The sequence below is a fragment of the Mustelus asterias genome, chromosome X (genome assembly GCF_964213995.1).
Source record: "Mustelus asterias chromosome X, sMusAst1.hap1.1, whole genome shotgun sequence".
In the NCBI taxonomy this organism is placed as follows: Eukaryota; Metazoa; Chordata; class Chondrichthyes; order Carcharhiniformes; family Triakidae; genus Mustelus; species Mustelus asterias.
This window is the reverse complement of record NC_135834.1, coordinates 17698666-17760639: the sequence shown is the minus strand read 5'-3', so window position 1 is coordinate 17760639 and position 61974 is coordinate 17698666. Positions and strand designations below refer to the sequence as shown.

The following is a 61974-nucleotide window of genomic DNA, read 5'->3' as shown; positions in this document are numbered from 1 at the left end:
GGAAGGGATTCAAATGTGCATCTAACCTGCAGGATCAGCAGCTAGTTCACACCGGGGAGCAGCTGTTTACCCGCTCTGACTGTGGGAAGGGATTCACTCAGTTATCCAATCTGAGGAGACACCAGCGAGTTCACACTGGGGAGAGGCTGTTCACCTGCACTAATTGTGGGAAAGGATTCAGAGATTCATCAACCCTGCTGAATCATTAGTGAGTTTACACCGGGGAGAGACCATTCACCTGCTCTGACTGTGGGAAAGAATTTGCTCAGTTATCCAATCTGCAGACACACCAGCGCATTCACACTGAGGAGAGACAATACAGCTGCTCTCACTGTACAAAGAGGTTTAGGTGGTCATCCAGCATGCAGAGACACCAGCAAGTTCAGACTGGGGATAAGACATTCATCAGTACTAAGTGTAATAAGGGATTCAGACATTGAAATACCCTAAAGAGACACCAGCGAGTTCTCAGGGGTTTGATTCTGCTGTTATTGCTGCTTTTAATCACATCCAAGACTGAACCATGTTCATTCGGACAATTGGTGAAGTGGGAAAGTCGGAGGGTTTCTTTCTGCTGGACTGGTCGGTCTCATGACTTTGCTTCCAGTGGGCTGATGCTCTTTGAGCCTGGGAGAACACATTTCCACTGAAATGATCCACAAGCTGATGAACATTTATTTTATCCGAGATAGTAAATAATGTTTTTCCTACCCACTACAGGTAGATCTAAAATAAATACATTTGTCTCTGTTCCATTGAGCCTGCAGCACAGGGCCAGGCCAGTCGGCTCAATTGGTCTATGTCAGTATTTATGCTCCACGTGAGCCTCCACCCACCCCTCGTCATCTCCCCCATCACCATATCCTTCTATTCCTTTCCCTCTCATGTATGTGTCTAGCCTCCCCTCCAATGTATTCATGCTATTCACCTCAACCACTCGCTCTGGTAGTGAGTTCCACATTCTCACCACTCGCTGTGGTAGTGAGTTCCACAATCTCGCCACTCGCTGGGTAAAGAGGTTTCTCCTGAAATCCCTATTGGGTTATTGAACTCCTGAGAATGGATTGAAATTCACGCAGTATTTGTAACAAAAGGGATGAATTGTCAGCGCGGATAGAGAGAAATGTGTGTGTCCTGATAGAATTACAGAGTCTTGGGTGAACAGTGACCAAGGCTGGGATCTAAATGTGGAAGGGTATCTGATATATTAGAATGGCAGGAAGCTAGGAAAAGGTGACGGGATCACTTCTGTTAATTAAGGATGACATTAGTTCAGTACTGAGAGGCCACCTTAGCCTGAAAGATCAGGATGTAGAATCAGTTCAGGTCGAGATAAGAAATAGCAAAGATATGAGGTCGCTTTTGGGAGTAGTTAATAGGCCACTACCAGTAGTTACACTGTAGGGAGAGTGTACAGGAAGTCATAAATGAGGCTTGTAATTAAGGCCGTGCAATAATCATGGGTGGACTTTAAGGGAGATTGGGAGAATCAGATTGGCAAAGGCAGCCTGAAACATGAGTTCATAGAGTGGTTTGGATCCAATTTCTTAGAGCAATTCATTCTAGATCCAACCAGGGAGCTGTCTATCCGAGAGCTCAATGTGCAGTGAGACAGGATTAATCAATAAACATGTGGTGATGGAGCATCTTGTTAACAGCGATCATAATATGGTGGGGAAAATCATGTTTAGTAATTTTAAGTTTTGGTTTAGTTGTCACAGAATCAAAGTACATGAATCAATTTACTCAACACGGGATCGTACGATGTGAGTCTGTGTCTTCAGCTTCACTCCTACTTGGTAAGTGCCGTGTGCCATATTGCCTTAGGCCAAAGTAGGAATAGAGCTCTGACGAAGGGTCAATCAGACTCAAAATGTTGGCTCTATTCTCTCCCCACAAATTCTGTCAGACCTGCTGAGATTTTCCAGCATTTTCTGTTTTTGTTTGTATGGTTATGTTTGATGGTTTTACGACAGGACTAATGCTGAATGAGAATCTGTTACATTTGATGGCAAGATTCGAGGATACATGTGAAGCTTCTTGTAGTTTGATTGTGAATGTTAATGCTGGAGAAATGCTGTGTCTTAAATTGTATTAGCTTTTTTAACTGAAAGATAAATAGTCACTTTCTTCAAAGTACACAGCAGATTAGAGTGGGTTTGATTGCCGGTTTCTGTAATGGTGTTGTTGTGATGTATTTTCTGTGACTTTTATTTCTTATGAACATGTTAATGTATTAACAGAAAACCATAGAATATAGAATCCTACAGTGCAGAAGGAGGCCATTCCGCCCATGAGGGTATAGTTGGGTGGATTAGCAAATTTGCTGATGACACCAAAGTCGGTGGTGTGGTAGACAGTGAGGAAGGGTGTCGTAGTTTGCAGGAAGACTTAGACAGGTTGCAAAGTTGGGCCGAGAGGTGGCGGATGGAGTTTAATGCGGAGAAGTGTGAGGTAATTCACTTTGGTAGGAATAACAGATGTGTTGAGTATAGGGCTAACGGGAGGACTTTGAATAGTGTGGAGGAGCAGAGGGATCTAGGTGTATGTGTGCATAGATCCCTGAAAGTTGGGAATCAAGTAGATAAGGTTGTTAAGAAGGCATATGGTGTCTTGGCGTTTATTGGTAGGGGGATTGAATTTAGGAGTCGTAGCGTTATGTTGCAACTGTACACAACTCTGGTGCGGCCGCACTTGGAGTACTGTGTGCAGTTCTGGTCCCCACATTACAGGAAGGATGTGGAGGCTTTGGAGAGGGTGCAGAGGAGGTTTACCAGGATGTTGCCTGGTATGGAGGGGAGATCCTATGAGGAGAGGCTGAGGGATTTGGGATTGTTTTCGCTGGAAAGGCGGCGGCTAAGAGGGGATCTTATTGAAACATATAAGATGATTAGAGGTTTCGATAGGGTGGATAGTGATAGCCTTTTTCCTCTGATGGAGAAATCCAGCACGAGGGGGCATGGCTTTAAATTGAGGGGGGGTAGTTATAGAACCGATGTCAGGGGTAGGTTCTTTACCCAGAGGGTGGTGAGGGATTGGAATGCCCTGCCAGCATCAGTTGTAAATGCGGCTAGTTTGGGGGCGTTTAAGAGATCCGTAGATAGGTTCATGGACGAAAAGAAATTGGTTTAGGTTGGAGGGTCACAGTTTTTTTTTTTTTTTAACTGGTCGGTGCAACATCGTGGGCCGAAGGGCCTGTTCTGCGCTGTAATGTTCTATGTTCTATGTTCTATCGAGTCTGCACTGACCACAATAACCCCTCATATTTACCCTGCTAGTCCCCCTGACACTAGGGTCAATTTAGCATGGCCTACCCACCTAACCCCACATCTTCGGACTGTGGGAGGAAACCGGAGCACCCTGAGGAAACCCACATAGACACAGGGAGAATATGCAAACCACACACAGTGACCTGAGGCCGGAATTGAACCCGGGTGCTATGAGGTAGCAGTGCTAACCACTGTGTGGGATTGTGGTTGGTGCAGACTCGATGGGCTGAATGGCCTCCTTCTGCACTGTAGGGATTCTAAGATTTATCATAGAATCCCTACAGTGCAGAAGGAGGCCATGCAACCCATTGAGTCTGCACTGAATACAATCCAACCCAGACCCTATCCCCAAAACCCTACATGCCTACCCTGCTAATCCCTCTAATATACACATCATGGGACACTAAGGGGCAAATTATCATGGCCAATCCACCTAATTTCCATGAGTTAATGGGAAGTGACATCAGCAAGATGACCAATACCCTTCAGGGACCAATCAGACATTGATTATGCACCATTTAACCAATCAGGGATTGATCATGTGCTGCTTGGGCCAATCAGAACCACAGGGGACTCGTGACAAAGCTGAATAAGCGAATACCAGATCGAGATAGTTGCGAGCGAGGGTTAATGAGCTACAACTTTCTGGAGCTCGGTGTGAAGGAAGAAGATAGACTTTGGTCAACAGAACAGTAGACAGCCACAGTCAACCTGAAGTCGAGAGTTGGTGTTCCAGAGCGAATGGACTGACCCACTGCCCTTGTTAACTATTGTGATTTTGTAGATATTACAATTAATAAATTCTGTAACAACATTTCTGTACCTGGAGTGGTGTGTAACTAGTCAAGAACTGCAGATTCCTTTTAAAACTTATTCCAACGGACGGCACGGTGGTTAGCACTGCTGCATTACAGCGCCTGGGATCCGGGTTCAATTCCTGGCTTGGGTCACTGTCTATGTGGAGTTTGCACTTTCTCCCCGTGTCTGCATGGGTTTTCTCCAGGTGCTCCCGTTTCCTCCCAAACTCCAAAGATGTTTGGATTCGGTTGATTGGCCATGCTAAATTGCCCCTTAGTGTCAGGAGGTTAGTAAGGTTAATAGGTAGGGTTACGGAGGGAGGGCTGAGTGGGATTGTGGTCAGTGAAGATTCATTGGACCGAATGGCCTCCTTCTGCACTGTAGAGATTCTATGTAATTGACTTTAGTATTACAATTGAGCTTGGAGCCAAACCCAGATCTTACAACAGGATAGAATTTCACATTCCATTTGAAGGGGAGAAATGCGGGTCTAAGACCAGTGATTTAAATCTAAATAAAGGGTCTGAAGGCAGAACGGAGTAAGCCACACAAAATAAGGGAAATTATATTTTTTCAGCTTTGATTTGGTTTGAAATATTGGTTGTGCCTATTATTATGATCATGGATGGGACCGTTAATGTTTGAAGCTAAATTCACCCAGTGAGTAACTGAAAGAATTATGACACAAGATTCAATGCATTTAAACAAAAACAAACTTTATTAGATATAGAAAACAAAAGAAAATTCAAAACCAACATTACAAACTTAACACTAGTTTAGAAAGACGTATGTTATAAACTCAGTTCTACTTTTTAACTTCTAACCCCAGGATTCCCCTTAAACATGATGATGACCATAGGACATAGGAGCAGAATTAGGCCACTTGGCCCATCGAGTCAGCTTCATTCACTTCTGTTCCTAAGACCATCCCAATGGTATGTCAAAGCTCCCCCCGAATTCACTTGAATTCTCCTCAGTATTCCAGCTATTCTCCAAGCTCCAAGATTTTATGGGGGTCCCTCTATTAGCTGTTGGCTGAACAACCCTCCAACTTTCCTTGAAGACCTCAAACTGTGGACTCCTCAGTCCAAGCCTGAGCTTCACTGCCTTATTGCGGAGGGACTTAAACATTAAGAACAGCCCTGGTTCCTCATGGCTGTTAATCCAGGCTTTTACTCCCACAGCTAGTTCACAGCTCCTGGTCCCACAGCTGTTTAACAGTTCCGGGTCCCACAGCTGACAGCTTATAGGCTAACTGCACACTGCCTGCTTTCTGGGAAAGGTCAAAGCCTTTCTCCTTCCCGTTTAACTAAGGGTTGTGTGGAATATTCCATTCAGGATGAGGTGGTGGGATAGTGGGAATGTCGCTGGCCGAGTAATGCAGAGACCCAGCAAAGGAGCTGGGGACAGGCAGCTGGTGGGATTTGAATTCAGTGAATCAATCTGGAATTATATAAAGTTAGTCTCTGTAATAGTGACCATAAAACTATCAGTTGTCTGGTTCACCCTATTAATGCTCCCTGTTAGGGAAGGAAATCTGCCATCCTTACCCAGTCTGGCCTACATGTGAATCCAGATCCACACAGCATTGTGGGTGATTCTTAACTGCTCCTCTGAAATTGCTGAGCAAGTCACTCTGTTCAAGGGCAATTAGGAGATGGGAAATGCATGCTGGGGCTTTGCCAGCAGTGTCCACATCCCAGGAAAGAATAAAGAATATTCCACAGAAAGCAATGGGTGATTTGAAATGAATTGAAAGGTCAGGAGGTGCTCGGATCGTCCAGAGCTGCTTTTCAATGGATCCTCCTGTTTAAAATAAAAACACATCAGTGTGTCCCTTTCCCACACACAGCTGACCTTGGAATATCACAATGCCGTTTTTAACATTCCTTTGTTAAAGAATCAGTCATTTAGAATTGTGAAACAGAAAGAAATTAAATGTTGTGTTTTTCCTGGGATCCTCCTGTGCCTGACACCGGTGTCCTGAACAAGGTTATTAACATTCTCTGGGTTAAAGGTTCCTCCTGGTTCTTGCTATCAGTTGTGGCCTTTGTCACAGTCGGTACCAGGACATTTCTATTGAAAGGTTGTTGAAAAATTCCAGTGAATTCCAGTCCCTTGTGTAACGTTCCATTTGGTGTGTGTCAGATTCAGAGATGTCCACGTGTGTGTGAAAAGGGTTCTGGGTAAGGGTTTTAGTCCTTCTTTATCTGTTCATAACACTGAGTCCTTTATTCAATTCTGAAGTATAAAGTCCTCATTCAATATCAATTATACTTGTAATCTACATTTCACCGAACCAGTCTATACTTTCATCACAAGACCACACTGGGAGTACTGTCAACATCTTACTAACTTGATTGATTTTATCGAGGAGGGGATGAAGGTGATTGATGAGGGTAGAGCAGTGGATGTTGTGTAGATGGATTTTATTAAGGCTTTCGACAAGTCCCCTCATGGTTGGCTCATCCAGAAGATTAAGTGCATGGGATCCACAATGACTTGGCCCCTGAGATTCAGAATTGGCTTGCCCATAGAAGTCAGAAAGTAGTAGTGGAAGGGTGTTTTTTTGGCTGGGGGTTCGTGACTAGTGGGTGTTCCGCAGGGATCCGTACTGGGACCACTGCTGTTTGTGATATATATATATATATATATATATATATATAAAAATGACTTGGATGTAAATGTGGATGGGTGGGTTAGTAAGTTTGCAGTCGACACAAAGCTAGGTGGAGTTGTGGACAGTGTAGAAGGTTGTCAAAGGATACGGTGGGATATAGATCAGCTGCAGTTATGGATGGAGAAATGGCAGATGGAGTTTAATCAGGGTAAGTGTGAGTTGCTGCACTTTGGGAGATCAAATGTTAAGGGTAAGTATACAGTTAATGGCAGGAATCTGAACAGCATTGATGTACAGAGGGATCTTGGGGCTCAAGTCCATAGCTCCCTGAAATTGGCCACACAAGTAGGTAAGGAGTTAAAGAAGGCATATGGCATGCTTGCCTTTATTGAGTACAAGAGTCAAAATATCATATTGCAGCTTTATAAAACTATGGTTAAGCCGCACTTAGAATATTGCGTTCAATTCTGGTCGCCACATTACAGGAAGGATGTAGAGGTTTTGGAGAGAGCTCAGAAGAGGTTTACCAGGGTGCTGCCTGGATTAGAGGGTATAAGCTCTGAGGAGAGGCTGGATAAACTAGGGTTGTTTCCTCTGGAGCAGCAGAGGCTGAGGGGAGACCCGATAGAAGTCTATAAAATTGTGAGAGGCATAGTTAGGGTTGACAGTCTGAATCTTTTTCCCCAGAGTTGAAATGTCTAATACTCGGGCATGCACTGAAGGTGACTGGGGAAAGATCAAAGGAGATGTGAGGGGCAAGTACTTTGCACAGAGAGTGGTGGGTGTCTGGAACATGTTGCCAGGGGTGGTGGAGGCAGATATGATAGGGGCGTTTAAGAGGCTTTTAGATAAGCACAAGAATATGCAAGGAATAGAGGGATGTGGAGCAAGGGCAGGCAGAAGGGATTAGTTTAATTTGGTGTCATTTTCGGCACAACGTTGTAGTCGAAGGGTCTGTTGCTGTGCTGTTCTATTTGTGATCTCAGAATCATAGAAACCCTACAGTGCAGAAAGAGGCCATTCGGCCCATCGAGTCTGCACCGACCACAATCCCACCCAGGCCCTACCCCCACATATTTACCCGCTAATCCCTCTAACCTACGCATCTCAGGACTCTAAGGGGCAATTTTTAACCTGGCCAATCAACCTAACCCGCACATCTTTGGACTGTGGGAGGAAACCGGAGCACCCGGAGGAAACCCACGCAGACACGAGGAGAATGTGCAAACTCCACACAGACAGTGACCCAAGCCGGGAATCGAACCCAGGTCCCTGGAGCCGTGAAGCAGCAGTGCTAACTACTGCGCTACCGTGCCGCCCCATCTCATCTCCATTTAGAAAAAGGAAACAGAGACACTGGAGAAGGGGCAAGAAAGATTCACAAGAACAATCCCAGAACTGTAATCACTTGTGAACTCACTGGTGTTTCACCAAGTTTGCTGACCGAGCGAATCCCTTCCCACAGTCAGAGCAGATGAACAGCCTCTGCCTGGTGTGAACTCGCTGGTGTACCCGCAGGTTGGATGAAGCAGTGAACCCCTTCCCACACACAGAGCAGGTGAATGGTCTCTCCCCGGTGTGAACTCGCTGGTGTGCCCGCAGGTTGGATGACCATTTAAACGTCTTTGTGCAGTGAGAGCAGCTGAACGGTCTCTCCTCAGTGTGAATGCGCTGGTGGGACACCAGTTCCTGAGAGCTTTTGAATTCACTCGCACAGCCAGAGCATTTAAAGGGTCTCTCCTTAGAATGAGTGACTTTGTGTGTCAGCAGGTTGGATAACTGAGTGAATCCCTTCCCACACACAGAGCAGGTGAATGGTCTCTCCCTGGTGTGAACTCGCTGGTGTGTCCGCAGGTTGCATGATGTTCTAAACCCCTTTGTACAGTGAGAGCAGCTGAACGGTCTCTCCTCAGTGTGAATGCGCTGGTGGACCACCAGGTCTCCAGAGCTTTTGAAGCCACTTCCACAGTCAGAGCATTCAAAGGGTCTCTCATTGGTGTGCGTGACTTTGTGTGTCAGCAGGTTGGATAACTGAGTGAAACCCTTCCCACACACAGAGCAGGTGAATGGTCTCTCCCCGGTGTGACTGTGTTGATGTGTTTCCAGTTGAGATGGGGATATAAATCTTTTCCCACAGTCCCCACATTTCCACGGTTTCCCCATGGTGTGGGTGTCCTTGTGAGTCTCCAAGTTAAACAATCAGTTCAGTTTCACACAGAACACTTGTACAATCTCTCCCCACTGTGAATGCTGCGATGATTCGTCAGGTTGTGTAACTGGATAAAGCTCTTTCCACAGTCAGGAACACTCTCACTCGGGTGTGTGTGTGTGTCGGTGCTTTTCCAGTCACACTGATGTTTAAAATCTTTAGAAGCAAAAAGAACAGAGAAACATTTCTCCTTCTAGATTTAAAGGCCAATAACATTCAGGTCCCGATGAATTGAGTGAATCTATCAGATCTTGACTTAATGCTTGGTTTGACATTTCTATCTGTAAATCCTCACCTTCTGATATCCTAGAGGGAGTTTACAAAAATATTCACTGTCAGTACGGAATGGAAATTCAGAACAGACAATTCTACTTGCTCTGTAATATTGTTTCTTCTTTCATTCCCCAAATGCTGTAAATCTCCATCCCACACACTCTCCCTCCATTCTCACTCTGCTGTATCTAATATTCACCCTCCCAATTCTCCTGAAGGTGCTGATTCAGGCTGATTGACAGATCCATGCTCACGGCTTCCTGTCCTGGACATGGAGAGCTGAAAATCTCCATGCAGGCTGCCAGATAGATATATTACTGGACTAAAAACTGTGTTTAATATGTCAGATGGCTCCAGTTGGTTCAGATGCAGGGGCTTGTGATTGATGATGATCTTGAACTTGCTGCCTATGAGTGTAGTCAAGCAAAGACGATCAATAATTTCAAAATGAGATTGGATGTGTGCTACAGGGTTACAGAATGGGAGCCACTCCAGACTGACAGAATTGCTCGACAGAGGGTTGGCATGGACTTGAGCTACACCTGAAGTATACCATTTTGGTATCGTTTTTGGTTTGGTCTCTTTACCTGAGGAAGGATATTCTTGTTATCGAGGGAATGCAGCGAATGTTAAGTAGGCTGATTTCTGGGATGACAGGTCTATCATATGAGGAGAGACTAGGGATCAGGGTATTAAATTCGATGATCAGCCATTATCAAAGTGAAGGGCAGAGCGTACTCAAAGGACCTGGGCCAAACTTTCCAGAGTCTGCACCCTCCCTGGATTCACTTCCTTTCCCTTCAGTTGCTGCAAGTCCCCAATTCCCCCCAGAATGAGAAAAGAAATGGAAAGAGGGAGAAAAGAAACTGTTTTACCCTCTTTTTAGGTCAAACCAAATAAACAAACTCAGATTAAATCAGGACAAAGTAAAAGGGGCAGCTCCCCAAAAAGGAGGGGGAACAGCCCGAACAAAAATCAAAGTACAAAGGAAACTTAAAAACATCAAATTAAAATGTGATTATTAGGGTCAATGATGCACCCCAACCCCTGCGGTGCCCAGCGGGCACGGAAAGCGTCAACCCCGCCCGTGGACACCGCATGCTCCCTCTCCAGGGACACCCGGCCGCGAACGTAGCCACGGTAGAGGGGAAGACAGTCAGGATGGACGGCCCCCTCGATCGCCCGCTGCCTGGACCGGTAAATGGTGCGTTTTGCCAGGCCCAGGAGCAGGTTCACGAGGAGGTCGCTATCCCGACCCTCCCCTCTCCGCACCGGGTGTCCGTAGATCAGGAGCGTGGGACTGAAGTGCAGACAAAACATCAACAAAAGGTTCTTTAGGAAAACATAAAGGGAGTGCAGCCTAAGACACACTAAGAAAGTGTTTTACTCACAGGAGGAAGTTTCAGTCTGTCTGAAGCTCAATCTTCATTCACACAAAGCCCGCGCTCTGATTGGCTGGAGGACCAGAATCCTTCCGGTCCTCCAATTCCTCTCATTGGTCAACGCCTCAACATGACTGTCAAGGGGTGGGCTCTCCTCCCGCACATGCGCATCAGCCCCTCTCCCTTGGACATGCGCAGTCCCGGTCCGCCCTCCCCATCCCCCCCCCCCCATCCCCCTAACCCCCCCCCCCCCATCCCCCTAACCCCCCCCCCCAATCCCCCCAACCCCCCCCCCCCCAACCCCCCTCCCATCCCCCCCCTCCCCCCATCCCATCCCCCCACCCCATCCCATCTCCCCCCCCCCCCCATCCCCCCACCCCATCTCCCCCCCCCCCCATCCCATCCCCCCCCCCCCCCATCCCATCCCATCCCCCCCCCCCCCCCCCGGCCCCCTCTAGCGGACAGAGTGATTCCCCCAGCACGGGGGATCGTGGGAGAAAACGCATCTTCTCCATCAGCTTTTGTGAATCCCTGCAGTGTAGCAGGAGTCCATTCAGGCCATCGAGTCTGCACCAGCTCTCTGACAGAGCATCTTACCCAGGCCCTCTCCCCGTAACCCCACACCTTTACCATAGCTAATTCCCCGAACCCACACATCTTTGGATACTAAGGGGCAATTTAGCATGGCCAATCCATCCAACCTACACATCTTGGGACACGAAGGGACAATTCAGCATGACCAATCCCCCTAACCTCCAACTGTGGGAGGAAACTGGATCACCCAGAGGAAAGCCAGGCCGACACAGGGAGAATGTGAAAACTCCGCATAGACAGTCACCCAAGGCCAGAATTGAACCCGGATCCCTGGCGCTGTTTCCAAAGCTTTACATTGAAAACGTGGGGTGGGGTACGGGGCGGCAGATGAAGCGGTATGTTGCGCTCAGAAAAACTACTGTTGTTCGACCAGAATCTAGAACAGTCAGAATATACCGGACCTATTGACGAATTAGTAAACTCTTAGTACATAGGAACTTTGGGGAAGTTTTGTTTTTGTATTTTTATTCCAATTCAATCAAATCAAGTCCAATTCAGAGTCTCAACAAGTTGAGACATTCCCGATCCAAGCTGACAAGACAGGGCCCTCACCTCCTGTCTTGGGCTTGATCTGCATGATCCAAGCTGATTGGGGTAGGAATAGCTTCTCCTCCAAGGTTTGATCTCATTTGCATCTTAGCCAAAAGGCCGAGATGCCACTTTTAAAAATTGCTTCAAATGAAGCTAAAATGTAACCTAATGACCTCAACCAAGCACCTGACATCGACAATAAAGAACAAGCCAACAGAATATGTTAATTCTGGAAATCAAATGGGAATGTTTAATTTCTGTTCTGAAGATATTGTGGTTATATTGTCGTGGTCAATAAAGCAATTGGAGTAACTCACTTTGGTTGTGGTTGAATGGAATATATCAATCCAGTATCTACCGACATTCCAGTGAAAGTCTGGACTGTGTCGATGGTATAAATAAATTGATCACTTTCTCCTGGAAATATTTACATTCTTGTCCATGAACTTTGTTTTAAAGAAATCCACATTTGAAAGCCCGGCCACTACATGAAATATCAGCACCATAACAGGGGGAGATAAGAAAGACAGACACTCACTTTGATCTTTTCATCAGCACATCTGAGAGTTAAGAATGTGTGACATGATTTTGGGATATCAGAGTGAGTGTACAGATGTGATTTGTTACATGTGAAAAATAGCAAGCCTGAATTCATGGTGAGATGGAGTGAAGAGCGGGTCCCAAACACACACAGCTACTTGAGACACAGCAGGAGATGAAATGGTTAATGTGGCCAGGGCATTGAGACAACATTGTGACATCATCAAGGCATTGATACACACTCCAGAGAGAAACTGAGTTCAAAGCAATCAGGATCCAATTAAACACACTGCACATGCTCACAAAGTGAGGAAAATTACAGTAAAATGGATAAAATAATGGATTCGGGACATAGAAACTAGAAGCAGGATTAGGCTATTCGGCCCATTGATCCTGCTCCGTCATTCATTTTGATCTTGGCTGATCATCAAATTCAATATCCTGATCCCCCCTTCCTCCCATATCCCTTTATCCCCAAGAGCTATATCTAATTTCTTGAAATCAGATTACATTTGGGCGTCAACTACTTTCTGTGGCCGTAAGTTCCACACATTCGCCACCCTGTGTGTGAAGAAATTTCTCCTCATCTCAGTCCTAAAAGGTTTACCCCTTATCCTCAAACTGTGACCTCCAGTTCTGGACTCCCCCACCATTGGAAACATCTTTTCTGAATCTACTCTGTCTAACCCTGTTAGAATTGTTTCTATGAGATCCCCTCTCACCCTTGTAAACTCCAATGAATACAATCCTAACCGGCATAGTCTCTTCATATGACAGGCCTGCCATCGCAGGAATCAGCCTGATAAACCTTCATTGCACTCCCTCTATAGTAAGGAGATCCTTGCTCCTAAGGAAACCAAAACTGCACACAATACTCTCGGTGTGGCCTCACCAACGCTCTATACAATTGCAGCAAAACATCCCTATCCTCAAATCCTCTCGCTATGAAGGCCAACATACCATTTGCCTTCTTTACTGCCTGCTGTACCTGAGCGCTTACTTTCAGTGACTGGTGCACAAGGACTCCAAGGTCTCGTTGAGTATCCACATCTCTCAATTTACACCCATTCAAGTAATAATCTGTCTTCCTATTATTGCTGCCAAAGTGCATAACTTCACATTTATCCACATTATATTGCATCTGCCATGCATATGCCCACACACTCAGCCTGTCCAAATCATGCGCGACAATAATCTCTCCCTCAATGTCAACAAAACAAAGGAGATTGCCATCGACGTCTGGAAGCATAAAGGATAACATGCCCCTGTCTACATCAACGGGGATGAAGCAGAAAGGGTCGAGAGCTTCAGGTTTTTAGGTGTCCAGATCACCAACAACCTGTCCTTGTCCCCGCAATGCCGACGCTATAGTTAAGAAAGCCCATCAACGCCTCTACTTTCTCAGAAGACTAAGGAAATTTGGCATGTCAGCTACGACTCTCACCAAGTTGAATGGTGCGCCATAGAAAGCATTCTTTCTGGTTGTATCGCAGCTTGGTATGGCTCCTGCTCTGCCCAAGACTGCAAGGAACTACAAAAGGTCGTGAATATAGCCCAATCCATCACGCAAATCAGCCTCCCATCCATTGACTCTTGAATGGACTTACCTTGCTTTAAATTGATCTTTTCTGCACCCTAGCTATGACTGTAACACAACATTCTGCACTCGTTTCCTTCTCTATGAATGGTATGCTTTGTCTGTATAGCGCGCAAGAAACAATACTTTTCACTATGTTAATACATGTAACAATAATAAATCAAATCAAATCTAATATTCACCCTCCCAATTCTCCTGAAGGTGCTGATTCAGGCTGATTGACAGAATCATAGAAACCCTACAGTGCAGAAGGAGGCCATTCGGCCCATCGAGTCTGCACCGACCACAATCCCACCCAGGCCCTACCCCCACATATTTACCCGCTAATCCCTCTAACCTATGCATCTCAGGACTCTAAGGGGCAATTTTTAACCTGGCCAATCAACCTAACCTGCACATCTTTGGACTGTGGGAGGAAACCGGAGCACCCGGAGGAAACCCACGCAGACACGAGGAGAATGTGCAAACCCCACACAGACAGTGACCCGAGCCAGGAATCGACAGATCCATGCTCGCCTCTTCCTGTCCTGGACACACACAGCTGGAAATCTTCATCAGGCTGCCAGACAGATATATGTCTGTATGACTTGACTAAATATGTGTGGAATATACAGACTGGATTCACTTCCTTTCCCTTCAGTTGCTGCAAGTCCCCAATTTCCCCCAGAATGAGAAAAGAGATGGAAAGGGGGAGAAAGGAAAGTGTTTTACTCACAGATGTTGGCGATTGGAGGAAGTTTGAGCCTGTCTGAAGCTCAATCTTCATTGAGAGAGACCTCTTTTTAGGTCAAACCAAGTAAACAAACTCAAATTAAATCAGGACAAAGTAAAAGGGGCAGCTCCCCAAAAAGGAGGGGGAACAGCCCGAACAGAAATCAAAATGCAAAGGAAACTTAAAAACATCAAATTAAAATGTGATTATTAGGGTCAATAATGCACCCCAACCCCTGCGGTGCCCAGCGGGCGCGGAAAGCGTCAACCTCGCCCGTGGACACCGCATGCTCCCTCTCCAGGGACACCCGGCCGCGAACGTAGCCGCGGTAGAGGGGAAGACAGTCAGGATGGACGGCCCCCTCGATCGCCCGCTGCCTGGACCGGTAAATGGCGCGTTTCGCCAGGCCCAGGAGCAGGTTCACGAGGAGGTCGCCATCCCGACCCTCCCCTCTCCGCACCGGGTGTCCGTAGATCAGGAGCGTGGGACTGAAGTGCAAACAAAACATCAATAAAAGGTTCTTCAGGAAAACATAAAGGGAGTGCAGCCTAAGACACTCAACATAGACATGGTCCACGGACTCCACAAGGCCACAGAAAGGGCAGTCTTCGGAGCCCGTGAACCAGTGAATCCTACGGTTGTGCGGAACTGCTGCATGCATCACCCTCCACCCCAGGTCCCCGACGTAATTGGGGGAGATCCCTCCGTAGAGGGACCTCCAGCAGGGACCTCCGCCGCCGGGCGGCAACAAGGCCCGCCAAGGTGTATCCGGGCGACAGGCGAGGAGGCGGTAGTGGAAGGTGTGCAGCAGCAGCCCGCACAGGAAACGCCTCCGCGCGGTAGAAAAAGGCACGGAGGGCATTTCCGCGAGGCGGCTCAGGCTGTGGGGCACCTCACCCAGGGGAGGGGGGCTGAGGCTTTGGGCCAATGCGGAATTCCGCCCGAACAGGGGAACGCTCGGGCGGGATCCCACCGCACGCCTGCGCCGTCTCAAGTTTGCGTGCAGTTTCGGGGCCGAGCACGACCGTCCTAAGGTCTAGGATGGCTTTGGCCGCGCGCCGGACGGACGTCCCCGCGCGCTCAGCCAGCACGCGGGGACTCATCCAGCCCGCTCCTCCGCCATCGAGCACGTCCCCGATTCTGGTCACCCCGGCGTCCACAGCCCCCCTCTCCGCCAGCCACCTGAAGTTATACGGCTGGAGGAGCGGATTCCTGAGCAGCGGCTCTCGCACGAGAGCCGCTACTCCTGACGGGGGAGAGCTGCGTCGCGAGGCGACCTTGTTCCAGACAGTGAGGAGGTCCTGGTAAAAGACGGGCAACTCCTGCAGGGCGGTCGAAGCACGCCCCAGTTCGATATGCAGGAGCTGCACGTCATAATTGAGGCCGTGCCACTGGCGGAAGAAATACGTCGCCATGGCACACCACTGTGGAGGGGGCTCAACGTAAAGGTACCTCTGCAGGGCCTGGAGGCGGAAGGTCGCTATCTGAGTGCGGAGGCACACCAGACCTTGTCCGCCCTCCTCAAGCGGGAGATACAGGACCGCAGCAGGGACCCAGTGCAGTCGATTGTCCCAGAAGAACCACACGAGGGTTCTCTGGATATCGGTGACAAAGCCAGGGGGAGGGGTCAAAGGGACCAGCCGGTACCACAGCATGGAGGCGACCAGCTGGTTTATGACGCGAGCTCGCGCCCCGTAGGACAGCACTCGGAGCAGTCCTGTCCAGCGACTCAGGCGGGCGGAGACTTTGGCCTCCAGCTCCCGCCAGTTCGCCGGCCAGGATTCCTCGGCTGGGCAGAGATGGGCCCCCAAGTAGAGGAGGTCGGTCCTGCTCCAGGTGAAAGGCCTGAGCTCCTCCGGGAGGGGGTCCGTCTCCCAAGGACCGACAAGGAGTCCGGAGCACTTGGCCCAGTTGATCCTGGCGGAGGACGCGGCGGAGTACACCGCCTGGCATTCTCGCATCCTCCGCAGGTCAGCCGGGTCCGTGAACATGAGGAGCACGTCGTCGGCGTAAGCTGACAGGACCACCCCTACGTCCGGTCCGCGCAGGACCAAACCTGACAACCTCCTCCGCAAGAGGCGCAGGAATGGCTCCACGCATACGGAATACAGTTGGCCGGACAAGGGGCAGCCCTGCCGTACTCCTCTCCCGAAGCGAAGGGGCGCCGTCAGGGACCCGTTAACCTTAATCAGACACTCTGCGGCAGAGTACAGTAATCGGATCCGGGCGACAAAATGCGTCCCGAACCCGAATGCCCGCAGAGTCCCGAGTAAATACTCGTGCTCCACCCTGTCGAACGCCTTCTCCTGATCTAATGACAAGAAGGCGCCCGACAGACCAGCCCTCTGGGTGTGATGGATTAGGTCCCGGACCAGGTGGAGATTGTCATGTATGCAACGGCCCAGGACCGTGTAGGACTGGTCAGGGTGGATCAAGTGGTCCAGCACGGATCCAAGGCGTGAAGCCATAGCCCTGGCAAAGATTTTATAATCCGTGCTGAGGAGGGAGACCGGGCGCCAGTTCTTGAGCAGGTGGAGATCCCCCTTCTTGGGCAGCAGGGCAATGACGGCCCTGCGCCACGAAAGGGGCATCTCCCCGGTAGCGACGCTCTCCCCCAGGACCCCCGCGTAGTCGCTCCCCAGGACGTCCCAGAACGCCCTTAAGAACTCTACTGTCAGCCCGTCCAGCCCAGGGGCCTTGCCCCGGCTGAGCCCATTTAGGGCGCCGGTCAGCTCGGCCATGGTGGTAGGGGCCTTGAGCCTGCCGACGCCCTCCGGGCTGACCTGCGGCAGGTCCTCCCACAGAAATCTGCGGGCATCCTCGCTGGACGGATCCGGAGAGAAGAGCGAGGTGTAATACTCCCGGGCAATGGCCCGGATGCCCTCCGGATCCGAGACGGGGGAACCGTCGTCGGCCAGCAGCGTAAGGAGCTGCTGACGGTTAGCCCGCCCTCTTTCCAGCGAGTAGAAGAAGGGGGAGCCGCGGTCCAGGTCCACCTGGAACTGGAGCCGCGACCTCACGTACGCGCCGCGAGACCTGGCAAGCTGCAGGTCCCGCAGCGCGTCCTTCTTCTCCCTGTACTCCGAACGCAGGGCCGGGTCCGCGTCAGGCCGACTGAGACGTGCCTCCAGGTCGAGCACCTCCTTCTCCAACTCCTTGAGCCTGGATTTCCGCCTCTTTGTCGACCCCCTCGCGTACCCCTGACAGAAGGTACAGACGTGAGTCTTGCCCACATCCCACCAGAGCCTCAAGGAGGGGAAGCCTCCCCGCTTCCTTCTCCAGCCGGCCCCGAATCGACGGAACGAGTCCAGGAAGCGCTCGTCCTCCAGCAGAGTGTTGTTAAAGTGCCAGTACGCGGACCCCCGCCGGATGCGAGACGGCGCAAAGTCCGCCCACACCAGGCTGTGGTCCGTGCTCGACACCGGCCGCATGGAGACCGAGGACACGCCGGACACGTGCGCCTTCGAAATGTAAAGGCGGTCGAGCCTGGACGCTCCGACTCCAGGCCTCACGAAAGTGAAGGCGCTGGAGCCAGGATGGAGATGTCTCCAGACGTCCACCAAGTCGTGGGACCCGATCAGGTCCCGCAACTTCACCACCGCCGGAGTGCGCAGCCAGGGGCCGGTGCGGTCCCGTGCCTCGAGGATGCAGTTGAAATCTCCCCCGAGGATAATGCATTCGCCCCCCGCGATGGTGTCGATGTGAGCGGACACTTTCTCGTAGAAAGTCGTTTGCTACGGTCCAGCGGTCGGGGCGTAGACATTCAGCAAGTGAATGACCACGCCCCCCTCACGGACCGTCAAGTGCAGCAACCGGCCTGGCACCGGCTCCTTGACCCCAAGATCTCCGGCTTATAATGCGGGGCCAACAAGATAGCCACCCCGCAAGAAGCGAGCGTGAGGTGGCTCATGTAGACCCCCCCTCGCCACTCCAGGAGCCATTGGGCTTCGTCTCCCGGAACGGTGTGGGTTTCCTGCAGGAAACACACCGCATACTTCCCGTCACGGAGGACCGAGAAGTTCTGGAACCTGCGGTGTGGCCCACTGCTGCCGTTGATGTTGAGGCTGGCTATGGTCACCTTCATGTCAGCAGCTTTGTGCCACCGTCACCACTTAACTAGGTGTGTGGGGGGGCGCTGGCGCAATTCTCACCAGTCCACCCCCCACCTTTTCGAGCCCGTGGAGGAACCGCAGTACCCAGCGCCGCTCTATTTTCTCCAGGCCCGCGGAGGCATGCGAGCATGCCTTCACGGACCGGACGAGCTGCGCCAGGTCCGGCCAGTGGCCGAGGGCTAGCCGGATTATGTCGGAGCGACCGGAATGGCTACGGATAAAGACCCTGAGGTCCTTGGAGGGGATGAGGGACGACTCGGTGGGGGGCACGAGGGAGTCCCCCGCCTCGCTCTGGGCAGACTCTGAAAGTGTCCCCGTGCCCTCCACCGAGCCGCTGACCTCCTCAGGGCGGTCGCCCCTCGACTCCGAGTCCCCCGCCGCAGGACGTACGGCGGGCGGCACGGAGCCACCAACTAGCCCTAGCCCCTCCCCGATCCCACACCCAGGATCGGTGGAGGAGGGGTTCCCCCCGGGCTCACCTTTCCCGGATTGCGGGCCCCCGTGCGACGGCGGCCCAGCCCCCCCCCCCGCCCCAGACGCTTGGACACCCCCCAGGTCCGGTGTATCCTTCGGACTGAGGTTGGGGATGTCCAGCGTCCAAGGTCGGGACGGAGAGGACGAGTGGATCGTCTCCTCGCCGCCGCCGCACGGGGACACGAACATTGGAGTGTCGCCCCAGTCCCCCGACAGACTGAAGAAGAACTCCGGGTTGTAACCGGCCGGGTGGAACGGAACCGTGGGGGTCCCGCTGCCACCCGGCCCCGGGGACTCCTCGCCGGGGGACTGAGGCAGCACACGCTTCGACTTACAGGGTGCCTTGCCCCCTTTTTTCGCGGGACAAGGCACAAAGACAGGTGGGGGCACGGCAGGAGATGACTCACAAGGGGGGAGGGGCACGCAGACCTCGAACTCTACGGTGCCCGAGGGGCCCCGCCTCTTTTTGTTAACCTGCCCTCGGGCAGGCGAGGCCCCTCGCCCTCCGCCCCTCTTCGCCTTGCCGCGCCCCCCCTGCTCTCCCGTCACTTCCCCCCGAGGTGGCGGCGTCGCCAGTTTTGCCGGCTCGGGGTCGCTTACCCCCCCATGCTCGGGCCCATGATCCCGGGCGCCGGACCCAGCACTAGGCCCCGGAGAGCCCACGGGCCCGGCAGATGGTGGTGGTGGTGGTGGTGGGGGGGGGGCGCAGGTGGAGACTGAGGCGGTCCCCGAGCCGGCTGCCGGGGTGGTTGGGGTGTTTTCCCTGGGGGCCGGGGTTCCGGTACCCCCCTTCTTTTTTGTAGGTCCCTTCTGGGCCTTTTGGCCGCGCGGGGGCTCCGCTCCCCCCCCGCCGGCAGCTGAGGTGGCAGCTGCTGCCGGCGTGGCCTCCCCTCGCGGGGGGGCAGATGGTACTCGCTTGGGGGGAGAGGGGGCTGCGGTGCCAGCTGCGGCCGCCTTGGGTTGGTGGTCGGCGGCCTTGGAGACGGGGCAGTTTTTTCTCACGTGCCCCGCCTCCTTACAGGCATGGCACCGCACACCGTCCGCGGACCAAAAGACCCGGTACGTGGTCCCCTCGTGGGGGACATTGAACCCTCCCTCCAGTTCCTCCTCCCGGGCCAGGCGGACAAAAACCTGGCGCCGGAAGGAGTATATGTGGCGGAGGGAGGGGTCCCGAAGGCCGAGCGGGATCGGCTGCACCCCGGACCTGACCTCCCCCAGTAGATGGAGGTGGGGGAGGAGGAGCTCACTCGGTAGGAAGGGCGGGACGTTCGATATTACTATCTTGTGGGCGGTGGCCTCCAATGGGTCCACCGCCAGGAACGTCCCGCCCACCGTGAGCCCCTTTTCCAGGGCGAGGCGAACCGCCCGCTCGGCCTTCAGGAAGAATACAGCCCGGCCGTACATCTTTCAGGCCGCGACAATGGCTGAGGGGCCGACAACCCCAGCCATTGCCTTAACGCAGGCCTCGATAGACATGTCGGGGTGGGCGTAGCACTTCACCCCGAGCTGCCGCGTGATTAAAGAGAATGGCGGCAGGGCCTTGGGAGCGGCGGGGGCTCTGGCAGCTGCCACGCCCGCATAGGTGGGCCGAGAAGGCCCTGCCACCGGCGACGCTGGTGATGTCGCCATTGTATCAGGGGAAGTGCTACGCCCACCCCGAGACTGCCCAGATGCACGGCAGGGCGTATGTGGGATGGGGAAGATAAGGGAGGGTGGGGTAGGTGGGTAGGGGTGTAGGTGTTCTCTCCCCGGAGTGAGAGAGGGAGAGAGGAGGTCGGAGCAGTGGGAGGGAGATGAGGCACAAGGCCGGTGCCCCAGTTAGGAGGGAAAAAGGGGAGGGTGCACCAATCTTGGGGATAGCAGCAGTGGGTAGGGGAATTAGGAAAAAAGGTCTTCACCCCCCCCAATGCAGATGGAGAAGAGACAGTCCAAACGCCTTCGCCCCCCCCCTTCTCCTCCAGTTACTCTGTCCTCTCTTCCTCCCTCCCCCCGGGGAGAGCACACCCTCCAGAGGCCGGATGGCAGGCAAGCAGGCAGTCCAGACGGCAGGCAGCCCAGACGGCAGGCAGGCAGTCCAGACGGCAGGCAGGCAGGTAGGTAAGCAGGCCAGACGGCAGGCAGGCAGGTAAGCAGGCCAGACGGCAGGCAGGCAGGTAAGCAGGCCAGACGGCAGGCAGGCAGGTAAGCAGGCCAGACGGCAGGCAGGCAGGTAAGCAGGCCAGACGGCAGGCAGGCAGGTAAGCAGGCCAGACGGCAGGCAGGCAGGTAAGCAGGCCAGACGGCAGGCAGGTAAGCAGGCCAGACGGCAGGCAGGCAGGTAAGCAGGCCAGACGGCAGGCAGGCAGGTAAGCAGGCCAGACGGCAGGCAGGCAGGTAAGCAGGCCAGACGGCAGGCAGGCAGGTAAGCAGGCCAGACGGCAGGCAGGCAGGCAACAGGCAGGCCGGGCAAGGCAGGCAGCAGCTCACCTCCCTCCTTCCTCCCCGCAGGGAGCGAAAAACAAACAAACCCAACAAAACAAAAACAAAAACCGGGCGTCTCCGTGAGCAAAAACGAGAAAAAAAAATAAAGGTACTCACAAAAAAAAAGAAAAGAAAACAAACCCACAGTTTCCGCCCGGCTCCGACCCGGGGCCCCCCGCTACTCGGGCGAACACGAATCCACCTCACCCCGGAAACAAAACTGGGTGTTGTCCGAGAGGAGACACGTTTCAGGCCGTCTGAAGCTCAATCTTCATTCAGAGTGAGTGAAGCAGCAGCTTTGCTGGGCAGCAATAAGCAAAGGAACAAGCTTATTATCCAAATTCCGCATTCAGACAATGGGAAGTTCTGATTGGCTGGAGGAGCAGAATCCTTCCGGTCCTCCAGAGTTCCCATTGGTCAACACCTCAGCATGACGATCGCCTCCGCTCATGCGCAGCTTCCCCTCTCCCTTGGACATGCGCAGTCCCGGGCCTGGGGGGAGGGGGAGATCACCGAGTGGCTTCTCACTCTGGCTGGAGCCGCCAGCCGGTTGCCTGGAAACCTCGGCTCGAGGAGGTGCAGGAGGAGGGGCCCCCGCGTCCCTGCGCCGGGCCTGCGCACTGGAACCCGGAGATAGCGCTATATTAACACAGTGCAAAAACAGATTGAGATGTTTCGACTCCATTGTCCATGTGATTGAAAATGGGTTGTTGGATTAATTGTTATGATTCAAACCGAGGCCATTTGGTCCATCATGTCTGCACCAGCTCTCCATGACTCCAGCATCATGACTTAGAGCCATTTCCCTGCCTTTTTCCCATACTCCAGCATATTCAAGTAATAATCTAATGTCCTCTCGAATGCCTCGATTGAACCTGCCTCCACCACATTCCAGGATATAGATGTTTCAGGCGGGATAGAGGGGGATGTAAAAGGGGTGGGGGAGTTGCACTGCTGGTTAAGGAGAATATCACAGCTGTACAGCGGGAGCAATATGGGTAGAGCTCAGGAATAGGAAAGGTGTAGTCACAATGTTGGGGGTTTACTATAGGCTGCCCAACAGCCAGCGGGAGATAGAGGGATAGATATGTAGGCAGATTTTGGCAAGGTGTAAAAGTAACAGGGTTGTTGTGGTGGGAGATTTTAACTTCCCCTATATTGACTGGGACTCACTTAGTGCTCGGGGCGTGGATGGGGCAGAGTTTGTAAGGAGCATCCAGGAGGGCTTCTTGAAACAGTATGTAGATAGTCCAACTAGGGAAGGGACCATACTGGACCTGGTATTGGGGAATGAGCCCGGCCAGGTGGTCGATGTTTCAGTAGGGAAGCAGTTCAGGAACAGTGACTATCATTCAATAAACTTTAAAATACTGATGGATAAAGATAAGTGTAGTTCTCAAGTTAAGATGCTAAATTGGGGGAAGGCGAATTACAACAATATTAGGCTGGAACTGAAGAATGTAGATTGGAGTTGGATGTTTGAGGGCAAATCAACATCTGACATATGGGAGGCTTTCAAGTGTAAGTTGATAGGGATTCAGGACCGGCACATTCCTGTAAGGATGAAGGATAAGTATGGCAAGTTTTGGGAACCTTAGATAACGAAAGATATTGTGAGCCTAGTCAAAGAGAAAAATGAAGCATTTGTCAAAGATAGGAGGCTGGGAACACATGAAGCAAGTGTGGAATACAAGGAAAGTAGAAAGAAACTTGAGTAAGGAGGGCTAAAAGGGGTCACGAAAAAGCATTGGCCAGCAGGATTAAGGAAAATCCCAAGGCTTTTTATACATATGTAAAGTGCAAGAGGGTAGCCAGGGAGAGGGTTGGCCCACTCAAGGACAAGGGAGGGAATCTATGCGTGGAGCCAGAGGAAATAGGCGAGGTATTAAATGAGTACTTTGCATCAGTATTCACCAAAGAGAAGGACTTGGTGGATGAGAAGTCTAGGAAAGGGTGTGTAGATAGTTTGAATCATGTTGAGATCAAAAAGGAGGAGGTATTGGGGTTCTTGAGAAACATTAAGGTAGACAAGTCCCCAGGGCCTGATGGGATATACCCCAGAATACTGAGAAAGGCAAGGGAGGAAATTGCTGGGGCCTTGAGAGAAATCTTTGTATCCTCACTGGCTACAGGGGAGGTCCCAGAGGATTGGAGAATAGCCAATGTTGTTCCTTTGTTTAAGGGTAGCAAGAATAATCCAGGTAATTACAGGCCGGTGAGCCTTACATCAATGGTAGGGAAATTATTGGAGAGGATTCTTTGAGACAGGGTTTATTCCCACTTGGAAATAAGTGGACGTATTAGTGAGTGGCAACATGGTTTTGTGAAGGGGAGGTTGTGTCTCACTCACTTGATCGAGTTTTTCGAGGAAGTGACGAAGATGATTGATGAGGGTAGGGCAGTGGATGTTGTCTACATGGACTTCAGTAAGGCCTTTGACAAGGTCCCTCATGGCAGACTGGTGCAGAAGGTGAAGTCACATGGGATCAGAGGTGAGGCTGGCAAGGTGGATACAGAACTGGCTCAGTCATGAGGACGGCCTAAACTGGGATGTTGGATTTATGTCACACTATCAGTAACCCCCACAGTTTGCCTCCTGGACTTGCTGGCTGTCCTGTCTGGAGACAATACACATCTCTTTAACCTGTGCTTAATGCTCCCTCCACCTACATTATCTGTATCTTTAAGATCTGGTTGGCTGTAGGGATTCGCATTCTAATCAGTATTCTGTAACTTGATTTTGTGTCTCTGTGCCTTGTTTGAGAGCACATTTCCACTCCATCTGACAAAGGAGCAGCGCTCCGAAAGCTAATGGTATTTGCTACCAAATAAACCTGTTGGACTTTAACCTGGTGTTGTTGAAGCTCTTGCTCAGTCAAAGAAGACAGAGGGTAGCAGTGGAAGGGTGCGTTTCTGAATGGAGGGCTGTGGCAAGTGGCGTTCCTCAGGGATCAGTGCTGGAACCTTTGCTGTTTGTAATATATATATAAATGATTTGGAGGAAAATGTAACTGGTTTGATTAGTTTGCGGATGACACAAAAGTTGGTGGATTTGCGGATAGTGATTAGGACTATCAGAGGATACAGCAGGATATAGATCAGTTGGAGACTTGGACGGAGAGATGGCAGATGGAGTTTAATCCGGACAAATGTGAGGTCTAATACAGCTAGGAAATATACAGTAAATGGCAGAACCCTTAAGAGTATTGATAGGCAAAGGGATCTGGGTGTACAGGTACACAGGTCACCGAAAGTGGCAATGCAGGTGGAGCAGGTAGTCAAGAAGGCATACGGCATGCTTGCCTTCATCGGCCGGGGCATTGAGTTTAAAAATTGGCAAGTCATGTTGCAGCTTTATAGAACCTTAGTTAGGCTGCACTTGGAATATAGTGTTCAATTCTGGTCGCCACACTACCAGGAGGATGTGGAGGCTTTGGAGAGGGTACAGAAAAGATTTACCAGGATGTTGCCTGGTATGGAGGACATTAGAAATGAGGAGAGGTTGGAGAAACTTGGTTTGTTCTCACTGGAGCGACGGAGGTTGAGGGGAGACCTGATAGAAATCTACAAGATTATGAGGGGCATGGACAGAGTGGATAGTCAGAAGCTTTTTCCCAGGGTGGATGAGTCAATTACTGGGGGGCACAGGTTTAAGGTGCGAGGGGCAAGGTTTGAAGGAGATGTATGAGGCAGATTTTTTACACAGAGAGTGGTGCGTGCCTGGAACTTGTTGCCAGGGGAGGTAGTGGAAGTGGATACGGTAGTGACTTTTAAGGGGCGTCTTGACAAATACATGAATAGGATGGGAAAAGAGGGATATGGTCCCTGGAAGGGTAGGGGGTTTTAGTTAAGTCAGGCAGCATAAGACCATAAGACATAGAAGCGGAAGTAAGGCCATTCGGCCCATCGAGTCCACTCCACCATTCAATCATGGTTGATTTCAACTCCATTTACCCGCTCTCTCCCCATAGCCCTTAATTCCTCGAGAAATCAAGAATTTATCTTGAAGACGCTCAACGTCTCGGCCTCCACAGCCCTCTGTGGCAATGAATTCCACAGACCCACCACTCTCTGGCTGAAGAAATTTCTCCTCATCTCTGTTCTAAAGTGACTCCCTTTTATTCTAAGGCTGTGCCCCCGCGTCCTAGTCTCCCCTGTTAATGGAAACAACTTCCCTACGTCCATCCTATCTAAGCCGTTCATTATCTTGTAAGTTTCTATCAGATCTCCCCTCAACCTCCTAAACTCCAATGAATATAATCCCACGATCCTCAGACGTTCATCGTATGTCAGGCCTACCATTCCTGGGATCATCCGTGTGAATCTCCGTTGGACCCGCTCCAGTGCCAGTATGTCCTTCCTGAGGTGTGGGGCCCAAAATTGCTCACAGTACTCCAAATGGGGCCTAACCAGTGCTTTATAAAGCCTCAGAAATACATCCCTGCTTTTGTATTCCAAGCCTCTTGAGATAAATGACAACATTACATTTGCTTTCTTAATTACGGACTCAACCTGCAAGTTTACCTTTAGAGAATCCTGGACTAGGACTCCCAAGTCCCTTTGCACTTTAGCATTATGAATTTTGTCACCGTTTAGAAAATAGTCCATGCCTCTATTCTTTTTTCCAAAGTGTATGACCTCGCACTTGCCCACGTTGAATTTCATCAGCCACTTCTTGGACCACTCTCCTAAACTGTCTAAATCTTTCTGCAGCCTCCCCACCTCCTCAATACTACCTGCCCCTCCACCTATCTTTGTATCATCGGCAAACTTGGCCAGAATGCCCCCAGTCCCGTCATCTAGATCGTTAATATATAAAGAGAACAGCTGTGGCCCCAACACTGAACCCTGCGGGACACCACTTGTCACCGGTTGCCATTCTGAGAAAGAACCTTTTATCCCAACTCTCTGCCTTCTGTCTGACAGCATGGTCGGTGCAGGCTTGGAGGGCCGAAGGGCCTGTTCCTGTGTTGTAATTTTCTTTGTGCTTTGTTCTTTCTTCTCTCCAAGGAGAATATGACTGATCTGAATCAATGTGGAAAACAGATTGAGATTTTTTTGGGCCCTTTGCCTGGTCAGTAGAGTGACGATTCAGCCTGAGAGGTGAGGGAGCAGCGACACTGGATGGTCAGTCTCCGTATTGCAGGCAAATTTGCAGGAGGGCCGTTCAATTCCTCTTGGACAACAGAGGAAATGGGAGCAGGAGGAGGCCATTCGCCCTTGAAGCCTGAAGAGTAATGTGTCCTTTAAGGGTAATATGCAAATAAACACGGCAGTTTATATATTATTGAAGCCTTTCCCTGTTCTCCCCGTCTTTACCTGGTTTTCCTCTGGGTGCTCTGGTTTCCTCCCACTGTCCAAAGAAGTGCAGGTTAGGTGGATTGGTCTTGCTAACATGCCCCTTAGTGCCCCAAAATGTGTAGGTTAGGGGGATTAGCTATGATAAAGGTGTGGGCTTATGGGGAGAGGGCCTGGGTAAAACAATCTGCCAGAGATGGTGCAGACTTTATGGCCTGAATGGACTCCTGCTGCAGTGCAGGGATTCACAAAAGCAAATCAAGGACACCTATTTTATCTTTCATTGTAAATAGTGTTTCCCCCCACTGCTGGTAGATCTAAAATCAATACAGAAAGAACTGGAAAAAATCATCTGGGCTGGCAGCATCTGTAGAGAGAGAGAGTTAAACTTTCACCATGGGACCATAAGGAATAAGGATAGGAGTAGGCCATTCAGCCCTGCGAGCCTGCTCTGCCGTTTAATGAGATCATGGCTGACCTAACCCTCACCAAGTCCACTTTCCAGCCTTATCTCCATTACCATTAACTTCTCTGCTGATTAAAAACCTATTCATGTCAGATTACATCAGAATCACAGAATTCCATCGTCTGTGCACCAGCTCTCCAAACCAGCATCATGACTTCGTGGCATTTCCCTGCCTGTTCCCGTATCCGTGCATATTCAAGTAATAATCTAATGTGCTTTTGAATGCTTCAATTGAACCTGCCTCCTCCACACTCCTGAACCACTCACTGTGTGAATAATATTTTTCTCACATCACATTTGCTTCTTTTGGAAATCATTTAAAATCTGTCTCCCTCTCGTTCTTGATCCTTTTACGAGGGGGAACAGTTTCTCCCTAGCGGCTCTGTCCAGCCCGCTTCATGAATTTGAACACCTCTACCAAATTTCCTCTTAGCTTTCTTCTCTCCAATGACTGATCTGAATCAATATTAAAAAATGTAAAAACAGATTGAGATTTTTCTGGCCCTTTACCTGGTCAGTAGAGTGACGATTCAGCCTGCGAGGTTAGGGAGCAGCGACACCGGATGGACAGTCTCCGTATTGCAGGCAGCTTTGCAGGAAGGCGGTTCATTTCATTTTAGCAAAACAAGAGAAAGCAGGAGGAGGCCATTCGGTCCTTGTAACCTAGAAGGTTAACGTGTCCTTTTATGGGTAATATGCAAATAAACACGGCAGTCTCTATATCAATTCAGCCTTTCCTCAAGAGAAACAATCAAACATGTCACTGCCATTATTGGGAAGAATTGAGCTGTCCCAATGACAAGAAATCTGAACAGGGCGATGTTATAACTGAAAATTGGGTTTGGTGATTGTGAGGGGCAGTGTTTGATGTCGGGTGATAATGTGTGCGAGTAAACCAACAGACTTACCTGGCAGGGGCGAGTTAATGATCAGGTAGAGTGATTTCAGATCAGCAAGTTTTGGGCGGACCAAAGAGCATCCTTCACTGAGTTGATGACCCCTCCAGCAGCAGTTGATATTTGTCTCAGTGAGCGTCCCTGGAAACAGCCCGTAGAGCACAGAATCCTGCGTCACCGAGCTGCCCAGGGTGAACCGCGACAAATACCACTGCATCTCGCTCCAGACCTTCTTTGCAAAGGCACATTCCACAAGGAGGTGTGCGACCGTCTCATTGCCCCTGCAGCTGCTTTGAGGGCAGTGTGCGTTGGTGCATGAAGGGCATGCATGAAGGATCTGACAGGAAGTGCCCTTCCCACCACCAGCCAAGCCAGGTCTTGGTGCTTGTTTGAAAGTTCTGGTGATGAGGTGTTCTGCCAGATGACACTGACAATCTGCTCAGGGAACCATCCGACAGGATCCGCCATCTCCTTTTCTCTCAGGGCCTCGAGGACGTTACGTGCTGACCACTGCTTGATTGCCATGTAGTCAAAGTTGTGTAGCTGGAAAAATTTTCCAGTGCAAAGATTTGTCCTCGACCGAGTGTTGCAGACTGGCACATTCCAATGTCCAGCACTATGTGCTGAGGGATGCTCTCAAGCTTGGGGCAGCTGCTGCAAAGGCACAATGAGGAAAGGCCACCATTTAAAGCCTTTCAACCAAGGCAGACCGAGGGGCCAGTAACTGTAAAAAACCTACGGACTGTGTAACTGTGTGCAACTCTGTAAAAACAGCACACAGTGAAATGTGGCAAATGTATATAGTTTTTTTGAAGAACTGAACTGTAATGTATGTAATGTCTTGGAACTGAGCATTGTAAAATATTGAAGTTAAGGAAATTGTAAATATGACTGTTTTTGCACTGTTTGTAATGATTGGAAATGTCGTTTCAGTGATGGTTGATTTCAGAGTATTTATGAATAAAGTATATTTTTGAAATTAAAAAAAAGAGTTATCTAAGATCAAGTGTAGTTTTGCTGTCCTGCACTTGGTCGAAGTCATGAGGTTACACTGAGGCTTCATTTGAAGCAACTTTTTAAAGTGGCATCTCGGCCTTTTGGCTAAGATGCAAATGAGAACAAGCGATGGAGGAGATGCAATGCCTGCTCCAATCAGCTTGGGTCATGTAGATCAAAGTCTTGTTGAGACTTTGAATTAGACTTTCATTGGATTGAATTGGATATAAGTAAACAAAAAAAAGAGTGATCTCCCAGGATGACACTATCCGATTGTACTTTGGGTGTGCTGACGCCTGTGTTTGCCCTCTCCCTTGATTTACAAATCAAAAGCAGAGTTCACAATTTAAAATACTGGCTGGATACAGGGTTTTTTTCTGTTAACTAACTGATTATCATGCAAGGGCAAATGAATTACCCCCAACCCACCAGCCTATTCAATCTTCACACCTGGTCCATTGCAGCTACAATATTGTCAAACAGGATCACAACTCTCCATCGACTTTGCTAAGTGCCGACACACGAGCTCAGTCACACTGCTGGAGCCCCCAAACTCTGAAGTGACACTCTATCTCAAAGACATCACAGGCACACACCTTTCTCTCACACGTTTACACTCTCTCCTCCCACTTTCTCTCTCACACACGCACACACACACACGCACATACACAGAATCTCTCTCCATCTCGCACAAATGCCCATACATACAAAATCACTCTCCTTCTCTCTCACTAACACCCCCTTTTCTCTGTCTCACACACACACATGCACTCACCTCTCTTTTTCTCTCTCCCTCTCACACACACACATACACTTACACACAGGCAACTCTTGTTTCTCTCACACGCACACTTGCTCACACTGACTCCACTCTCTCAGGTACACAAAAACATGCATGCTCCATTCTATCTGACATGCACACAGACACACACTATAATCCTCCTCTTTTTCACGGTCTCATACTGATTCCACTCTCTCTCAACCACACACAAACAAACGTGTGTTCTTCATTCTATCTTACAAACACACACACAATAGTTATTTTTCTCTGTTTCACATACACACTCACATACTGACTCCAGTCTCTCTCGCACAAAAATAAACAAACATTGGGGTCCATTCACCCTCACGCGCACAAATGGACACACACACAAACACCGTCCCCTCCCCAGGTTTGGCGAGCAGCACGGACACCCCTGGATCCAGCTCACAGCATGGACGCCTAAGTCCCAGCTCATTGCACAGCGCCAAAGGCACAGAGCTGGTATGAGTTTGTGTCAGGGTGGGGTCACTGCGCTCTCCCCACCCCCACTTTCCATCCGAGTCCCAGGGGTTTGGAGACTGTGCTCCGGATGAGTAATGGCAGCCGCAGCTCCCACACTCCTCCGCGCTGGGAAACCGCTCTATCCGCCGTGCGGGCGGGCGGCCCGGATTGCGCATGTCCAAGGGAGAGAGGAAGCTGCGCATGTGCGGAGGCGTGCCCACCCCCTCCACCTCCACCTTCATGTTGAGTGTTGACCAATGGAAAATATTGGAGGACCGGAAGGACTCTGGTCCTCCAGCCAATCAGAGTGTGGGCTTTGTGTGAATGAAGATTGAGCTGCAGACAGACTCCAACGTCCTCCTGTCGGCAACATCTGTGAGTAAAACACTTTCTTTTCTCCCTCTTCCCATTTCTTTTCTCATTCTGGGGGAAATTGGGGACTTGCAGCAACTTGAAGGGAAAGGAAGTGAATCCAGGGAGGGTGCAGACTCTGGAAAGGTTGGCCCAGGTTCCCCCTCTCTCTTAAAGACATTGACATCCTTCGCTCCCTCAGCTTGACACATTTATATGTCTGGCTAAAAGGATGGTCTCTTTCCTAATGTTTACAATTATAAATACATAAAATCCCCACAGTACAGAAGGAGATCACTCGGCCCATTAAGCCTGCTCTGACAACTATTCCACCCAGGGCCTATCCCCATATTTACCCTGTTAATTCCCCCTGACACTCGGGGGCAATTTATCATGGCCAATCAACTAAAGCGCACGTCTTTGGACTGTGGGAGGAAGCCGGAGCACCCGGAGGAAACCCACGCAGACACGGGGAGAACGTGCAAACTCCACACAAACAATGACCCAAGGCCGAAATTGAACCTGGGTCTCTGGAGCTGTGAGGCAGCAGTGCTAACCACTGTGCCACCCATTAAAGGGCTGGTTTCCCCAGGAGATGGCTGACATTCAAGGGGATAGTAATCTAATATAGGACAGAGATATGTCTAGTGTTGTTGTATGGTATATATTAGAAATATTATATATGGTTCAATAATAAAGTGCATTTATTATTATTTTTGGTTTTGTAATATAGTATTGTAGCTGTGTTATCTATTTCCAATCATGGAATCATTACAGCACAGAAGGAGTCTATTCGGGAACTCTAGTCCATGCCGACTCTTTGTCGAACAATCCAGTCAGTCCCATTCCCGTGTAACCTTATTTTCATCATGTGTCCATCCAATTTCATTTCGAAATCACAAATCATCCACCAAGTTCGAGGTCATGACCACTCACTTCTAACTAAAGTCCTTTCTTGTACGTTCCTGACATCCCACATCTCTGATCAAGCAATACTGGTTTGTGCAGTACACACATTATTACTCCAGTAATGTAGACATATTTATTACCAGGATAACTATTTTCAGGTCCTTGTTCTCAGGGCATGATGCAACGAACATGGTTCTGTTGACCAGGATGAATTAGGAGATTTGGGAGAGTGTATAAAATAGAGGGAGTGTGTGTGGGATGGAGACTCTCAGCTTTTTGGAAGTTAAATAGTGATGCATAACAACTAGAATTGTCTGTTCTGAATTTCTATCCTGTACTGACAGTGATGACTTTTACAAACTCCTTTTAAAGGATATCAGAGGGGAGGTTTTACAGACAGAAATCTCAAATTAAAAACATCAGGTTGTGATCTAACAGAGTCATTCGATTCATGGGGACCTGAATATCAACGGCTTTTATGTCTGACATGTTTCTCTGTTCTGTCTGCTTCAACAGGCTTTTAATATCAATGTGACTGGAAAAGCACCAAAACACACACCTGACTGAGAGTGTTGCAGTGCACTGACTGTGCAAAGAGCTTCAACCAGTTTCACAGCCTGAAGAAAACATTGGAACATTCATAGCGGGGAGAGACTGCACTCACTCTCTGTGTTGGACATCTCAGTTGATCGTTGAAACCTGGAGAGTCACAAGGACACCTGCACCATGGAGAAACCGTGGAAATGTGGGGACTGTGGGAAGGGATTCCGATCCCCATCTGTTCTGGAAACTCATCGACGCAGCCACACTGGGGAGAGGCCATTCACCTGCTCTGTGTGTGGGAAAGGATTCAGTGAATCATCCAACCTGCAGACACACCAGCGAGTCCACACTGGAGAGAGACCATTCACCTGCTCTATGTGTGGGCAAGAGTTCGCTCAGTTATTCAACTTGCTGAGACATCATGGCACTCACACCCAGGAGAGACCCTTTAAATGCTCTGACTGTGGGAGCAGCTTCAAAAGCTCTCGGGAACTGATGTCCCACCAGCGCATTCACACTGAGGAGAGACCATTCAGCTGCTCTCACTGCGCAAAGAGGTTCAGAAAGTCATCCAACCTGCGGGAACACCAGCGAGTTCACACTGGGGAAAGGCCATTCAGCTGTTCACACTGTGGAAAGGGATTCAGTCATTCATCCCAACTGAAGAAGCACAGGCAAGTTCACGCTGGAGAGAGACCCTTTACCTGCTCTGACTGTGGGAAGGGATACACTCAGTCATCCACGCTGCTGAGACACCAGCGCATTCACACTGGGGAGAGACCCTTCACCTGCTCTGTGTGTGGGAAGGGATTCACTCAGTTATCCAACCTGCTGAGACACAATCTCACTCACAGCAACGAGAGACCCTTTAAATGCTCTGACTGTGGGAGTGACTTCAAAAGTGCTGCAGAGCTGATGATCCACCAGCGCATTCACACTGAGGAGAGACCGTTCAGCTGCTCTCACTGCACAAAGAGATTTAGAACGTCATCTAACCTGCGGGTACACCAGCGAGTTCACACGAGGGAGTGGCCATTCACCTGTCCTCAGTGTGGGAAGGGATTCAGTCAGTCTTCCAGCCTGCTGAGACACCAGCGAGTTCACAGTGGGGAGAGACCGTTCAGCTGCTCCGAGTGTGGGAAGGGATTCACTCAGTCATGCCACCTACTGAGACACCAAAGAATTCACAAGTGATCACAGGGGTTGGATTCTGCTGTTATTGCTGCTGTTAATAACAACCAGGACTGAACCATGTTCATTCGGACAGTTGGTGAAGTGGGAAAGTCAGAGGGTTGCTTTCTGCTGGACTGGCCAGAATCTCAACTTTGCTTCCAATGGGCTGATGCTCTTTGAGCCTGGGAGAACACATTTCCACTGAAATGATTCACAAAAGCTGATGAAGAACATTTATTTTATCCTGGATAGTAAATAGTGTTTTTCACCACTACAGGTAGAGCTAAAATAAATACAGAAAGAACTGGAAAAACGCAGCAGGTCTGGCAGCATCTGTGGAGAGAGAAACAGAGTTAATGTTTCACATTCAATGTAACACACTACTTCAGAACTAAAGAGAGGGAGAAATGTGATGGGTTCGATGCTGGTGGGAAAGAGGGGAGAGTCAGGTAGAACAAAAGGGTAAGTCAGGAATTAGTGAGCAGCTGAGAGGGATTAAATGACAAAAATGTCCTGGAACAAAAGGCACAGGGAGAGGTAATTGTTGGAGTGAAGAAACATTGCGTTAGTCCTGAGTAAGTGTTAATGGCAGAATAAAGGATAACTCTGTCTGGAAGCAAAAATATATCAAAACAAGATACAGACTGGCACTCAGCAAAACAATACAAATCAAAATGGAGGAGTGAGTTGAGGGTGTGAAGTTGTTGAACTCAATGTTGAGTCCAAAAGACTGTAAAGTGCCACATCAGAAGATGAGGGGCTGTTTGTCCAGCTTGTGTTGGGCTTCTCTGGAACATTGCAGCAGGCCAAACAGAAATGTGAGCGTTAGAGCAAGGTGGTGAATTCTAATGGCAAGCAAGTGGACGGTCAGGGTCATGCTTGTGGACTGAGCGGAGATGTTCCACAAAGAGGGTAGGGAACAGGTTACAGATGAATTAAAGAGAAACCATTTAGAACCATAGAAAATTACAGCTCAGAAACAGGCCTTTTGGCCCTTCTTGTCTGTGCCGAACCATTTTATGCCGAGTCCCACTGACCTGCACTTGGACCATATCCCTCCACACCCCTTTCATCCATGAACCCGTCCAAGTTTTTCTTAAATGTTAAAAGTGACCCCGCATTTACCACTTTATCCGGCAGCTCATTCCACACTCCCACCACTCTCTGCGTGAAGAAGCCCCCCCTAATATTCCCTTTAAACTTTTCTCCTTTCACCCTTAACCCATGCCCTCTGGTTTTTTTCTCCCCTAGCCTCAGCGGAAAAAGCCTGCTTGCATTCCCTCTATCTATACCCATCAAAATCTTATACACCTCTATCAAATCTCCCCTCAATCTTCTACGCTCCAGGGAATAAAGTCCCAACCTATTCAATCTCTCTCTGTAACTCAGCTTCTCAAGTCCCGGCAACATCCTTGTGAACCTTCTCTGCACTCTTTCAATCTTATTTACATCCTTCCTGTAACTAGGTGACCAAAACTGTACACAATACTCCAAATTCGGCCTCACCAATGCCTTATATAACCTTACCATAACACTCCAACTTTTATACTCGATACTCCGATTTATAAAGGCCAATGTACCAAAGGCACTCTTTACGACCCTCTCCACCTGTGACGTCACTTTTAGGGAATTCTGTACCTGTATTCCCAGATCCCTCTGTTCAACTGCACTCTTCAGAGTCCTACCATTTACCCTGTACGTTCTACTTTGATTTGTCCTTCCAAAGTGCAATATCTCACACTTGGCTGCGTTAAATTCCATTTGCCATTTTTCAGCCCATTTTTCTAGTTGGTCCAAATCCCTCTGCAAGCTTTGAAAACCTTCCTCACTGTCCACTACACCTCCAATCTTTGTATCATCAGCAAACTTGCTGATCCAATTGACCACATTATCATCCAGATCATTGATATAGATATTTGTGTTGAGAACCTTGTGAACATCCTTTTACTCTGGTTGTCTTTGATCCTCAAGTCATTTTCTGTTTGTTTTAACCATGTTCTGTTTCATTAATAAACTTTTATCAGTAAAAATATTTGATTTTTCTGGACTTTTCCTGATGAGATTGATGCGCTTTAGGGAAAGTGGGTGAGAGGGGTTGGCAAGCTCTTTAACAGAAAGTGAGTCCTTCTAAGGTCATTGGCAAAGGAGCCAGAGGGGGAGATGAGATTTTATTTTTAACCTTGATGTTAGATGGTTTAGAGCCACAAGTTTCTTTTATTTTATTTATTATTGTCACATGTATTGGGACACAGTGAAAAGTATTGTGTCTTGCGCGCTATACAGACAAAGCATACCATTCAGAGGGAAGGAAAGGAGAGGGTGCAGAATGTAGTGTTACAGTCATAGCTAGGGTGTAGAGGAAGATCAACTTAATGCGAGGTAGGTCCATTCAAAAGTCTGACAGCAGCAGGGAAGAAGCTGTTCTTGAATCGGTTGGTACGTGACCTAAGACATTTGTATCTTTTTCCCGACGGAGGAAGGTGGAAGAAAGAATGTCCGGGGTGTGTGGGGTCGTTAATTATGCTGACTGCTTTTCCGAGGCAGCGGGAAGTGTAGACAGAGTCAATGGATGGCAGCCTGGTTTGCGTGATGGATTGGGCTACATTCACAATATTTTGTAGTTTCTTGCGGTCTTGGGCAGAGCAGGATCATAGAATCATAAAACCCTACAGTGCAGAAGGAGGCCATTCGGCCCATCGAGTCTGCACCGACCACAATCCCACCCAGGCCCTACCCCCACATATTTACCTGCTAATCCCTCTAACCTACGCATCTCAGGACTCTAAGGGGCAATTTTTAACCTGGCCAATCAACCTAACCCGCACATCTTTGGACTGTGGGAGGAAACCGGAGCACCCGGAGGAAACCCACGCAGACACGAGAATGTGCAAACTCCACACAGACAGTGACCCGAGCCGGGAATCGAACCCAGGACCCTGGAGCTATGAAGCAGCAGTGCTAACCACTGTGCTACCGTGCCGCCCATACCAAGCTGTGATACAACCAGAAAGAATGCTTTCTATGTTACATCGATAAAAGTTGGTGAGAATCATAGCCGACATGCCAAATTTCCTTCGTCTTCTGAGAAAGTAGAGGTCTTGGTGGGCTTTCTTAACTATAGTGTCGGCGTGGGGGGAACAAGGCCAGGTTGTTGGTGATCTGGACACCTAAAAACTTGAAGCTCTCGATCCTTTCTACTTCATCCCCATTGATGTAGACAGGGGCATGTTCTCCTTTACGCTTCCTGAAGTCAATGACAATCTCCTTCGTTTTGTTGACATTGAGGGAGAGATTATTGTCGCCGCACCAGTTCACCAGATTCTCTATCTCATTCCTGTACTCTGTCTCGTCATTGTTTGAGGTCCGACCCACTACGGTGGTGTCATCAGCAAATTTGAAAATCAAGTTGGAGGGGAATTTGGCCGCACTGGCATAGGTGTATAAGGAGTATAGTAGGGGGCTGAGAACACAGCCTTGTGGGGCACCAGTGTTGAGGATGATCGTGGAGGAGGTGTTGTTGCCAATCCTTACTGATTGTGGTCTGTTAGGAAGTTCAGGATCCAGTCACAGAAGGAGAAGCAGAGTCCCAGACCACGGAGTTTGGAGATGAGTTTCATAGGAATAATGGTGTTGAAGGCTGAGCTGTAGTCAATAAATAGGAGTCTGACGTAGGTGTCCTTGTTATCTAGGTGTTCCAGGGTTGAGTGCAGGGCTAGGGAGATGGTATCTGCTGTGGACCTGCTGTGGTGGTAGGCAAACTGTAGTGGATCCAGGTAGTCCGGGAGGCTGGAATTGATTTGTGCCATGACTAGCCTTTCGAAGCACTTCATTATGATGGATGTCAGAGCCACCAGCCGATCGTCATTCAGGCACTCTGCTTGGCTTTTCTTTGGTACCAGGATGATGGTCATCTTCTTGAAGCAGATAGGGAGCTCAGATTGTTGTAAAGAGAGGTTGAAGATGTCTGTGAATACCCACTCCATCAGGATCTGAGTGCTGATCTGAGTCCCCCATCCGGGCCAGTCACTTTTCGTGGGTTGACCTTTGAGAAATCTGCTCCGACATCTGCAATGGTGACCCCAGATACAGGTTCATCCGAGGCTTCCAGGGTGGAGGGCATGTTCTCGCTGACCTCTTGCTCAAAACGGGCAACTTCCCATTGACGGCTTTGTGATCATCTTTGCCATCATTAGGGGTGGCACAGTGGGTTAGCACTGCTGCCTCACAGCGCCAGGGACCAGGGTTCAATTCCAGCCTCGGGTCACTGTCTGCGTGGAGTTTGCACATTCTCCTCGTGTCTGCGTGGTTTTCCTCCGGATGCTCCGGTTTCCTCCCACACTCCAAAGTTGTGCAGGTTAGGTACATTGACCATGGTAAATTGACCTTTAGCGTCAGGGAAACTCGGAGCGTAAATAAGTGGGGTTATTATGTCACTTTACATAATTTAAAAAAAAACTTTCCTAACAACAAAACAAACTTGATTTTAAACTTCATCTTTTTTTTTGTTATATTCGCCAATCTAATTATTTGAACTTGATCAGTTTTTGTTAGGGATGTGTAACTTCTGTTCTTTATAAACTGGTTCACTCATTTTGTTAATTCTACATGGGCTCGGAGAATCAGAACCCAGGCTTCATTATCCTTATCCATTTTCTCCTTTTATCACCATTCCCTCTATTTTGCGGGAGGGTCTTGGGGATTCCAGTCAGACTGAATTAGTAAAGGTAAAATACTGCAGAGCTGGAATCTGAAACAAAAACAGAAACAGCTGGAAAATCTCAGCAGGTCTGACAACATCTGTGGAGAGAGAATAGAGCCAACGTTTCGAGTCTGGATCACCCTTCGTAAGAGCTCTTATGAAGCGTCATCCAGACTTAAAACGTTAGCTTTATTCTCTAATCATTTTAGCGATAGGTTCCTTGTTCTTAGTTTCCAAATGGCAGGTAAGAGACCTATCGGGTCCCCACTCGAGCTCTGATTTTTCACTGGCCACGCTTGGGTAGGATTATAACCATTAGAATCTACTCTCAGAGGTCCGCTTTTCAGTCCAGTGCTACTTGGAGTACACCGTCACTTCACCGACTATCAGGTCACAAGTCCCTCACAGTTCTTATCACAAATTTATGGTAAAATGATTTACAAAATGCCTGAGAACGCTTCTTAACTTCTTAACCAACTACTTACCACCGTTTGGTGATTGGTCAGACCCCCTTTTCACAGATTCGGCTATCTCAGCCGCTGAACACCAGCCGGTCCTGGAATAAGTTTAATTCTAACTCATTGTGAGTAAATATTCTCACCAGGTCCTCTGTCGGGGCTCTGCTAAGCAGCTTTAATGGTCCGTGATTGCAGAAACTGAGCAGTCACAGGAATGTGGTCAAGTTAGTCCAGTCCCATAATGCCTCACATTCAACCTGCATTCCTTCAATTATAACAGAATATGTGGCTGTATGTAGCTGCCTCGGCCCTGGTCAACCCCAACACTGCCTTCTTGAACTGTTACAATACCCGAGGTGTCAGTACATCCACAGTGCTGTTCGGGAGGGATTTCCAGTTACACATTCCAGACTTTCACTCGAATGTCGGTAGATACTGGATTGATATATTCCATTCAAACACACCAAGGGGGTGATTTATTCCGATTTCTTTAATGTCCAGGACAGTATATTCACAATATCTTTAAAACTGAAATTAAACATTCCCATTTGATTTCAGGTATTAACATATTCTGTTAGTTTGTTCTTTATTGCTGATGTCAGGCTGGGGTTGTTCCCGTTGGAGCAAAGGAGGCTGATGGGAGATTTGATAGAGGTGGACAAGATTCTGACAGCTTTAGATAAGGTGGACAAAGAAAAGCTGCTCCCAATAGCTGATGGGACAAGGACGAGGGGGGTCACAGATTCAAGGTTTTGGGTCAGAGATGCAGTGGGGGAAGTGAGGAAGAATATTTTGATGCAGTGAATGGTAATGACCTGGAACTCGCTGCCTGTGAAGGTGGAGGAAGTGGAGACAATAAAGAATTACAAAGGAAATTGGATGGGCATTTGGGAGGTTTCAAACAGAAATGTTGACTAAATATCTCTGAACTTCCTAACACCCTGTCACTCTGTGATCTTTGTGAAATTTAAAAACCAGGTATTTGCAACAAGACTCGAAGAGCATCAGCCCACTGGACCCGGGAGCCCTGCCCCCCACTCATTGTTCGCCCAGTCTGTGCATTCCACACATTTTTAGTTCAGTCACATAGACATATGTCTGTCTGGCAGCCTGCATGGAGATTTCCAGCTCTCTCTGTCCAGGACAGGAAGCCGTGAGCATGGATCTGTCAATCAGCCTGAATCAGCACCTTCAAGGGAATTGGGAGGGTGAATATTAGATACAGCAGAGTGAGAATGGAGGAAGAGTGTGTTGGACAGAGGTTCACAGCTTTGGGAAATGAGAGAGGAAGGAATGTTCCATAGAAGCGAGAATTGTCTGTTCTGAGTTTCTAATCTGTTCTGACTGTGGTAACTTCTGTAAACTCCTCTTACAGGGTATCAGAAGGTGAGGATTTTCAGACAGAAATATTTGGATGTAAACATCACCTCGAGATCTGACAGTGTCGCACAATTGATCATGACCTGAGTATCATCGTCATTGGAAACTCAAAGGAGATATCTTTCTATGTTCTTTCTGTTTCAGAAGACTTTAAAGAGTGTGCGGCACGGTGGCACAGTGGTTAGCACTGCTGCCTCACAGCGCCAAATCTCACCTCGGGTCACTGTCTGTGTGGAGTTTGCACATTCTCCCTGTGTCTGCGTGGGTTTCCTCCGGGTGCTCCAGTTTCCTCCCACAGTCCAAAGATGTGCGGGTTAGGTTGATTGGCCATGCTAAATTAACACTCGTGTCAGGGGGATTAGCAGGGTAAATATGGGGGGGTTAGGGGAATAGGGCCTGGGTGGGATTGTGGTCAGTATGGACTCAATGGGCCGAATGGCTTTCTTCTGCACTGTAGGGATTTGATGATTAAACATCACTGTGACTGGAATAGCACTGAGATGCACACACACACCTGAGTGAGAGTGTTCCAGTGCACTGAGTGTGGAAAGAGTTTTAACCAGTTACACAGCCTGAAAAGACATTGCAGCATTCACAGCAGGGAGACACTGTACCTGTGTTGTGTGTGTGGACGAGGCTTCAACTGATTGTCAAACCTGAAGAGTCACAAGGTCACCCGCACCGTGGAGAAACTGTGGGAAAGGATTCCGTATTCCATCCACATTTGAAATTCATCAATGCATTCACAGTTGTAGCAGATGAATGGGAAAGTTACTCTTTACCCAATCTGGTTGCACACCAGCGAGTTCACACCGGGGAGAGGCCGTTCCTGTCTGTGGGAAGGGATTTAGTGCAGAACCACCGTGTAGTTCACACCAGGGAAAAAGCATTCTGAGTGTCGGCAGGAAATCAATCAATGAACCAATCTTTGGAAGCACTGGATGCTTCACACTGGAGAGACCATTCACCTGCTCCGTGTGTGGGAAGGGGTTCAGTTGTTCACGCAATCTGCTCACACACCAACGCGTTCACGCTGGGGAGAGGCTGTTCTCCTTCTCGGAGTGTGGGAAGAGATTCACTGAGTCATCCAGCCTGCGGAAGCATCGCCAAGTTCACACCGAGAGAGGCCATTCGCCAGCACCGTGTGGGGGAATGAATGCCCATGTTCATTCTAGCTGCTGAGACACCATCACATCGATCAGAGACCTTTCAGATGCTCTGGGTCTGAGCGTGAATTGAGGTTCAGTATATACAAGAGGAGGGCATTGACTGGATAGTTACATGAGGACATATAAAGAGAAACATACTGACATGGAGTGGATTCAGAAGGTATATACTCATATTGCTTCATTCTGTGAATAAATCTATACCAAATAAAGATTTACTCCTGCTTCTTCCTACACCATAAGGCTGTCAGGATTATAACATGTGAACAGAGAATGCTTGTTTAGAAAAATAAAAACCGAGAAAATCAGAGCAAAAGGAGGCCATTTGGCCATTCTATGCTGCTCCACCAATCAACATGATCATGGCTGATCTTCCATTCTCAATCCCACACTGCAGCCCATACCCACTGACACCTTTAGAGTCTAGAAATTTATCTATTTTCTTAAATATATTCAGTGACTTTACCTCCACAGCCTTCTGTGGTAGTGAATTCCACCATTTTGCCACCCTTTGATTGAAGAAATGTCTCCTTGCCTCAGTCCTAAATGGTCTCCCCGGTATGCTGAGACTGTGACCCCTTGTTCTTGACCCTCCAGTCGGAGGAAACAAAACCTCTGCATCCAGTGCGTACAGCGGTGTTAGAATTTTATACTATTCAATCAGATTCTCTCTCATTCTTCAAACCTCTGTTGGATACAGGCCCAGTCGACCCAATCTCTCCTCGTACAACAATCCTGCCATGCTCGGAATCAATCTGGTAAACCTTCACTGCACTCCCTCTGTGGCAAGTATATAAGGAGACCAAAACTGTGCACAATACTCCAGGTGTGGTCTCACCAAGGCCCTGTGCAGCTGCAGTAAGACATCCTTGCTGCTGTACTCAAGCCCTCTTGCAATGAAGGCCGTTGTACGTCTACATTTCCCAAATGCAGCTTTTATATCTATTGACTTACATTCCCAAGAAAACGTGGCAAGAAGTGCCAAATATAGAATTCAAAATGGCCATTCCCGCTGCGGGCGAATCCACTCTGACCCCTTTATCTCCTGTGGGTTATTCAAATCCCCAGGCCATTGACCCAGCCTTGGCCTTATAGGTTCCAACGGGTTGGATCTTTTCTGTGCCGATCCATCAATGCGATAATGCTGGCTGAGCCCCTATCTGGGCCTTCTTAACACGCCAAACTCTCTCCAACTGCCTCACTGTTTCTGTTTAGCCTCCCGTGCAGCTTTATCCCCTCACTTGTCAACAGCTACACTCATGGGGACTTCAGCATCACACCCAGACATAGGTAGGGGAGTCTAAAACTGGACAGCATAGGTGTAAGGTGAGAAGGGAGAGATACAAAAGTGTCTAGAGGGCCACTTTTTTCACGCAGAGGCGGGTACAATTTTGTCTTTTAAAAAGCATTTAAACAGTTACATGGGTAAGATGCATATAGAGGGATATGGGTCAAATGCAGGCAATTGGGACTAGCTTAGCGGTTAATAAAGGGCAACATGGACAAGTTGTGTTGAAGGGCCTGTTTCCATGCTATATACCTCTATGACTCCCCAGCACTGAGTCAGACCCAGCTAAACCCAGGTGTTAGAAAACAAACAATATTCACTCCAGTGTCTGCTGTCCATGGGGACTTCCCTTTAATCAGAGCCATCAGTGGATCATAGAAATCCTACAGTGCAGAAAGAGGCCATTTGGCCCATCAAGTCAGCACCGACCACAATCCCAACCAGGCCTTACCCCCGTATCCCTACATATTTACCCACTAATCCCTCTAAGCTACGCATCTCAGGACACAAAGGGGCAATTTTAGCATAGCCAATCAACCTAACCCGCACATCTTTGGGCTGTGGGAGGAAACCGGAGCACCCGGAGGAAATCCATGCAGACACGAGGAGAATGTGCAAACTCCACACAGACAGTGACCCGAGCCAGGAATTGAACCAAGGTCCCTGCAGCTGTGAAGCAGCAGTGCTAACCACTGTGCCACCGTGCCGATCCTGTTCCTGATGCCAGGTTGCTGTCGGACAAATGCCACTCAGAGTCCAGAGTTGGTGAAAGTCTCGGAATCTTTACAAACATGCAGTGAACTGAAGCAGTTACAATAGCATAGATTTATACACAGTACTGTTACAGCTGGACGGGCTAATTTGTCTGTGAGTTAGTGGGGAAAGTACATGATGGGCAGAAAACTAAATTCAAGTCAAAAACAGCTTGCACTCATTGGCTATACAAACATCATCTCTCGCCAAACACATCTAGGAAAAGAATGTATGCTAGGGTTTGTAATATACAATAAGAGATATTTCATGAAGAGAACTCTGTTTATAGCTCACATTAAATTTATTGATCCTTTATTCCACACTTTAGAACTGATGGGCTGAATGGCCTCCTTCTCTGCCCTAATGACTCAATGGTAGAAAAAACACTATTTACTGTCCGGGATAAAATAAATGTCTCTCATCAGCTTTTATGGATTATTTCAGCAGAAATGTGCTCCCCAGGCTCAAATAGCATTAGCCCACTGGAAGCAAAGTCATGAGACCGACCAGTCCAGCAGAAAGAATCAACGCCCCCCCTCCCCAAACCCTACCACTTCACCAATTGTCAGAATGAACATGGTTCAGTTGTGGATGTGATTAACAGCAGCAATAGCAGCAGAATCTAACCCCTGAAATCACTTGTGAACTCTCTGGTGTCTCTGCATGTTGCATAACAGAGCGAATCCCTTCCCAAACATGGAGCAGGTGAATGGTCTCTCCCCAGTGTGAACTCCCTGGTGCATGCGCAAATTGAATGACCTTTTAAATCTCTTAGCACAATGAGAACAGCTGAAAAGTCTCTCCTCAGTGTGAGTGTGCTGGTGGACCATCAGTACCTGAGAGCTATTGAAAGCAATTTTACAGTCAGAGCATTTAAAGAGTCTCCCATTGCTGTGAGTGATTTTGTGTGTCAGCAGTTTGGATAACTGAGAGAATTCCTTCCCACATTCAAAGCAGGTGAACGGTCTCTCCCCAGTGTGAACTTGCCGGTGCCTCTGCAGCTAGGATGAATGAATGAATCCTTTCCCAACAATCAGAGCAGTTGAATGGTCTCTCCCCAGTGTGAACCCAGTAGTGGATCTGCAGGTTGGATGACTGAGTGAATCGTCTCCCACACGTGGAGCAGGTGAATGGTCTCTCCCCAGTGTGAAACCGTTGCTGTGACTACAGGCTGGATGAATCACTGAAACCCTTCCCACACTGAGAGCAGGTGAATGGCCTCTCCCAGGAGTGAACTTGCCACTGCCTCCGCAGGGCAGATGCATCACTGAATGCCTTCCTACAGTCAGAGCAAGTGGCCCCTGGTAAGTGGTCCCTGGCCACTAGCCTCTCTCCAGTGTGAATTCGCTGGTGTGTCATCAGGTGTGGTAACTGAGTGAATCCTCTCCCACAGGTGGAGCAGATGAATAGTCTCTCCCTGGCGTGAACAAGTTGATGGGTTTCCAACTGAGATGGGGATGGGCATTCCTTTCCACAATCCATGCATTTCCATGGCTTCTCCATAATGCAGATGGTATTGTGTCTCTACAGGTTTGCCGATCAGTTGAAGCCTTGTCCACACGTACAACAAGAGTACACCCTCTCCTTGCTGGGAATGGTGCGATGATTTTTTTCAGGCTGTGTAACTGGCTGAAGCTCTTCCCACAGTCAGTGAACTGAAACACTCTCATTCAGATGTGTTACAACACAGAGGTGATGTTTCCCTCTGCGTGATTTTGAAACCCCCCCAAAGGGATATACCTCGTCTTGTAATCTTAAGTGTGCGTGAGAGAGTAGTAAGCTGTTGGTTTTGGTAAATTAAAGCAGGATCTGCCACTCTCTATCATGAGCAATTAACAGGTCTTTATTTTTAGGACTGGTGACAACCTTATTAAAACAATTAACAAACTGAATAAGCTCCCCAACAGAATGCTGTTCAAATTACAATACTCATTCAGGAATAATGGAATAAATTATTACAGAATATAGTCACTCTCAAATAATATAATACCAGGCGTTTGTTGTAAGTATGAACTTTCTTCTGATGCTTCGGTCTGGAATAATTTCTGAGTTGGTTTCTCCTACTATTTAGATGCTGATTTGATGAAGACATACTTTAAACCTCAGTAGTTCATATGAGAGTCTCGCCGACCCTCTTTCCCCCAAGAGGTGGCAAGCATACTCTGACTGTCATCTCCCCTTGTCCGGGTTTAAATATCTGGAATTACCTCATGGTATACCTGCAATTTGAGTGGCTTAAGGCTGTGAACAACATTAAAATTTGAATTCAATTGGTTCTGTGTCTTTGAGTGCTTGCTTTAAAATCATTGGTCCAATTCAAAAACTTGTTTTGCTATGCTGGAATACAAATGTTGCAAAGTTGGCTTCTGCAGCCTGCTTTCTGCAGTTTAAAATCCCAAGCACAAAGACACATGCTTTTTAAACAGTCAATGCCAAATGATTTCTTTTGGTTTTAGCATTTCTTTTCAATATTTACATTTGTCAAACACCACATTTTTAACCTTATATATGCAACTTGATAACAGGTGTGTGTGTCTCGGTGTTTTGCCAGCCAAATTGGAAAATATTAAACTTTCTTTCCTTTCTCAGACGAAACCAATAAATATTTTCCTTGCAGATTGAAAAGCCAACGGGATTCATGTCCCAATGAGTGGGGTGACTCTCAAATATTGGCTTAACACCACATCCGATATCCTGTAAAAGATTACAAAAGCCAACACAGTCAGTACAGGATAGAAATTATAAACAGACAATTATAGTTGCATAAAATCCCTGCAGTGCAGAAAAAGGACACTGAGAACATAAGAACATAAGAAATAGGAGCAGGAGTAGGCCATCTAGCCCCTCGAGCCTGCCCCGCCATTCAATAAGATCATGGCTGATCTGAAGTGGATCAGTTTCACTTACCCGCCTGATCCCTATAACCCCTAATTCCCTTACCGATCAGGAATCCATCTATCCGTGATTTAAACATATTCAACGAGGAAGCCTCCACCACTTCAGTGGACAGAGAATTCCAGAGATTCACCACCCTCTGAGAGAAGAAGTTCCTCCTCAACTCTGTCCTAAACTGACCCCCCTTTATTTTGAGGCTGTGCCCTCTAGTTCTAGTTTTCTTTCTAAGTGGAAAGAATATTTCCACCTCTACCCTATCCAGCCCCTTCATTAACTTATAGGTCTCTATAAGATCCCCCCTCAGCCTTCTAAATTCCAACGAATACAAACCCAATCTGCTCAGTCTCTCCTCATAATCAACACCCCTCATCTCTGGTATCAATCTGGTGAACCTTCTCTGCACTCCCTCCAAGGCCAATATATCCTTCCGCAAATAAGGGGACCAATACTGCACACAGTATTCCAGCTGCAGCCTCACCAATGCCCTGTACAGATGCAGCAAGACATCTCTGCTTTTATATTCTATCCCCCTTGCGATATAGGCCAACATCCCATTTGCCTTCTTGATCACCTGTTGCACCTGCAGACTGGGTTTTTGCGTGTCATGCACAAGGACCCCCAGGTCCCTCTGCACAGCAGCATGTTGTAATTTCTTTCCATTTAGATAATAATCCAATTTGCTATTATTTCTTCCAAAGTGAATAACCTCGCATTTGTCAACGTTATACTCCATCTGCCAGATCCTCGCCCACTCACTCAGCCTGTCCAAATCTCTCTGCAGACCTTCTACGTCCTCCACATGATTCACTTTTCCACTTATCTTTGTGTCGTCTGCAAACTTTGTTACCCTACACTCAGTCCCCTCCTCCAGATCGTCTATATAAATGGTAAATAGTTGAGGCCCCAGTACCGATCCCTGCGGCACGCCACTAGTTACCATCTGCCAACCAGAAAAGCACCCATTTATTCCGACTCTCTGCTTCCTGTCGGATAGCCAATCCCCAATCCACGCTCACACCCTACCCCCAGCTCTGTGTGACCCAATCTTCTTCAGCAACCTTTTGTGAGGCACCTTATCTTAGCACATTGAGCCTGCACCAATTCTCTGACAGAGTATCTTACCCAGGCATTCTATGCAGCATTCTTTCCTCTCTCATTCCCCAAAGCTGTAAATCTCCATCCCACACACTCTCCCTCTATTCTCACTCTGTGGTATGTAATATTCACCCTCCGAATTCTCCTGAAGGTGCTGATTCAGGCTGATTGACAGATCCATGCTCACGGCTTCCTGTCCTGGACACAGAGAGCTGAAAATCTCCATGCAGGCTGCCAGGTAGATATGTCTATATTACTGGATTAAATATGTGTGGAATACACAGACTGGATTCACTTCCATTCCCTTCAGTTGCTGCAAGTCCCCAATTTCCCCCAGAATGAGAAAAGAAATGGAAAGGGGGAAACACTGATTTCCTCCCAGATGTTGCCCAGAGGAGGAAGTTTTAGTCTGAAGCTCATTGGCCAAATTCTGCAGTGATGTCCCAATGTAGCCCTGCCTGAATCAGCCAATAGGAATCAAATGAAGATGCGGAGGGGGTTGGCGGTGGGGCGGGGGGGGGGGGGGGGGGGGGGGGGGGGGGAGGAAAATTGAGAAAAAAAGGGGAAAGGGGAAGCAAAGGGGGAGAAAGGTAAGAATAGGGGGATAGAAGAGGGAAAAGAAAAATAAAGACAGTAAAGAAATAAAAGGTAGAGAACAATTAAAAATTAAAAATGAAAATAAAAAAGGGTCAAGGTGGGGTAGAGCGAATCATCTGAAGTTGTTGAATTCGATGTTGAGAACGGAAGGTTGTAACGTGCCTTGCCAGAAGATGAGATGCTGTTCCTCCAGTTTGCATTGAGCTTCGTTGGAACATTGCAGCAGGTCAAGGACAGACATGTGGGTATGGGAGCAGGATTGTGTGCTAAAATGGCAAGTAACCGGAAGGTCAGGGTCCTGACTGCGCACAGACTGAAGGTGCTCAGCTAAGTGATCACACAGTCAAAGTTCAGTCTCTCTGATATAGGGGAGAGCAAATTGGGAGCAGCGAATGTAATAGATCAAATTCCAAGTTAAGCAGCGTTTCAATTGCACCTTTTTCAATTTGGTCCATTGCATTCTCTCCAGACAGATGCTGCCAGACCTGCTGAGATTTTCCAGCATTTTCTCTTTTGGTTCCAGATTCCAGCATCGACAGGAATTTGCTTTTATTTAGTCTGAAGCTCATTGGCCAACCACTGCATTGTGACGTCACAATAGAGCCTGGCCTGAATCAGCCAATAGGAACCACAGCGCTCCACGGTGATGTCTCCGGGTTCCAGTGCGCAGGCCCGATGCGCGGACGGTAGCCCCACCCCCACCGTTTCTTCCCCTCCCCCTGCAACTCCTTGAGCCGAGGTTTCCAGGCAACCGGCTGGCGGCTCCGGCCAGATCAAGAAGCCGCTCGGTGATCTCCCCCTCTCCCCACGGTCCGGGACTGCGCATGTCCAAGGGAGAGGGGAAGCTGCGCCTGTCCGGAGTCGAGCCCACACCCTTGACCTTCATGCTGAGGTGTGGACCAATGGGAACTCTGGAGGACCGGAAGGACTCCGCTCCTCCATCCAATCAGAGCCCCCCGCATTGTCTGAATGCGGAAGTTGGACAATGCGTTTCTTCACCTGTTCGTTGCTGCCCAGCAAAGATGCTGCTGCTCTGTCTCTGAATGAAGATGGAGCTTCAGACAGACACAAACTTCCTCCAATCGCCAACATCTGTGAGGGGGCGGGTCGGGATGGTGACCTCCTCGTGAACCTGCTCCTGGGCCTGGCAAAACACGCCATTTACAGGTCCAGGCAGCGGGCGATCGAGGGGGCCGTCCATCCTGACTGTCTGCCCCTCTACCGCAGCTACGTTCACGGCCAGGTGTCTCTGGAGAGGGAGCATGTGGTGTCCACGGGCGTAGTTGACGCCTTCCGCACCCGTTGGGCACCGCAGGGGTTGGGGTGCGTTATCGACCCTAATAATCACATTATAATTTGAGGTTTTTAAGTTTCCTTTGTACTTTGATTTCTGTTCGGGCTGCTCCCCCTCCTTTTGGGGAGCTGCCCCTTTTACTTTGTCCTGATTTAATTTGAGTTTGTTTATTTGGTTTGACCTTAAAAGAGGCCAATACCTGTGAGTAAAACACTTCCTTTACTTCCCCTTTCCATTTCTTTTCTCATTCTGGGGGAATTTGTTGACTTACAGCACAGAAGGAGTCCATTTGGTCACTCGAGTCCATGCTGACTCTGTGTAGAACAATCCAGTCAGTCCCATTCCACTTCTATTTTCACATTCCCCTCCAAGTCTATTTCCTTCAGGTGCCCGTCTAATTTCTGAAATATATCAAAGGGGATAGTAAATTGATGTAGGACAGAAACATGTCTGATGTTGTTGTATGGTACAGATTAGATATATTATTTACGGCTCTGTGATAAAATGCATTTATTATATCTAGCTGTGTAATACTGGACTGTAGCTATGTTATATATTTCCAGTAATCTCTTCCCTCAGAGAATTGTTTGTATCTAGATTTATCTTCCAGAGGGACTGAATATATTCAGGGATGAGTTACACAGATTTTTGAATGACAAGGGAGTCAAGAATTATGGGGAACAAGCTGGAAAATGAAGAGAAAGCTAAGATGAGGAGGGATTTCTTCACTCAAGGATGTCGTGAAGTTTTGGAATTCTTTACCCCTGAGGACTGTGGAGCCTCAGTCATCAAGAATTTTCAAGAGAGGGATTGATAGGTTTCTAGATACTGAAGATATCAAGGAATACGGGGGATAGTGTGGGGTAAATGGTGCTGAGGTAGATCAACCAATGATCGCATTGAATGGTTGAGCAGACTCAATGGGCCGAATTGCCGACTGCAGCTCCTATTTATTATGATTTCTGTGTGCTGGACATGGAGCCGTGAGCATGGATCTGTCAATCAGACTCAATCAGCACTTTCAGGAGAATTGGGAGGGTGAATATTAGATAGAGCAGAATGAGAATGGAGGGAGAGTGTGTGGGATGGAGATTTACAGCTTTTGGAGAATGAGAGAGGAAGGAATGTTCCATAGAAATGAGAATTGTCTGTTCTGAACTTCTATCCTGTACTGACAGTGATGACTTTTGTAAACTCCTTTTACAGGATATCAGAAGGTGAAGATTTACAGACAGAAATCTCAAATCAAACGTCACGACATCTGACAGAGTCACTCAATTCATCAGGACCTGAATATTATCAACCTTTGAATATAGAAGAAGAAATGTTTCTCTGTTCTGTCTGCTACAGAAGATTTTAACCATCAGTGTGACTGGAAAAGCACCGAGACACACACACACCCGAGTGAGAGAGTTCCAGTGCAGTGACTGTGTAAAGAGCTTTAACCAGTTACACAGCCTGAAAATACATTTCAGCATCCACAGCAGGGAGAGTCTGTACAAGTGTTCTGAGTGTGAACAGATTGTCTGAACTGCAGAGAAACAAGGAGACACAAAACATGGAGAAACCGTGGAAATGTGCGGACTGTGGGAAGGGATACAGTTTCCCATCAGAGCTGGATGCTCATCGACGTATTCACACGGCAGAAAGGCCATTCACTTGCTCTCAATGTGGGAAGGAATTCACTCGGTTATCAAATCTGCGGGCACACCAGCGAGTTCATACTGGGGAGAGGCCATTCACCTGCTCTCATTGTGGGAAGGGATTCACTCTGTTATCCCACCTGCAGAGACACCAGTGTGTTCGCAGTGGGGAAAGGCCATTCACCTGTTCTCAGTGTGGGGAGGGATTCACTCAGTCATCCAGCCTGCAGACGCACCAGCGACTTCACACTGGGGAGAGGCCATTCGCCTGCTCTCACTGTGGGAAGGCATTCACTGACTTATCCAGCCTGCGGGCACACCAGCGAGTTCACACTGGGGAGAGGCCGTTCACCTGCTCTCAGTGTTTGAAGGGATTCACTCAGTTATCCAACTTGCGGACACACCAGCGAGTTCACACTGGGGAGAAACCGTTCACCTGCTCTCAGTGTGGGAAGGGATTCAGAGTTTCATCCCAGCTGCTGAGACACCAACAAGTTCACAAGTGATCCCAGGGGTTGGATTCTGCTGTTATTGTTTCTGCTCTCAGTTACATCCAGGACTGCATTTTGTTCATTCTCACAGTTGGTCAATGGGGAGGGGCAGTGGGTTTCTTTCTGTTGGACTGGGCTTGTGACTTTGCCTCCAGTGGACTGATCATTTTTGAGCCTTGTTGCGAATACCTAGTTTCAAATTTCACAAGGATCACAGAGTGACAGGGTGTTAGGAAGCTGAGAGATATTTAGTCAGCATTTCTGTTTGAAACCCCTCAAATGCCCAGCCAATTTCGTTTATAATTGTTTATTATCTGCACTTCCTCCATCCTCATAGGCAGCGAGTTCCAGGTCATTACCGTTCGCTGCATCAAAATATTCTTCCTCACATCCCCCCCTGCATCTCTGACCCAAAACCTTATATCTGTGACCCCCCTCGTCCTTGTCCCATCAGCTATTGGGAGCAGCTTTTCATAGAAATCATAGAAACCCTACAGTACAGAAAGAGGCCATTCGGCCCATCGAGTCTGCACCGACCACAATCCCACCCAGGCCCTACCCCCATATCCCTACATATTTTACCCGCTAATCCCTCTAATCTACGCATCCCAGGGCACAAAGGGGCAATTTTAGCATGGCCAATCAACCTAACCCACACATCTTTGGACTGTGGGAGGAAACCGGAGCACCCGGAGGAAACCCACGCAGACACGAGGAGGATGTGCAAACTCCACACAGACAGTGACCCGAGCCGGGAATCGAACCCAGGTCCCTGGAGCTGTGAAGCAGCAGTGCTGACCACTGTGCTACCGTGCCGCCCACCTTTGTCCACCTTATCTAAACCTGTCAGAATTTTGTCCACCTCTATCAAATCTCCCCTCAACCTCCTTTGCTCCAAGGTGCACAACCCCAGCCTGACACCAGCAGTAAAGAACAAACTAACAGAATATGTTAATACCTGAAATCAAATGGGAATGTTTAATTTCTGTTATAAAGATATTGTGAATATACTGTCACAGACATTATGGAACTGGACTATCTTGACCATGTTCCTGTGACTGCTCAGTTTCTGCAATAACGGACAACTAAAGCTGTGAATACAGTGTGAACCAGTTTATAAAGAACGGAAGTTACCCATCCCAAACAAATACTGATGAAGTTAAAATAATAAGGTTGAGGAAAATAACAAAAAAATTAATAGATTAAGTTTAAAATCAAGTTTGTTTTGTTAAGAAATGTTTTTTTAAAATGATGTAGTGGTGTAATTGTGTGCCAAGTTTTTTTTCTGCTCACTCCCGACCCCATGCGAAGTGATGCATTTTGGTGGGAATAATGTAGAGAGGAGCTACACGATAAATGGAAGAACCATAAAGGGTGTAGAGACGCAGAGGGACCTGGGTGTGCAAGTCCACAGATCTTTGAAGGTGACGTCACAGGTGGAGAAGGTGGTGAAGAAGGCATATGGCATGCTTGCCTTTATAGGACGGGGCATAGAGTATAAAAGTTGGGGTCTGATGTTGCAGATGTACAGAACGTTGGTTCGGCCGCATTTGGAATACTGCGTCCAGTTCTGGTCGCCACACTACCAGAAGGACGTGGAGGCTTTGAAGAGAGTACAGAGGAGGTTTACCAGGATGTTGCCTGGTATGGAGGGGCTTGGTTATGAGGAGAGATTGGGAAACTGGGGTTGTTCTCCTTGGAAAGACGGAGGATGAGGGGAGACTTAATAGAGGTGTATAAAATTATGAAAGGCATAGATAGGGTGAACGGTGGGAAGCTTTTCCCCAGGTCGGTGGTGACGTTCACGAGGGGTCATAGGTTCAGGGTGAAGGGGGGGAGGTTTAACACAGATATCAGAAGGACATATTTTACACAGAGGGTCGTGGGGGCCTGGAATGTGTTGCCGGGCAAGGTGGTGGAGGCGGACACACTGGGAACGTTTAAGACTTATCTAGACAGCTATATGAACGGAGTGGGAATGGAGGGATACAAAAGAGTGGTCTAGTTTGGACCAGGGAGCGGCGTGGGCTAATTGTTCTTTGTTTCTCATTTCAAGGCTTCATTCTATGATCATCTTGCTGGTGCCAGTACAGAGCGAGACGGCGGATAGTTGGGAACCTGTCTCGGGGGCAGGGAATTCATATGGTGTTCGTGGAAGTGGAAATGAATAGCGTTGGGAAGCATTTTCCGATCAGGGCCATTGTGATCTCCTGGACTCGTTTCGATCGCCTCAGGGGGTCGGAGAGGAATTTCCCAGATTTTGTTTTCCCCATATTGGCCCTGGGGTTTTCACTCTGGGTTTTCGCCTCTCCCTGGAGATCACATGGTCTGGAATGGGGGGGTAGGGGTGAGTTAATAGGTTGTGATGAACAAAGCATCATAGCTGTGAGGGACAGCTCGGTGGATAGGATATTGGTATGTAGATAGGCTGGAAAATTGGGCGGGGATCCTGGATTCAGGATTCAATCCTGGACCGGGGAGCGGCGCGGGCTTGGAGGGCCGAAGGGCCTGTTCCTGTGCTGTATTGTTCTTTGTTCTTTGTTCTTGTTCTTTAGGTTCTGTAGAAAAGTTAACCCTTTCAACAAACAGATGATTTGTTTTTAAATCACCCAGCAACTCGTGTGTCTATTTTAGTTTATAATTGAGGATTTCTGAGAACCAGTTAAATGTGGAAATTTTAAGCATAGCCTGGAGGAATTTGGACTAACTCAGAGAATTTTATCTTGTTGTCACCTCAGCCCCAGAAAAATAAAAAGATTTTGCAGGTGGTGACATGTTTGGGATTTTAAATGAACAAAGACCAGATGTTGCCTATAAAATCAGGCCTTGGAAGTTGGCTTAAAAAAGATTAAGTTACAATGGAGGAGGATAAAGGATTTGGTATCCTATTTTAAGCAAGGAGTTGTGAGCTTGTCGAGCTCTGTTGCTTTAAGAAGCTATAGCTGAGAGAGAGAATGCTGAGGATTCATTGTTTGAAATTTACAAGCTGTGAAAACTGGGTTTTGTTTTATGAGGATGTTTGCAGATGTGTTTTATCATTGTTTTGGGCTACATTTGTTAAGATTTATCTTTCTGGAAAATTAACCTTATCTTGAGTCTTTAATTAAAGGCATTTCTGGAAGTTTCAAAAGAGAACCACAAGAAGGTTTAAGGAATTCACTTTGGTTATTGTTTTAAAGCACATGCTAAGTTTCTCTGCTTGTGTGTGGATGATATTTGTGGGTTGAACGCTTCAACCTTTGAGGTTGTCTGTCTGTGATTTAAATCAAACAGATTTTTGATCAATAAAGTTTTTTTTCAAAAATTATGAACTTGGAGCCATATTTACTGACCAGAGACATGATTCCAGGATATTTTACTAAACAGGTGGTAATTTTAATCCAGATACAATTTACACATGTGAGAATGAGAGTTTTAATTTGTAATGGTTATTTAAAATTTGGGACATGTGAAATGATTCTGCCCAATCCTGTGTTGGATTGATCTTGGGTTAAACCTCCTGTCTGGTGCAAAGATTTATTCCTGACGCAATTAACACAACGAACAGGAAAATACTGGAATTGGATACTGAAGAAAAGTGTTTAAAATGAGAGATTATTGAATAGAAATGATTCCCAGACTGTGTGGTCATTCGATTAAAGGATGCTGACATCCATTTGAGAACTTTTATTCCACTCCATTTCAAACTAAGGGAGTCTACGTACAAGGAAAGCCCGAGGATGGCAGATAAGGGGGGTCTGGAAAACATCATGATGGGGCACCTATCTGTTCATGAGATGATCACAAAGTCCCATAATGCCCAGATATTAATTTCATTGGGCCTATATATAATGTATGTAATCTATAACCATTCTGATTGGATTGTGTCCAGCTGGGATGGGCTGAGTAACTGGATAAGAATTGATGATTTTCATTGTTGGGTGGAGTTGTTAGCCCCGTGGCTTCTTCTTGTTCACCTAACTAATAAACTGTTTGTCGATTGAATCAGGCTTGAGTGTTGAATGATTCTTCTGAGTTCATTACCCCCATCACACTGGGTACATTCCCACTTAATCCTTGGGAGTGGTCTGATAGGTCATGGTCCAGACAACATGTGGTCTTTAGGGGACTTTTCATGAATCATATGTGTTATAGATGTGCATTTAAAATGGTTGGAAGCACCGATCATGAGTAATATTCCAGCTGCTGTGACAATACAGAAGCTCTGTCAGATTTTCACAAGCCCTGGGTTACCAGATTGGCTTGTTTCAGATAACGACACTCCATTTACAGTGAGGTGTTTCAGGAATTCCTGTAAAGGAATGGTCTACGCCATGTGCGTACTACACCGATTCATCTGGCGATAAATGGTCCAGCAGAAAGAGCTGTTCAAACTCTGAAGGAGGGATTGAAGAGAATGGCAGGCGATACTTTAAGAACAAAGCTCTCAAGATTTTTGTTCCAGTATTGCATCACATCACAATCCACAACCGGACTCTAACCTGTGAAAATTTAGGCTGAATTCTCATCTGGGTCTGCTTCATCCAGATCTCAGAGCAAAAGTGAGTAGGAGACAAGAGAAGCAGAAGGAGGGACACGACTACCAAACAGAGGCAGTTCAAACTGGCTGATCAGGTTTATATCAGAAAATTTAGGAGTAACCAAAAGTGGTTACCGGGAATCATTTTAAACCAAAGTAGTCCAGTATCTTGGGTTGTGAGACTGTAAAACAGAAGAGTTGTTCGCAGAACCAAGACCATACTTGCTTGTGGTGTGACCCCGAGTCAGGAACAGTTTCAGAGTCAGCAACCATTACTGAGAACATGGCAGAGGGTCATGCTGCTGTGGACATTCACCAGGAAGTGGTTCCTGTGTTTCCAGCTTTGCCAGTTGACTCTGCTGTGGGAGTGGAAGAGGAACGTTCATGTACAGATTCTCAAACTACCTCTTCACCTCCCATTCCAGATCCACCATTACAAGATTTACCAGTGGTATTGTACAGGTCGCAATGCAACCGCAAAGCTCCTGACAGACTTCTATATTGTTAAAGACATTACTTTTGTTGTATTTCTGTCCTGATGGGGGATTGAAATTTAAGGGGAGGAGAAGTGTTACAGAGTGTTCTTCTCAGCCTTTCTCCCTTCTGAGCACGTGTGGGCTCTGGGCAGGGTTTCAGTCTGTTTCTCGTGCTCCTACTTTCTTTACCACCATTTTTTGAACTTTGTTATTTATTTCCATAAAGAACATTACAGCCTTAATTGTGAGCCAACGAAAGAATAAATGATTCATTAATACATATGCTAGGCTGGAAATGTAAATTTGAACACAAGTTTGTAATGTTTATAATCATCTCCAAACTTCGTGGCCTGGGCCTCGGCTCCTACCTTTGTGACTGGATCCTGGACTTCCTAACCCACAGACCACAACCAGTAAGACTGGGCAACAACACCTCCTTCATGATCATCCTCAACACCGGTGCCCCACAAGGCTGTGTTCTCAGCCCCCTACTATTCTCCTTATACACCTACGACTGTTTGGCCAAATTCCCGTCCAACTCGATTTTCAAGTTTGCTGATAACACCACCGTAGTGGGTCAGATCTCAAACAATGATGAGACAGAGTACAGGAATGAGATAGAGAATCTGGTGAACTGGTGCAGCAACAATAATCTCTCCCTCAATGTCAACAAAATGAAGGAGATTGTCATCGACTTCAGGAAGCGTAGAGAAGAACATACCCCTGTCTACATCAACGGGGACGAAGTAGGAAGGGTCGAGAGCTTCAAGTTTTTCGGTGTCCAGATCACCAACAACCTGTCCTGGTTTCTCCCCCCCACCCCCCCCCCTCCCCCACACACCCCACCATCTCGCCAAGGCCATTCCCACACCCCCACTTCTTGCCTTCAAACAACCGCACAACCTCAAACAGACCATTGTCCGCAGCAAACTACCCAGCCTTCAGGAGAACAGTGACCATGACACCACACAACCCTGCCACAGCAACCTCTGCAAGACGTGCCGGATCATCGACACAGATGCCATCATCTCACGTGAGAACACCATCCACCAGGTACACGGTACATACGCTTGCAACTCGGCCAACGTTGTCTACCTGATACGCTGCAAGAAAGGATGTCCCGAGGCATGGTACATTGGGGAAACTATGCAGACGCTGCGACAACGGATGAATGAACACCGCTCGACAATCACCAGGCAAGACTGTTCTCTTCCTGTTGGGGAGCACTTCAGCGGTCACGGGCATTCGGCCTCTGATCTTCGGGTAAGCGTTCTCCAAGGCGGCCTTCGCGACACACGACGGCGCAGAGTCGCTGAGCAGAAACTGATAGCCAAGTTCCGCACACACGAGGACGGCCTCAACCGGGATATTGGGTTCATGTCACACTATTTGTAACTCCCACAGAGTTTCACTGGCTGTCTTGTCTGGAGACAATACACATCTTTTTAGCCTGTCTTGATGCTCTCTCCACTCACATTGTTTTGTTTCTTAAAGACTTGATCAGTTGTAAGTATTCGCATTCCAACCATTATTCATGTAAATTGAGTCTGTGTCTTTATAAGCTCTGTTTGTGAACAGAATTCCCACTCACCTGAAGAAGGGGCTTGCAGCTCCGAAAGCTTGTGTGGCTTTTGCTACCAAATAAACCTGTTGGACTTTAACCTGGTGTTGTTAAACTTCTTACTGTGTTTACCCCAGTCCAACGCCGGCATCTCCACATCATTGCTTCAGTCATACAGGGCACTGCTGAAACTGCATCTTGAATACTGGGCACAGTTTTTGTCTCCTATTTAACAAAGGATACAAATGTATTGGAAGCGGTTCAGAGGAGGTTTACTAGATTGATTCCCGATTATTGCTGGATAAAGGAATGAAATATATCAGTAATAGAATGGGAATGTTGAACTCAACACAACCAGATCAGAACATAAGAAGATAAGAACATAAGAAATAGGAGCAGGAGTAGGCCATCTAGCCCCTCGAGCCTGCCCCGCCATTCAATAAGATCATGGCTGATCTGAAGTGGATCAGTTCCACTTACCCACCTGATCCCTATAACCCAATTCCCTTACTGATCAGGAATCCATCTATCCGTGATTTAAACATATTCAACGAGGTAGCCTCCACCACTTCAGTGGGCAGAGAATTCCAGAGATTCACCACCCTCTGAGAGAAGAAGTTCCTCCTCAACTCTGTCCTAAACTGACCCCCCTTTATTTTGAGGCTGTGCCCTCTACTTCAAGCTTCCTTTCTAAGTGGAAAGAATCTCTCCACCTCTACCCTATCCAGCCCCTTCATTATCTTATAGGTCTCTATGAGATCCCCCCTCAGCCTTCTAAATTCCAACGAGTACAAACCCAATCTGCTCAGTCTCTCCTCATAATCAACACCCCTCATCTCTGGTATCAACCTGGTGAACCTTCTCTGCACTCCCTCCAAGGCCAATATATCCTTCTGCAAATAAGGGGACCAATACTGCACACAGTATTCCAGCTGCAGCCTCACCAATGCCCTGTACAGATGCAGCAAGACATCTCTGCTTTTATATTCTATCCCCCTTGCGATATAGGCCAACATCCCATTTGCCTTCTTGATCACCTGTTGCACCTGCAGACTGGGTTTTTGCATCTCATGCACAAGGATCCCCAGGTCCCTTTGCACAGTAGCATGTTGTAATTTTTTTCCATTTAGATAATAATCCAATTTGCTATTATTTCCTCCAAAGTGAATAACCTCGCATTTGTCAACGTTATACTCCATCTGCCAGATCCTCGCCCATTCACTCAGCCTGTCCAAATCTCTCTGCAGACCTTCTACGCCCTCCACACGATTCACTTTTCCACTTATCTTTGTGTCGTCTGCAAACTTTGTTACCCTACACTCAGTCCCCTCCTCCAGATCGTCCATATAAATGGTAAATAGTTGAGGCCCCAGTACCGATCCCTGCGGCACGCCACTAGTTACTATCCGCCAACCAGAAAAGCACCCAATTATTCCGACTCTCTGCTTCCTGTCGGATAGCCAATCCTCAATCCACGCTAACACCCTACCCCCAACTCCGTGTGACCCAATCTTCTTCAGCAACCTTTTGTGAGGCACCTTATCAAACGCCTTTTGGAAATCCAAAAACACCGCATCCACCGGTTCCCCTCCGTCAACCGCACTAGTCACATCTTCATAAAAATCCAACAAGTTCGTCAAGCACGAATTTCCCCTCATGAATCCATGCTGTGTCTGCTTAATCAAACCATTCTTATCCAGATGGCCTGCTATTTCTTCTTCAATGATGGATTCCAGCATTTTCCCAACTACAGACATTAAGCTAACTGGCCTGTAGTTACCCGCCTTTTGTCTATTTCCTTTTTTAAACAGCGGCGTGACATTAGCCGTTTTCCAATCCGCCGGCACTACCCCAGAATCCAACGAATTTTGATAAATAACCACTAACGCATTCGCTATTACCTCTGACATTTCTTTCAGTACCCTGGGATGCATTCCATCCGGGCCCGGGGACTTGTCCACCTTCAGTCCCGTTAGTCTACCAAGCACTGCCTCTCTGGTAACATTAATTGTATTGAGTACCTCTCCTCCTACCAACCCTCTATCGTTAATATTCGGTAAACTATTTGTGTCTTCCACCGTGAAGACCGACACAAAAAATGTATTCAAAGTTTCAGCCATTTCCTCATTTCCCACTATTAAATCCCCCCTCTCGTCCTCCAAGGGTCCAACATTCACTCTTGCCATTCTAAGCAGAGCCAGGCCATTCTATTCCTTTTTATATATTTGTAAAAGCTTTTACTATCATTTTTTATATTTAGAGCTAGCCTAGCTTCATAACCTGTCTTTCCTTTCTTTATCACTTTCTTAGTCGTTCTTTGTTGTTTCTTAAAGTTTTCCCAATCTTCCGATTCTCCACTATTTTTGGCCACTCTGTACGCATTGGTCTTTAATTTAATACTCTCCTTAATTTTTCAGAGTAAAGGATGTTCATAATGTATGGACTCAAATAGTTTCCCTTTAATTCATCTGTAGCCTTTTCCTGCCCTCTTTGTGGTAAAGGCAGAATTGTCTAGATAGTACTTTTAAAAAGAAGTTTATTCAATGAAAAAGGTTTAATGAACAATTTTAAGACATTGACTTTTACAACTTCATGTGATCAGTCCATAGAAGTGTCACCCTCTCTGACTCCTTCTTTGACAGGAATCCTTGTGGAATTCAGCCTCTGGTGTCTGGCTCCTTCTTGGACAGTAATTTCCTTGGAACTCTGCCTCAGGAGGCTTCAGTACTTGGCTAGCAAAGAAGACCTTTGGAACCTCTACTTTTATCCCCAAAGTGACCATTACCTCACGTCAGAGTTGGGCCTGTTGTAACACGACAATTGGTCAATTTGATCATAGAATCCTACAGTGCAGGAGGCCATTCAGCCCATCGAGCCTACACCGACCACAATCCCACCCCGGCCCCATCCCCATAACCCCATGCATTTACCCTAGCTCGTCGCCCTGACACTAAGGGGCAATTTAGCACCTAACCCGCACATCTTTGGAGTGTGGGAGGAAACCGGAGCACCCGGAAGAAACCCACGCAGACACGGGGAGAATGTGCAAACTCCACATAGACAGTGAGCCAAGCCGGGAATCGAACACAGGTCCCTGGAGCTGTGAACCAGCAGTGCTAACCACTGTGCCATCACTAGATTAATTTAATTGGATCCCCAATTACTTACATCACCTTCTCCCATTATCTCGACAGGGATACAATAGAACTGTTCCATGCTATCCCTTTATCTGATTCTATACAATCCCTTATTCACACAGTTTTAAATGTTGAGGCTAATCAGAGCTTGAAGGTCTCTCTTGCCAGTACTTTATCTTCATTGTGCATTCTTTACATACACAACAATTCCGTTTCTACGGCAAATAAAACTCAGTCTTTTACTATAATTACTGCTTCATTATTGATTAATTAATTGTAACTCAATTAATGCTCACTGCTTGTTCAATCACCTGATACTGACTGGTAGTGAATTAAAGGAGGATTCTTTAATTCCTACTTTTGGTTGATACGAGATTCACTGGTTCAAAAAGACACGTTGTCAAAGTGCCGCAGAAGTTTGAAAATGGGAGTGTTCCACACCGGATTTTTGGGCAAGTTCGGTGCTGCAATCTTCCGGCACTCTGTCAATCTTCTGACAGCTGGGAGCTATGTGCCAGCGATAAGTTCGGGTGTGTGTGTGGGGGCGGGGGGAGCCAAAGTACGCCAGTTTCAGAGTGCTCGGGTGCCATTGTGCAGGGCGCCCTGATCTGCCAGTGAATCAGACCTCCTCCCACCCCCCCCCTCCACACCAACATGGGTCACCGGCATCGGGGCATCAGGACCCTCCCGATGCATCCTCCGTCAGACCATGCCCCGCCCCCATGATGCCTTCATCCACAACCAACCCTTGAACATCACGATTCCCCCCCCCTGAGCAGAGATCCCCCCCTCTCTTGCTGATCACCCCCCATGAAAGCTTCCCCCCTCCCCTTGACAACCACCCTCCTTGTATAAGCCCCCATCATTTTAAATACCCCTCCATTAGGCCCCACTGTATTGGCACTGGCCACAGCACACATGGTGCCCAACCAGGCACTGCCAGGCTGCCAGGCAGGCACCGCCAGTGTGGCACTGCCCAATGGGCACGGCCCAGACTACCCTAGCGTTTCAAACCCCCCCCCTAGCGTTTCAACCCCCCCCCCCCCCGCCCTAGT

The 61974-nt window shown here is 48.1% G+C and overlaps 1 protein-coding gene across 1 annotated transcript; it reads left to right on the top strand.

The window, feature by feature from the left end:
• Positions 1-32447: 32447 nt before the first annotated feature.
• LOC144481865 (uncharacterized) lies at positions 32448-51241 on the top strand (the record flags this gene model as incomplete). Its single annotated transcript, XM_078201012.1, has 3 exons — positions 32448-33089; positions 33345-33448; positions 50695-51241. Coding segments are annotated over 3 exons (1293 nt in total), but the record flags the coding sequence as incomplete, so codon positions are not given.
• Between the last annotated feature and the right edge of the window lie 10733 nt (positions 51242-61974).